Source organism: Gossypium arboreum, chromosome 8, assembly GCF_025698485.1.
Source record: "Gossypium arboreum isolate Shixiya-1 chromosome 8, ASM2569848v2, whole genome shotgun sequence".
Classification (NCBI taxonomy): Eukaryota; Viridiplantae; Streptophyta; class Magnoliopsida; order Malvales; family Malvaceae; genus Gossypium; species Gossypium arboreum.
The window spans coordinates 132,010,583-132,082,671 of record NC_069077.1 but is presented as its reverse complement, the minus strand read 5'-3'; the positions used below and the strand labels follow the sequence as shown (position 1 = coordinate 132,082,671).

General features: G+C 33.9%; 5 protein-coding genes and 1 long non-coding RNA gene across 6 annotated transcripts; 5 read left to right on the top strand and 1 right to left on the bottom strand.

Annotated features, from left to right (window-relative positions):
* Positions 1–3,717: 3,717 nt before the first annotated feature.
* On the top strand, positions 3,718–4,065 carry LOC108463639 (non-specific lipid-transfer protein A-like). The gene has a single exon (XM_017763548.2). It carries the CDS (start codon positions 3,718–3,720, stop codon positions 4,063–4,065), a length of 348 nt encoding a protein of 115 aa, XP_017619037.2.
* A 2,447-nt stretch (positions 4,066–6,512) lies between these two features.
* On the top strand, positions 6,513–7,086 carry LOC128296529 (uncharacterized). Its single transcript, XR_008287146.1, has 3 exons — positions 6,513–6,620; positions 6,723–6,791; positions 6,962–7,086. It is a non-coding gene; the product is annotated as an uncharacterized LOC128296529 (long non-coding RNA).
* Positions 7,087–10,250: 3,164 nt separating this feature from the next.
* Positions 10,251–10,598, top strand: LOC108463663 (non-specific lipid-transfer protein A-like). Its single transcript, XM_017763561.2, has one exon. It carries the CDS (start codon positions 10,251–10,253, stop codon positions 10,596–10,598), a length of 348 nt encoding a protein of 115 aa, XP_017619050.2.
* A 35,798-nt stretch (positions 10,599–46,396) lies between these two features.
* LOC108462942 (uncharacterized) lies at positions 46,397–48,273 on the top strand. The gene is made up of 3 exons (XM_017762856.2): positions 46,397–46,730; positions 46,815–47,105; positions 47,673–48,273. The coding sequence occupies exons 1-3, from the start codon at positions 46,623–46,625 to the stop codon at positions 48,231–48,233; spliced, it is 960 nt and encodes a 319-aa protein (XP_017618345.1). The 5' UTR covers positions 46,397–46,622; the 3' UTR covers positions 48,234–48,273.
* Positions 48,274–48,295: 22 nt separating this feature from the next.
* Positions 48,296–50,675, top strand: LOC108464207 (pentatricopeptide repeat-containing protein At2g44880). The gene has a single exon (XM_017764369.2). The coding sequence runs from the start codon at positions 48,644–48,646 to the stop codon at positions 50,453–50,455; it is 1,812 nt and encodes a 603-aa protein (XP_017619858.1). The 5' UTR covers positions 48,296–48,643; the 3' UTR covers positions 50,456–50,675.
* On the bottom strand, positions 50,673–58,057 carry LOC108464206 (protein ARABIDILLO 1-like). Its single transcript, XM_017764368.2, has 12 exons — positions 55,862–58,057; positions 55,553–55,711; positions 55,386–55,466; positions 55,129–55,260; positions 54,576–54,703; positions 54,018–54,105; positions 53,337–53,431; positions 53,006–53,069; positions 52,733–52,908; positions 51,625–51,846; positions 51,215–51,299; positions 50,673–51,092 (listed from the first exon to the last, which is right to left on the bottom strand). The coding sequence occupies exons 1-12, from the start codon at positions 57,209–57,211 to the stop codon at positions 50,916–50,918; spliced, it is 2,757 nt and encodes a 918-aa protein (XP_017619857.1). The 5' UTR covers positions 57,212–58,057; the 3' UTR covers positions 50,673–50,915.
* Positions 58,058–72,089: the final 14,032 nt, after the last annotated feature.

The window sequence follows — 72,089 nt, the reverse complement described above, 5'->3', positions numbered from 1 at the left end:
TTAACTGACTTTTTATTATTATCAAATTTTGCACATTTAACCCTTCCAATTACATGTGCGACTGTCAATTATTAGGGTTCCAAACCCTAACTTCAACTTCAGAACAAATGGGCCTTCGGACCTCATGACTAATTTGGACTTGGGCTTGAATTGAACGTCAATTCAATTTTAGGCTTCAAATGGGATCTGAACTCGATTTGGGCATGAACCGATATATTAGACCAGACATAACTCGGACCTTCGCTTTAATAAAATTCAAAAATGGGCCTCAAGATGAGGCATGTCAAAGTAAATACAAAATGATTTTATTTTAAAAATAATAAATAAGAATGATTTATTCAAAATGGGCCTAACAAATTTGTACCTTTTCGAAACTGTCGAGAATCTAAAGTACATTTACATCAACGTCTTATTTGAATAACTTGAATTGTTCGAGTTCTAAAATTTAACTCAACTCTAATTTGAAAAATAGAATTACTTATTTTAGTTTATTTGAAAAACTAAATAACTTGGTTCCATTAACTCAAAATTTTAAAAAAAAATTATTTTGTTTTCGAATTAAAGCGAGTTTACTCACCTAAAATAGCCACATAAGTGATATAATTGCACATTATGTACATTATTCATTTTAATATAACACCTCTCTCGATGAAATGTGATGGTCTATAGAAAATTTACAAAATATATCTATTTTGTTGCATCAAATTTCATGGTTTTGTTTGCAAAATGCATTTCATAACTAATATAGTAACACCCCTCTCTCGAGTTCAACACCAGAACAGGATACGAGGTGTTACCGTACTTAAACACATGCTTACAAACATTTTCGTGCCATAATTTTTCGTCTAAAGTAAAAAGTTTTGAAAACAGAACATAAAGTCCCTAATATGAGCCCATGAGGCCCAAAACACTCTTCGAAAAAGATTCGGGACTTAACTGAGTGCTTTAGAAAACTTTGAAAAATTTCAAGGTAAATAGGGCACACGCCCGTGTGGAAAAGTGACACACCCGTGTGTCATCTTAAATGATCGTGCTGAAGGCCCGTGTAGCCCACACAACCTGGGCATATCTAGACACGTTCGTGTCCCTAACCCGTGTGGATTTATTTTTCAATTCAAACCTATAAGGGTTTTCACACGGCCTGGCATACGTCTGTGTCCATTGCCCGTGTCTCTCACACGGCCATGACACTCCCGTGTCTTAGCCCGTGTACAAAAACCTTGACATTCTGTTTTTGACGTCATCAACCAATTAAGATTCCGTGTACAAAAATATCATCATTTGCATATATTAATAATGAATATTATCCATTGTTCATGGCCTTATACAAAATGAAAGATTCCGTGTCAAGCCAACACCTTGACTCCAGAACAATATGACACTAACAAAAGACTAAGTCCGTATACATGCCATACTCAAAATAGAAAAACTAACTATACCAAGTGCTACAATTGATAGTCTGAACGACGCCTCCTACGTCCGTTGATTCACGAGCTATTTAGGTGGCACTATAAGAAAATAGAAAGGGAAGAACTAAGCACAAAGCTTAGTAAGTTGCATGTAAATATATAACATCAATTTACCATGCATTAACGTACTCATAACATATCATAATTTGCACAAAATACACAAATAGTCGTAAGCATAACTTATTCATTTTCATTCCTAACTACTCTTACAATATAGATTGAGTTTGCATATCATGAAATTCATGTGAATACCTGTAGCACTCATTGTATAGTCATAACCTCTCTTATTCCAACATAAACAGTAAATTTTACCGTTGAACACTTTGGAATACTACAGGATATTCAATAAGCCTCAAACATAGGGTAAGATGCTGACGCCATGTCCCGGACATGGTCTTACATTGGCTCATACATCAAAGTCGATGCCATGTCCCAGACATGGTCTTACACTGACTCTCAAATATCGAGGCTGATGCCATGTCCCAAATATGGTCTTACACTGGCTCTCACATATTGAAGCCGATGCCATGTCCCAGACATGGTCTTACACTAGCTCTCACATATTGAAGTCGATGCCATGTCCCAGACATGGTCTTACACTGGTTCTCACATATTGAAGCCGTTGCCATGTCCCAAACATGGTCTTACACTGGCTCTCATCTATCGGTCCAGATGCCATGTCCCAAACATGGTCTTACACTAGCACTCATATAACCCTAGTACCATGGCATGAATATCCGACCTATTCCTACGGTTCAGCCAGGATTTCCCATATCAATTTCATCATACATTGTTAATAGTTACATTCAAACATTTTATGCGATATCAATCATTCAATGCATGATAAAAATAAAGTTGTAATATTTACGCACAACTTACCTCGGTATACAAAATGTAGGCGACTAATTGGATTTATTCCACCAGCTTGGCTTTCCCCCAGTCTAGGTTCGGATTACATAATTCTTGATCTAAAACAATAAAAATTATTTTGTTTAATCATCACATTAATAAAAAAATTCCACAATTCATACTTTGACAAAATGATCATTTTACCCTTAGACTTTGAAAAAAATTATGATTCTACCCCTAGGCCCGTAAATCGATTTTTATTGAGTTTCCTCATTAACCAAGCCTAGTCAAATACTTTTTATACTTATAGCAACTTACCATTTCAATTATTCCACCCATTTACAACCCATTTTATCAACTTCACAAAATGGTCCCTTTAGGTGTTTCTCATGAACACCACTTCACAAAAGTTGTTTATTTAACCACCCTAACTCATTTTCTTCCATAAAGTTTCAACTAACAACATAAATGCTCTCATGGAAAAACCCTATATTTTCACCATTTTGCAAAATACTCCCCTTATTAGCTAAATTACGCTATAAAGGTCCCAAAAGTACAAAAACCATAAAAAATAATCATCTAAATCACTTACTTGCAAGGGTGAAGAGTGGCTGCATTCTAAGCTTTCAAAACCTCTATTTTGCTGGTATTTTTGGTGGATAGGAGAAAGGTGAAAAGATGATATCATTTTCTATCTATTTTATTTTATTTCTAGTCAAAACAAGTCGCCAAATTCACCTAACCTTTGAAAATTTTTCATCTCTTTATCTCTCTGGCCGGCCAAGCCTTTCTTAAAGGTCTAATTGCTCTTTAAAAGTCCCTAATTATGGTTCTCTAGCTATTTAACACCTTAAGCTAGCAAAACAAAACTTTTTCACTTTATGCGATTTAGTCCTTTTTCGCAATTAAGCATGCAATCGCTAAAATTATTTCACCAAGATTCTCATGCACTCATATAATCATGCTATAACACATATAATAATATAAAAATTAATTCCTTTGACCTCAATTTAGTAGTTCAGAAACTACTGTTCCGAATAAGCCCAAAATCGGACTGTTACAATATTTGTATCCCAACACCAAATTTAATTATGAGATTGAAGACCATCTGTAGGACCATAACAACACTATCCTATCCCATGATGTGAAAAATAAATAAGTAAATGAAACAAAAGAGATGATGCAAAAAAGCATAACCTCTTTTACTTGTTGAGGCAACAAAATAAATGATATTTGAAAGCAAAGAAGAAGCCAAAGTATCGTAACTGCTATTGTTATGCCTCGACCTATAAATATCCATATGAACCTTCCATTTTTTAACCACCACACACATTAAGAGATCAAGCTCAAGGCTCAAAGAAACTATTAATTACTTAATCCCCAAAAAGGAAAAAGGAAAATGAAAGGCGTTGTTATATCAGTTTTGGTGGTGCTAGCCATGGTTCAGTTGATGGTTAAGCCAGGAGAGGCGACCATAAGTTGTGAAGAAGTTGTTAATCTTGTGAGACCCTGTGCTCCATACATTATGACTGGAATAGGAAGTCCCACCGTTGCGTGCTGTAATGGTCTGGACCAACTCCGAAAAAGCACCACAACCACTCCTGACAAGCAGCAAGCATGTCAATGTGCTAAGGACGCTGTTGCTGGTTTCCCCATCATAAATGAACAAGCTGCCGCATCGCTTCCTGCTATCTGCAAAATTCATATTGATTTCCCAATCTCCAAGAACATTAATTGCCAAGAATGAGTCACTATTTTATATATATTTATATACATATATATATATCATGCGTTCCTTGACATTATTTTTATTTTTCTACTTTTTTGTTAGTATCCACTAAGATGGAAGCGATCAAGAAATTAAAGAAATAAGGGCACCGACGAGGGAGTCATTAATTAAGTGTTGCAATCCTGATATATTTATGTTCCAACCTCAAAAGTTTATTGATTATACATATTGTATGAGATCATGCACTGTGTATCTAATCGATTGAACCTAATAATAATGATAATTAATTATAATAATGAAATTATGTTTATGAAATTACCAGTTTGAAGGATTTCATTTCTATAATTATATTTGAAGTTGGTAGTTATATTACCTATGCTTCTTCAAAATCCCTACGAGAGAGAGCAAACAAACGGGCTTGGATGGACTCGAATTAGGTTGTCTTTATATTCAAACCAGTTCAGATTCAGGTTTTTTTTTTTTAACTCAGATTTTTTTAAACTTAAGTCCTTTCAGTTTCAATTTTTTTCAAATTCTAGTCGGGTAGGCTTACATAGATTTCAAATAATTTTGATATTTTATAAATTATATTTCGAACGTAATTGTAACACTCTATACCTGACCCAAAAGACGATAAAATTCACGATGCCACATTGGTAAGTAACCTTAACAAATCTAACAGTTCAAAAATTTGATTACTAAACACGTTGAAAAGATAATTTAAAGCACTCAAACATATTTGATAGTAATTAATCAATAGCGCAACCAAAATTAACTTAAAAACAACACCCATGACTCAAAATATAAAAAACAGTAGTCAAGTTCCGATACTTAGCCCCTTGGGCACTGATACCCATATCTGAATTTCAAACAGACAATTGCAGGGCCACATGTTTCAATACATAAACACTTACATACTCATACCTCATAGCAAAGTACTGATAATTCTTATCTAAGTTCTAATACTTTATCCTAAGAATTTAGAATTTTGCAAAAATGTCATTTCAAACCATTAATCATAATCCATAAATTCATTTTAAGGTCATTTTCAATTAGAGAAAATAACATTTATTTCCAAATGTTTCCCATTTCTCTAACATTACCATTTCTATCCATTTTTGTTCATTTGATTCAACATGCAATTCATTTCTATTTTCAATTAGTGGAGGGACCGATTGGACATATGTAATTAGGGCTCAAATGATTTATAACTATGTTTCAACTTTTCGCCAATTAATTATATATTCCAATAATATCAATTCATTTTATTTTTAAGTATTCTTATACATTCCTAATACAATACCATTTACTGCATAAGAAATTTTGGGGTTTTACACTCACACCTTAAACACCTAGTTACCTTTATTTGATTCAACATAAAGTATCAAATTCTTTTTCAACAACATAAACTATCAAATTCTGAACTCAATTTGGGCTTGAACCCAGACCTTAAACCAGACATAACTTACACATAAACTCTAATAAAATCCAGAATGGGCCTCAATATGGGGCATATCAAAGCAAATCTAAAATGATTTTATTTTAAAAATAATAAATAAGAATGATTTTATTCAAAATGAGCCTAAAAAATTTGTACATTTTTGAAACTGTCAAGGGTCTAAGGTACATTTACATCAACTTGTTATTTAAGTTATTCTTATTGTTCGAGTTCTAAAATTTAACTCGACTCTAATTTGAAAAATAGAATTATTTATTTGAGTTTATTTGAAAAACCAAATAACTTGGTTCTATTAACTTAAAATTTAAAAAAATTTATTTTTTTTCAACTCAAAGCGAATTTACTCACCTAACATAGCCACATAAGTGAGATGATTATTTTGGTCCATCAAATTTCATGGTTTTGTTTGCAAAATGCATTTCACAAGTAATATAACACTTGTAACCCAAAACCAAATTTAATTATGAGATTGAAGACCATCTATAGGGCCATAACAACACTATCCCATCCCATGATGCGGCAATAAATAAGTAACTGAAATAGCAGAGATGATACAAAAAAAGCATATCCTCTTTTACTTGTTGAAGCAACCAAATAAATGACATTTGAAAGCAAATAAGTAGCCAAAGTATTGTAACTGCTATTGTTATGCTTCGACCTATATATATCCATCTGGACCTGCCATTTTATAATCACCACACACATTGAGAGATCAAGCTTCAGGCTCAAAGCAACTATTATTTACTTAATACCAAAAAAGAAAAAATAAAATGAAGGGCGTTGTTATCTCAGTTTTGGTGGTGCTAGCCATGGTTAAGTTGATGGTTAGGCCAAGAGAGGCGACCATAAGTTGTGAAGAAGTTGTTAATCTTATGAGACCCTGCATTCCTTACATTATGACTGGGACAGGGAGTCCCACCGTTGCGTGCTGTAATGGTTTGGACCAACTCTGAAAAAGTGCCACAACCACCACTGACAAGCAGCAAGCATGTCAATGTGCTAAGGATGTTCTTGCCGGTTTCCCCATCATAAATGAACAAGCTGTCGCATCGCTTCCTACTATCTGCAAAATTCAGATTGATTTCCCAATCTCCAAGAACATCAATTGTTAGGAGTGAGTCACTATTTTATATATATTGATATATATATATATATATATATATATATATATCAGGTGTTCCTTGACATTATTTTTATTTTCCTGCTTTTTTGCTAGTATCCACTAAGATGAAAGCCATCAAGAAATTAAAGAAATAAGGGCGCCGAAGAGGGAGCCATTAATTAGGTGCTGCAATCCTAATATATTTATGTTCCAACCTTAAAATTTTATTTATTATTGATAAACCATAATATATTCATATTTTTATCCCATACTTGGCTTATTTTTGGATGATTTATCACAAGCTTTAGTGGATTTGATGCTTCTAATCCTTTAAATTCATGTTTTATACTTAGGTAAGCATAGGAAGGCGAAAAGAGCAAGAAACGGGCCAAAAACGGACAAAATGAGCCTAATTCAGTGTTTCACACGGCCTAGGCACTTCCACATGTGTGACACACGAGTAAACCACACGCCCATGTGTCATGGCCTGTCAACATTAACCAAGTCAGAATTGCACACGGCCTAAGTACCCTCACACGGGCGTGGCACACGGCCGTGTCCCTGTAGAACCCAAGTCTAATTCTATTCGGAAAAGGCTAATTTTGGGCTATTTTGGGCATTCCAAAGTCTATTTAAACACCCTAGAAGAGGATCAAAGGGGGGACGGAGAGTAGAAGGTAGAAAATACTGATAGCCATTGGAAGCAGCTCGAAAGCAGGATCTACTTCAAGACTGAAGATCTCAATTCAATTTCCTTAGAAGTTATTTGGATTTCTTTATGTTTTGTTGTTTTCTCAATTTTGAGATGTTTTCCCTTATTATGAACTAAATTCCCTAAATACCTAAGGGAGATGAAACCTAAGGCGAATCTTATTACTATTTGCATGACATGATAAATACTTGTTCTTATTCTTAATTGTGAGTTTTAATCCTTGCTTTAATATTCCAGGATATTAATTCAGGTTTAATGTGCTTATTCAGTGGAGCAAAAGTCCCTGTTCAAGAGTAGATCTCCCATAATTAAGCCGAGTTGCATGCAATCCTAGAGATAGGACGACATAAATCTGTCGGATTAGATTCAAATCTAATAAGGGAATCCATAGATCGAGTTAATGCGACAATAGGGGTTTTAATTAGAAAAAAGATTTCAATTAATCAACCTAGAGTATATTGTTTTTAGTCTCGAGAGAGATATTTACATAAATCAGGGATTCCTACGGATTAAGTCAAGTGAATAAATTGTCTAGTTCAAAAGTAATAAGTGAAGTCTAGGTGAATTCTTCCTTGGGTATTGTCTTCTCCATCGGTTTTCCAAAGAATATTTTTCAACTTTTATTTCTGTCGCGTTCTTAGTTAATTAGATAATTAAGTTTAGTTTAGAAAACATCCCTTCAATTCTTAAGCTAGATAATAAAAAAATAGTAATTACTAGTACTTTTAGTCCTTATGGTTACGATATTTCCGGTCTCACCTTAACTATACTACTGTTCGATAGGTGCGCTTGCCTTAGTCGAATTTTTAGTTAGTTTAGAGACCATCAATTATACACATTGTAAGAGATCATGCACTGTGTATCTAATCGATTGAACCTAATAATAATTATAATTAATTATAATAATGAAATTAAGTTTATGAAATTACCAATTTGAAGGACTTCATTTCTATAATTATATTTGAATTTGGTAGTTATATTACCTATACTTCTTCAAAATCCCTTCTAAAGAGAGCGAACAAGCGGGTTTAGATGGACTCGAACTAGGCTGTTTTTGTATTCAGACTAGTTTAGGATCAAGTTTTTTTTTAACTCGGATTTTTTCAAACTTGAGCCCTTTCAGTTTTATTTTTTTCGAATTCTAGTGGGGTAAGCTTACATAGATTCAAATAATTTTGATATTTTATCAATAATATTTCGAACGTAATTGTAAAACTCTACACTTACCCCAAAAGAAGATAGAATTCACGATGCCACATTGGTTACGGAAGCAACCTTAAGAAATCTAACAGTTCAAAGTTTTGATTACTAGATACGTTGAAAAGATAATTTAAAGCACTTAAACATATTTGATAGTAATTAATCAATAGTGCAACCAAAATGAACTTAAAAACAACACCCATGGCTCAAAATAAAAAAAAAACAGTGGTCAAGTTCCGATACTTAACCCCTTAGGTACTGATACCCATATCTGTATTTTGAATAGGCAATTACAGGCCCACATGTTTCGATATATAAAGACCTACATACTGATACCTCATAGCAAGGTACTGATAATTCTTATCTAAGTTCTAATACCTCATCCTCAAAACCTAGAATTTTGCAAAAATGTCTTTTCAGACTACTAATCATAAACCATAAATTCATTTTAAGGTCATTTCAATTACAGAAAATCACATTTATTTCCAAATTTTTTCCATTTCTCTAACATTACCATTTCTATTCATTTTTGTTTATTTGATTCAACATGCAATTCATTTCTAATTTCAACAAGCTAGTGGAGGGACCAATTGGACATGTGTAATTAGGGCTCAAAAGATTTATAATTATGTTTTAGCTTTTCGCCTATTAATTATATATTCCAATAATATCAATTCATTTTATTTATAATTATTCTTATACATTCCTGATACAATACCATTTACTGCATAATAAATTCTAGGGTGCTACACTCACACCTTAAACACCTAGTTACCTTTATTTGATTCAACATAAAGTATCAAATTCTTTTTCCAACAGCATAAACTATTAAATTCTGAACTCAATTTTGTCTTGAACCCAGACTTTAGATTAGACATAACTTACACCTAAACTCTAATAAAATTCAGAATGGGCCTCAATATGGGGCATGCCAAAGCAAATCTAAAATGATTTTATTTTAAAAATATTTAAAAATAATAAATAAGAAAGATTTTACTCAAAATGGCCTAACAAATTTGTACATTTTCGAAAATGTCAAGGATCTAAGGAACATTTACATCAACATGTTATTTGAGTTATTCTAATTGCTTGAGTTCTAAAATTTAAATCGACTCTAATTTGAAAAATGGAATTACTTGTTTGAAAAACTAAATAAATTGGTTCCATTAACTCAATTTTAAAAAAAAAAATCAATTTTTTTGAAACATAGCGAATTTACTCACCTAACATGGCCACATAAGTGATATAATTTCACAATATGTACATTATTCATTTTAATATAACACTTCTCTTGATGAAATGTAATGGTCTATACCAAACATAGAAAATACTATCTATTTTAGTCCACCAAATTTCATGGTTTTGTTTGCAAAATGCATTTCACAAGTAATATAACACTTATATCCCAACACTAAATTTAATTATGAGATTGAAGACCATCTGTAAGACCATAACAACACTATTGCATCCCGTTAGGCGGCAATAAAAAAGTAACTGAAATAGCAGAGATGATGCAAAAAAGCATATCCTCTTTTTCTTGTCGAGGCAACCAAATAAATGACATTTGAAAGCAAAGAAGCAGCCAAAGTATCGTAACTGCTATTGTTTTGCCTCGACCTATATATATCCATCTGGACTTGCCATTTTATAATCACTACACACATTGAGAGATCAAGCTTCAGGCTCAAAGCAACTATTAATTACTTAATACCAAAAAAAGAAAAAATAAAATGAAAGGCGTTGTTATCTCAGTTTTGGTGGTGCTAGCCATGGTTCGGTTGATGGTTAGGCTAGGAGAGGCGACCATAAGTTGTGAAGAAGTTGTTAATATTGTGAGACCCTGCGCTCCTTACATTATGACTGGGATAGGGAGTTCCACCATCGCATGCTGTAATGGTTTGGACCAACTCCGAAAAAGTGCCACAACCACCGCTGACAAGCAGCAAGCATGTCAATGTGCTAAGGACGCTGCTGCTGGTTTCCCCATGTTAAATGAACAAGTTTCCGCATCGCTTCCTACTCTCTGCAAAAGGCATATTGATTTCCCAATCTCCAAGAACATCAATTGCCAGGAGTGAGTCACTACTTTATATATTTATATATATATATATATCATGCGTTCCTTGACATTATTTTTATTTTCTTGCTTTCTTGCTAGTATCCACTAAGATGGAAGCCATCAAGAAATTAAAGAAATAAGGGCGTCGATGGGGGAGCCATTAATTAGGTGTTGCAATCCTAATATATTTATTTTCCAACCTCAAAATTTTATTGATTATACACATTGTAAGAGATCATGCACTGTGTATCTAATCGGTTGAACCTAACAATAATTATAATTAATTATAATAATGAAATTAAGTTTATGAAATTTCCAGTTTTAAGAATTTTATTTCTATAACCATATTTAAAGTTGGTAGTTATATTACCTATACTTCTTCAAAATTCCTGGTAGAGATAGCAAACAAGCGGGTTTGGATGGACTCGAATTAGGCTGTCTTTGTATTTGGATCAGTTCAGATTAAGGTGTTTTTTTTAGCTCAGATTTTTTCAAACTCGAACCCTTCCAGATTCATTTTTTTTATTCTATTCGGATAAGCTTAAATAGATTCTGAATAATTCTGATATTTTGTAAATTATACTTCAAACGTAATTGTAACACTCTACACCTGACCTGAACGACGATAGAATTCACGATGCTACATTAGTTACCGAAGTAACCTTAACAAATATAACAATTCAAAATTTTGATTACTAGATATGTTGAAAAGATATTTTAAAGCATTCAAACAAATTTGATAGTAATAAATCAATAGCACAACTAAAATTAACTTAAAAACAACACCCTGAGCTCAAAATATTAAAACTAGTGGTCAAGTTTTGATACTAAGCCTTTTGGGTATTAATACCTAGATATGAATTTCAAACAGGCTATTACAAGACCACATGTTCCAAGACATAAACACCTAAATATTGATACCTCATAGCAAAATACTAATATTTCTAATCTAAGTATTGACACCACATCTTCAGAACCTAGAATTTTACAAAAAAGTCATTTCAAACCAGTAACCAATACCTCTAAACACTTCTAACCAATATCAATTTTGTACCAAAACATACCCCACACATTTAACATATTAAATTAGGTCCAAATGTTGAAGTTGGCATGCATGCAGCAGATAAAGCAACCAAGGGGCAGACCATGCAACATAAGTTATGCGGATGAAGTATGAAGAAACAGATCAAGCCGCACTTACAGCACACAAAGTACATACTTTCCAAGTTATGTGGATGAAGTATGAAGATTAAGCTACTGTAGTATTTCCTGATGAAGTACATGCAGCTACTGAAGTTGATGCTACTGTTCAATTTTAGTTTCATTTTGTTACTTTAAGTAATATTTTGCAACTTAGTTAAATTAGAACTAAGTAGGTAGTGTATAAAATTAGAACTAAGTAGGTAGTGTATTTAATTTGGTGCTGATAAGATTGATAGATCAGCTTACCTAATTGTGCAAGTTGATCTGCAAGTTGCAATGTGCAAGCGATGCAAGTAAGTCTAAAAATAGTAAATATGTTAAAGCTGACCAGCTTATGACTGGTATATGTCTTGGCAGTATGCCATCTTTTTTAATCAATGAATTTTAATAGAAATCATTCAAGAAAAATACTCTCTCAATTTTTACTTTCTTTCACCAAGTAAAATTCTGTTTGTTTATCCTGCAAATATCGAGCCTTTTGAAGCTCAATCTTCCTTCATTCTTTATCTAGATTTATTACGTTGTTGCTCAAGTTTTACACTGAGCTTCATACTATCTCCGGATAAATTGTTCAAAAAACCCAACAATTGGTATCTAGAGCCTTATTCTTAGTGGACCTATCATTTTCAATCCTTAAAACCATGTCTTCCTCAGGTTTTTCACCAACAGCACCACCAGTCTTCAATAGAGAGGGCTACCACATTTGGGTAGTGAAAATGAAGACCTACCTGCAGGCATTCGATTTGTGGGAGGTTGTTAACTCAGATGTTGAACCAGCACCTCTTAGAGCCAATCTGATAGTGGCTCAAATCAGACAACATTCTGATGAAAGAACCAAAAGGCACAAAGCCATGTCTTGCATCCAGAATAGTGTGTCTGATGTGATTTTCAGAAGAATCATGGCTTGTGAGTCATCAAAGCAGGCCTGGGATAAGCTGAAAGAAGAGTTCCAAGGGACTGAAAGAACAAGGCAGCAATAGCTACTGAATTTAAGAAGGGACTTTTAAAACTTGAAGATGAAAGAGGAAGAAACAGTGAAGCAATATTCAGACAGAATCATGGCTGTAGTAAACAGCATAAGGCTACTTGGAGAACAGTTTAGTGAAGCAAAAATTGTGGAGAAGGTGATCTTAACCTTGCCTGAAAGGTATGAGGCAAAGATCTCATCTCTTGAAGACTCGAGGGACCTGACCAGCATTTCATTGACAGAGCTGATCAATGTTCTTTATGCTCAAGAGCAAAGGAGAGCAAGTAGACTGGAGGAGCATCAAAAAGGTGCCTTCCAAGCCAAAACCAGACCAACCTCAAACTTCTCTAGATACAAGGGGAAGAAAACCTAGAAAGATAAGCCTAGAACAGATGGTGCAAGAAAATATCCACCTTGCCCACACTGCAAAAGGATAAATCATCCAGGTGAAGTATGTTGGTTTAGGCCTGATGTGCAGTGCAAAATCTACAAAAAGATGGGCCATGCAAAAAAAAATTTGCAGAAATAAAGGCAAACAGAGGCCAAATCAACCTCAACGCCAAGAGCTGAAGCTCAAGTGGCAGAAGAAGAAAGTGATCAAGAAGAACGAGTCTTTGCTGTCTCTTGCTCATCTACCAAAAGAAAAGCCACAAAAGGTTGGTTGATTGATAGTAGATATACTAACCACATGACTCCAGATGCTGCTATTTTTAAGTCAATAGACAGAAGCTCCAAAACAAGGGTGAAGGTTGGAAATAGACATTTCATCAAAGCTAAAGGCAAAGGACATGTGTTGATAGACACTCCTACAGGTACCAAACTTGTCTCAAATGTACTTTGGTGCCTGAAATAGATAGAAACCTGCTCAGTATATCTCAGTTGCTAGAAAAGGACTACTCTGTGGTGTTCAAAGGTAATGAGTGCCTAGTTAGTGATCCAAATGGATCCAAGCTCATGACAGTGACCATGGCTAACAAGAGCTTTGTTGTGGACTAGAATAAGGGCGCAGACAGTGCCTACACAGCTGCTCAGGATGAATCCAAGCTGTGGCGCCAAAGACTTGGCCATGTCAACTACAACTCAATGACTCAGCTAACCAAAGAAGATTTGGTTGAAAACTTCACTAACTTGGTTGAAAAAGAAGAAGTTTGTGAAGTATGTCGGCTAGGAAAACAAGCTAGACTACCATTTCCTACAAACAAAGCCTAGAGAGCTTCTAAAAGACTGTAACTTGTACACACTGATGTGTGTGGTCTAATAAAGACTCAATCTCTGAATGGCAGTAGGTATTTCATCTTATTCATTGATCATTACTCGAGATATTGCTGGATTTATTTTTTGAAGCAGAAAACAGAAGTGGCTTCAGTATTTTTGAAGTTTAAAGCTGTAGCAGAGATTGAAACAGGTTGCAAGTTAAAGACATTGAGGCCTAATAATGGGACTGAGTATACTTCATTCGGGTTACATACGTTTTGTGATGAAGCAGGCATCAAACACCAGCTCACCAACACTTATACACCTCAACAAAATGGTGTAAGTGAAAGAAAGAACAGAAGCTTGATGGATATGGCCAGGTGCCTGATGTCTGAAAGAAATTTTCCTAAGACATTTTGGGCAGAAGCAGTTAACACTGCAGTTTACCTCCAAAACAGGCTCCCAACCAAGGATTTGGCTCAGAAAACTCCATTCAAGGCCTGGTTCAGGTCCAAACCATCACTGGCTCACCTAAAAATCTTTGGCTACATTTGTTATGCTCATGTTCCAGCAGTAAAAAGAGACAAGCTTGCTAAGAAAGCTCAACTTGGTATTCTGGTGGGCTACAGTAGTATCAAAAAGGGTTATAGCATACTTGATCCTTTAACAAACAAGGTCTCTATAAGTAAAGATGTTGTATTCGATGAGAAGTCAAGTTGGAACTGGGATAAAAATGAAACAGAAACTGCTGGTGAAGATTTGGGGACAGATCAGACTGAAGCTGATCAAAATGGTCCTGAAATGGACATTGATGATGAACCAGTCAGAGACATTAGACCATTGGCTGAGATTTATAAAAGAGCTCATGTAGCTGCTATTGAACCAAGCTGCTTTGAAGAAGCCGAAGTTCATCAAGGCTGGAAACAGGAAATGGCTAATGAAATCAGTATGATTAAGAAGAATCAGACCTGGCAGCTAGTTGAAAGACCACTCAATAGAAAAGTCATTAGAGTGAAGTAGGTGTTCAGAGCCAACCACAATGCTGATGGAAGCTTGAACAAATTGAAAGCAAGGCTGGTTGTAAAAGGGTTCAGCCAAAAGTATGGCATTGACTACTTTGAAACCTTTGCACCAGTGGCTACGCTTGACACCATAAGGCTGCTAGTTGCCTTAGCAGCACAATTGCAATGGAAAATCCATCAGCTCGATGTGAAGTTAGCCTTTCTCAATGGTCTCTTTGAAGAAGACATATATGTTGAGCAGCCTGAAGGCTTCAAAATTGTTGGTGAAGAAGACAAGGTGTACAAACTGAAGAAAGCCTTGTATGGCTTGAAACAGGCTCCAAGAGCATGGTATAGCAGGATCGATGGCTATATAGCTAGCCTTGGATTTGAAAGAATCATCAGTAAACCTACTTTGTATGTGAAAAAGTAAGGTAGTGAAACTTAACTGATAGTGTCTCTATATGTTGATGATTTGTTAGTAACAGGAGGAGACCAAGCAATGCTGACAAACTTCAAGTGCAAAATGCAACAAGTGTTTGAGATGTCTGATTTGGGACAAATGTCTTAGTTCCTTGGCATGAAAGTATCCCAAACTCAGCAAGGGATCTTCCTACGTCAGAAGGCTTTTACCTTAAAAATTCTAAACAAATTTTCCATGCTGAATTGCAAAGCAACAAGTACACCAGTTGCCATTGGAAAGAAACTATCAAGCCAAGGCAATTTCGAGAAGGTTAGTGAATCAACCTATAGAAGTCTAGTTGGATGTTTTCTCTATTTAACTGCCACTAGACCAGACATTATGTTTTTTGTAAGTTTACTTTCAAGATTCATGCATTATTGCAATGAAAAGCACTTTTAAGCTGCCAAAAGAGTGCTCAGGTACATCAAAGGTACTAAGAGCAATGGAATGTTGTTTAGCAAAGTTGAAAACATGAAATTAATTGGCTATGCTGATAGTGGATCGATAGATGATATGAAGAGTACCTCAGGGTATCTATTCACCCTTGGTTCAGCCATTTTTTGCTGGAGTTCAAAGAAGCAAACTGTTGTTGCTCAATCAACTGCTGAAGCAGAGTATGTGGCAACAGCAGAAGCTATCAACCAAGCCATTTGGCTAAGAAAAATAATGGCCGATCTAAATCAACATTAAAGGGAAGCAACAGAGATCAATTGTGACAACCAATCTGCTGTTGCAATTGTAAAAAATCCAGTGTTCCATGGAAGAACGAAACACTTCAAGATCAAATTTCACTTTGTTAGAGAAATGGAGCAAGCTCAAGAAGTGAAGCTGATTCATTGCAGTTCTAAAGAATAACTTGTTGATATCCTAACAAAGCCCCTTAGTGTGTCAAGATTTGAAGATTTAAGAGCCAAAATGGGAGTTTGCAGCACGGAAACCAAGGAAGAGTGTTGAAGTTAGCATGCATGCAGTAGATAAAGCAACCAAGGAGCAGACCATGCAACATAAGTTATGCGGATGAAGTGTGAAGAAGCAGATCAAGCCGCACTTACAACACACAAAGTACATACAGTCCAAGTTATGTGGATGAAGTATGAAGATCAAGCTGCTGTAGTATTTCCTGATGAAGTACATGCAGCTACTGAAGTTGATGCTACTATTCAATTTCAGTTTCATTTTGTTACTTTGAGTAATATTTTATAACTTAGTTAAATTAGAACTAAGTAGGTAGTGTATTTAATTAGGTGCTGATAAGATTGATAGATCAGCTTACCTAATTATGCAAGTGGATCTGCAAGTTGCAATGTGCAAGCGGTGCAGGTAAGTCTAAAAATAGTAAATATGTTAAAGCTGACCAGCTTATGATAGGTATATGTATTGGCAGTATGCCATCTTTTTTAATCAATGAATTTCAATAGAAATCATTCAAGAAAAATACTCTCTCAATTTTTGCTTTCTTTCACCAAGTAAAATTCTGTTTGTTTATCCTGCAAATATCGAGCCTTTTGAAGCTCAATCTTCCTTCATTCTTTATCTAAATTTATTACGTTGTTGCTCAAGTTTTACACTGAGCTTCATACTTCCTCTAGATAAATTATTCAAAAAACCCAACACTAAAACAATATATAACATGTCTTTAAACATAACGAATCAAAATTTAACCCCTTAAGTAAAATTGTCATTTAACAATTACTACTTGTTATACCCTATGTAGCGAAACTCCCTGAGCACCAATAAAGAGCTTGAGTGCATCCCAATGGAACCAGCACTATCGCCAAACCGCAACTAGTTTGTGAACCATAACCTGGCGAACTTTAGGACTATCCACCTACAACTAGGGCTTGTGATGCAAGCCTAGGATGTAGATGCTCCTGATGCCATCAAGGGAAGGAAATTCAGAGATGAAATTTTCTTTAAGGATGAGAGTTGTCACACCCAGTTTGGTGGACTTGTATTTTGGTGGATTTGTAATGGCGTAAATTCAATGTTATCGGAACAGTGGTTTCGTAACCACAAATCCGATTTAAAGAGAAATTTATTTCAATATTTTTGCTTGAAAATTTATATGATAGGAAAATCGTATGAAAATATTGATAGGAAAATTTTATCAATTTAGTGATTAGTTAGAAAAAGAAATTATTAAAGAAATTGGGTAAAATAAGGTATCGGGACCTCTATCTAGTAAAACCGAGTCAAAAATAATTTTATAAATATTTATGAAATGTTATTAATGTGGTATTAAAATTTCGTTAGGAAATTTTAATGTTTGGGTAGTCAATTAAATGAAAAGGACTGAATTGTAATAGGTGTAAAAGTTGCTAGAGTGATTAAATAGCTTATTAGTCTAATGAGAAAGGATATAAAAGGAAATTAGACCCAAAAGTTATTTGGGCTGGACGGCAAGGGTATGAAATCAGCAGAAAAATTGATAAATTAAGGGTAAAATTGGAATATTGCAAAATTAACTAAATAAAACTAGGACTAAATAGGAAATATCTAGATTTCTCTTCATTTCTCTTCAATTTCAGCAGCTAAAAACGCCATAGGAGGGTTCTCTAAGCTGGTATTTCATAATTTTGCACCAAGTGAGTTAATCCTTGCCTTTTTCTTGTAATTTTGTGTTTCTAAGACTTTTACAACTAGATCCTACTATTAAATTCATTAGTTTTTGATTTCATGGATGAAATTTAAAGTCACCATGGTTGAGTGCTATAAGTTTATGATGAAATAGAATGAAATTACAGCTTTAATTTGTTTATGAGATGATTTTATTAGGCAATTTCAATGGAAATTGATTTTTGGGACCTAATTGTGAAAATGTTTGGAATTAAAGTCTATTGCTGAAATTCTGATTCCTAAAGGTTGTAAACTAGTTTAAGGTGATAGAATAAAATGTTAATTGAGAAAAATCAGCTCAATTGAGAGGCTAATTGAGTAGGGACGAAATTATCATTTATTAAAAGCTTAGGGAAAAATGGTAATAAACGACTTGCACTAAAACAGTTTGGACAAAGAAGAGAGACTAACTTTGAAAAATCACCAAAAATTATAGGAATCGAATTAGAAAATGAAAAATATTGAATTAAAGCTTATTGAGTCTAGTTTCTCATAGAAAAATAGAAAAATATTGTAAGCAATGGATATTCAAATTTTGAGATATAATGAATTTTAGAGACAAGGTCGAATGAATTCGGTTTCCTGTTTTGACTTTGAAAATAATAAAAATTGAATAAAAATAATTAGGGACTTAAATTTATATTTCTAGAATTCTGAATGAGTCTATTTTTAATAGAAATAAACAAGAAAATCATTTGAATTCTGTATAAAGAGATAATTTATTTTTAGTGAAGAAGGGTCAGAACTGTTAGACAACAGAACAGGGGTGACTTTGAAGAATAAAATGTACTAATTGGCTAAACCAAAAGTTCTGAAACTTTTATGGTAAAAATATATATGAGTCTAGTTTCAGGGAAAATTAACGGATCTTAATTTGGAGTTCCGCAGCTCAAGTTATAAATAATTTAGTGACTATGACTCAGGTAGACAGCTTTGAATGAACTATAAATAATAGTTGAATTATAGAGAATGTTGCATATGAACATGAAATGTATTAAATTGATAATTAAATTTATTTATTTAGATCCGAAGATTCAAATAAGAAGCTAGATTGAGGAAAGGAAAAGTTCGGGATTAATAGATTTTTACTGTTTACAAACAAGTATCAAGGTAAGTTCATGTAACTTGAATTATATTCTTAAATGCTTGAAATGCATGTTTTGATATGAATATGATTTGAATGTTCATTGTATGAAAATTTATGAAACATTGATATATTTGATAAAATGGGAAGAAATCCGTTTGAATGAAAGGAAAATTCGATGGATCTCTAAAAGGAATTGACAAGAAAATGATCTAGCCCGGACGGGTGATCCTATCTGATATAGCCCTCCCGAAGAATATGTGTAAAATGGATTTAGCCGGACGGGTAATCCAATTAGGGTCTGAATTTAGCCTGAGTGGTAATTCGGATCTAAGCTCATTAGAGTAATTGTCGCTGTGATTTAGCCTTGACCGGTAATCCCGACAATACTCTATGAGTTTATATTGCGGGATTTAGCTCGACCGGTAATCCCGCCGCAAGGTTGAGGTTCATGGAGTGTGCTCTCGAAATGGAAATGTGCGCACATGAATATGAATTGACGGACTTAATTGTACACTAAAAGTGTACCTCTAAAAATCCATCGAAATTTCGATAAATTCAACGGATAAATATGAAAAATAATAAGGAATGAAAATCATGGTATTGATGAGTACATCAATCATGGTATATATATATATTATTGATACATGGAAATTATTGTACTAACTTGAATGTTGAGTTTATGCATGTTAGGGTAATAATGCATTGAATGGATATATGAATGTTTATTATATTGTATTGAAAATATTAGGTAAGTATAATTCTTGTTACATGAGCTTACTAAGCACAAAGTGCTTACCCGCTTCCTTTTTCCCTGCTTTGTAGTGTTAAGAGCTCGGAGGTCGGATTTGGTCCGAGACATATCACATCACAACCTCGTGGATTTCGGTATATAAAGAAACTTTATTTTGGAAATCAATGGCATGTATAAGCTAACAAAGTAAATGTTAACGTGAAATGAATGTAAAGTTAGCCATTAGTATGGTTAACAAACACAGTTATAGATATGTGATGACGTTATCTTATATAAATGCATGAATCTATCATGAAAATATGTTGAATTGAAAAAAATTTAATTAAATAAACTCCTAGTAATGCCTCGTACCCTATTCCGGCAATGAATACGGGTAGGAGTATTACATTTATTGGTATCAGCGCTACGGTTTAGCCGGTTCTAAGACCAACGTAGCAAATACGGGATTAGCTATACATGCCATTTAAATTATTATTGATAGTGTGATATCTCCTGACCATTTAAAATGTGTTTTTCTTATAGTAATGTCATCCGACCGAGCTCAATCTGAGGAAGTGGGAGTCATGCTCCGCTTCAAAGACAAAGAGAAGAAACTAGCGATAGAAGGCCCGAGACAGAGGGTCGAGGGAGGAGGCAAAACAACCTTCTTTCAAATGATGAATGAATGGTTTAATCAATACTTAAGAACTAACCCTATAGTGCAGCAAGTTCAAGCTCCCCCTCCTGCTCCTTCATCGGTTCCCGAGATCCCACAGGTGCAGTATTGAATCACGAAAAAGGAAAGCTCCAGAGATAAAATTGAAAATATGGGGTAAAGAATTTCGAGCAGCGATTGATGATGATTCGAACGGCTGAATTCGGTTAGAAAATACTACTCGGGTTCGGAAGAATTATCTTGTACACCGAAGAATGTCCGAAATGTGCCGTCTCAACGCTAAAAGATACAACTTACCATTGGTGGAATACTAAAGCTTCAGTTGTTCGAAAGAAGAAATCACATGGGAATTCTTTCGCATCGAGTTCGAAAAAAATATATCACCAGAGGTTCCTTGACCGAAAAGAAAAGAATTTCTTGAGCTAAAACAGGCAATAGATCAAGATTCGAATATGAAAGAGAATTTGTTCGATTGAGTAAATATGCTCGAGAATGGGTACAATCGAAGTTGAAATGTGTAAACGATTCAAGAAGGGTTGAATGAAGACATTAAGTTACTGATCGAAATTCTTGAAATTTGAGAGTTTGCTACATTGGCGAGAGAGCTTATAAAGCGAAAGAATTGAGCAAAGAAAAGAAACAGTGAGAGAGGAAGCTCGAATTTTAGTAAAAGACCGATGGGAAAATCCCGCTTTCGCTTCAAAGAAATTGAAGAAATATCGATCGTTCTACTTCACCATTGGGTATTCGGGCAAAGAACGAGGTTCTCAACGCACTAATCCAAGGCCTTCTACTCCATCGATGACCGGTGTTGGCGGTGTTGGCACTCCTAAACCGAGATGCCGATCGTAATAAAGCTCATTTTGGTGAATGCCGATTTAAGAGTGGGGCTTGTTACCGATGTGGTTCTTTTGACCATTTCCTCGAGATTGTCCGAAAGGGTTGAAAAAAGTTGAACATATATTGAAGCCGAGTAATCTAGTTTCGAGGCGGACCACCTCGACCATCCCAGAATGTCGGTGGTAGTCGAGAGCTACAAAAGATACTATAGGTAGGCACGAGGTACGAGCACTGCTAGGACATATGCCATTCGTGCGGAGAAGATGCTTCACACCGATGTTATTATTGGTACATTTTCTTTACTTGATACTCGATATTCTCGCATTGATCCCGGTTCTACGCATTCATATATATGTGTTAAACTTGCAATTGTTAAAAATTTATCTGTTGAACCTCATGAATTTGTGGTTAAAGTCTCGAACCCCTGGGCGGTCTGTGTCGATGGATAAAATTTGTAAAATTGTCCACCGATGGTAAGAGGTTATTGTTTCCTACCGATTTGATGTTACTGCCATTTGATGAATTTGACGTGATATTGGGTATGGATTGGTTAACCCAGCATGATGCGGTAGTAAATTGTAAACAAAAATATATTGTGTTAAAATGTTAGAATGGTGAGTTGCTCCGGGTTAAATCTGATCAGATAGAGGGGTTATCTGATATGATTTTAGTAATGGTAGCACAGAGGTATGTCAAAAAGGGGTATGATGCTTACTTGGCTTATGTACTCGACACCAAGGTATCTGAGTCAAAGATACAGGCAGTTCCAGTGGTATGAGAATTTTCTGATGTGTTTCCAGAAGAATTACCAAGATTGCCACCAAAAAGAGAAGTGGAATTTTCTATAGATTTGATTCCGGGAACTACTCCGATCTCCATAACTCCATACCGGATGGCTCTTATAGAATTAAAAGAGTTAAAGACACAATTGTAAGAGCTTATTGACAGGGGTTTTGTTCGACCGAGTCATTCACCTTGGGGTGCTCCAGTTCTGTTTGTGAAAAAGAAAGATGGGTCTTTGAGATTGTGTATCGACTACCGGCAGCTTAATAAAGTAACCATAAAGAATAAGTACCCGTTACCCCAGATTGATGATTTATTTGATCAGCTGAAAGGTGCTACTATGTTTTCAAAGATTGATCTTCGATTAGGTTATTATCAGCTACGGGTAAAGGAGTCAGATGTGCCAAAAACAGCCTTTAGAACCAGATACGGGCATTATGAGTTTCTAGTTATGCCGTTTGGGCTAACTAATGCACTGCGCAGATTCATGGATTTGATGAACCGGATATTTAGACCGTACTTAGACAGATTTGTAGTAGTATTCATTGATGATATTTTGGTCTATTCTCGGGATGAAGAAGAACATGCAGACCATTTGAGAATTGTGTTGCAAATTCTACGAGAGAAGCAGTTGTATGCTAAATTCAAGAAATGTGAATTTTGGCTTGAGAAGTGAGTTTTCTTGGACACATTGTATTCTGCCAAGGCATCGTGGTAGATCCAAGTAAAATCTCACTATTGTCAATTGGAGTCCACTTAAGAATGTATCTGAAGTTAGAAGTTTCTTGGGTTTAGCTGGTTATTATCGGAGATTTGTACAGGGATTCTCTATGATAGCTTCTCCAATGACTCGATTATTGCAAAAAGATGTAAAGTTCGAGTGGATGATGAATGTCAACAAAGTTTCAACCGATCGAAAGACCTATTAACGAAAGCACTGTATTAGTGCAACTGAACCGGTAAGGAATTTGTTATTTACAAGTGATGCCTCATTAAATGGTTTAGGTTGTGTTTTGATGCAAGAAGGTAAAGTAATAGCCTATGCTTCAAGACAACTTAAACCACATGAAAGAAATTACCCAAGATATGATCTTGAATTAGTCGCTATTGTATTTATACCAAGATATGGCGGCATTACTTGTACGGTGAGAAATGTCATATTTATACTGATCATAAAAGCTTTAAATATTTGATGACACAGAAAGATTTGAATTTGAGACAGCGCAGGTGGCTTGAACTGATAAAAGACTATGATTTGATTATTGATTACCATCCGGGTAAGGCTAATGTTGTAGCTGATGCTTTGAGCTGGAAATCTCTGTTTGCTTTACGAGCTATGAATACCCGGTTATCATTGACTGATGATGGTTCAATCCTAGCTGAATTGAGAGCTAAACCGACATTTTTACAGCAAATATGTGAAGCTCAGAAGAATGATGAGAAGTTACAGGTTAAACGGGCACAGTGTGAGTCAGGTAATGATTCTGAATTTCAGATTGGTTCTAATGATTGTTTATTATTCAGAGGTAGGGTATGTGTACCTCAGAATTTAGAGCTCATACAGAAGATTCTACGCGAGGCCCACAGTAGTACTATGTCTGTACATCCGGGGAGTAATAAAATGTATAATGATCTGAAAAAGATGTACTGGTGGTCGGGAATGAAACGTGATATCTCTGAGTTTGTATCAAGGTGTTTAATATGTCAACAAGTTAAAGCTGAACATCAGGTACCTTCGGGGTTACTTCAGCCAATTACTATACTGGAATGGAAATGGGAAAGAATCACTATGGATTTTGTATCGGGGCTACCTTTGTCTCCGAGGAAAAAAGATGCTATTTGGGTGATTGTAGACCGATTGACAAAGTCAACTCACTTTATTCCGGTACGTATGGATTATTCTTTAGATAAACTAGCTGAACTGTACATATCTGAGATTTTCAGGTTACATGGAGTGCCTGTCTCCATTATATCAAATAGAGATCCCCGATTTACGTCTCGTTTCTGGGACAAATTGCAAGAAGCCACAGGTACTCGGTTGTATTTCAAAGATCGCATTTCATCCTCGACGATGGTCAATCGGCGTGTAATTCAAGTATTGGAAGATATGCTCGATGTTCTATACTAGAGTTTGAAGGTAATTGGGAGAGGTATCTACCTTTGATTGAATTTGCTTACAATAACGCTTATCGGCCTAGTATTAAAATGGCTCGTATGAAGCTTTGTATGGTAGAAAATGTAAAACACCGTTATATTGGACAGAGCTCAGTGAAAGGAAGATACATGGGGTTGATTTGACCCGGGAAACAGAAGAAAAAGTAAAGGTTATTCGAGATAGTCTAAAAGTAGCTTCCGATCATCAAAAATCATATGCCGACCTTAAGCGAAAAGAGATTAAATTTCAAGTCGGTGACAAGGTATTTCTGAAAGTGTCTCCTTGGAAGAAAGTTCTTCGATTCTGTCGAAAGGGTAAATTGAGTCCAAGATTTATCGGGCCCTATGAAATCATAGAAAGAATTGGACCGGTCGCTTATCGATTGGCATTACCACCGGAACTTGATAGAACCCATAATGTTTTTCATGCATCTATGTTACGACGATATCGATCAGATCCTTCACATGTTATTTCTCCGACAGAAGTAGAGATTCAACCGGATATGATTTACAGTGAAGAACCGGTCAAGATATTGGCACGGGAGACAAAAGAGCTTAGAAATAAAAAGATAAATTTGGTGAAAGTATTGTGGCAAAAGCACGGGATTGAGGAAGCAACATGGGAACCGGAGGAGGCAATGAGGAAATAATACCCAAACCTCTTTACTAGTAAGATTTTCGAGGACGAAAATCCTTAAAAGGGGGGAAGAGTTGTAATGGCGTAAATTCAATGTTATCGGAACAGTGGTTTCGTAACCACAAATCCGAATTAAAGAGAAATTTATTTCAATATTTTTGCTTGAAAATTTATATGATAGGAAAATCGTATGAAAATATTGATAGGAAAATTTTATCAATTTAGTGATTAGTTAGAAAAAGAAATTACTGAAGAAATTGGGTAAAATAAGGTATTGGGACCTCTATCTAGTAAAACCGAGTCGAAAATAATTTTATAAATATTTATGAAATGTTATTAATGTGGTATTAAAATTTCGTTAGGAAATTTTAATGTTTGGGTAGTCAATTAAATGAAAAGGACTGAATTGTAATAGGTGTAAAAGTTGCTAGAGTGATTAAATAGCTTATTAGTCTAATGAGAAAGGATATAAAAGGCAATTAGACCCAAAATTTATTTGGGCTGGACGGCAAGGGTATGAAATCAGCAGAAAAATTGATAAATTAAGGGTAAAATTGGAATATTGCAAAATTAACTAAATAAAACTAGGACTAAATAGGAAATATCTAGATTTCTCTTCATTTCTCTTCAATTTCAGCAGCTAAAAATGCCATAGGAGGGTTCTCTAAGCTGGTATTTCATAATTTTTTCACCAAGTGAGTTAATCCTTGCCTTTTTCTTGTAATTTTTGTGTTTCTAAGACTTTTACAACTAGATCCTACTATTAAATTCATTAGTTTTTGATTTCATGGATGAAATTTAAAGTCACCGTGGTTGAGTGCTGTAAGTTTATGATGAAATAGAATGAAATTACAGCTTTAATTTGTTTATGAGATGATTTTATTAGGCAATTTCAATGGAAATTGATTTTTGGGACCTAATTGTGAAAATGTTTGGAATTAAAGTCTATTGCTGAAATTCTAATTCCTAAAGGTTGTAAACTAGTTTAAGGTGATAGAATAAAATGTTAATTGAGAAAAATCAGCTCAATTGAGAGGCTAATTGAGTAGGGACGAAATTATCATTTATTAAAAGCTTAGGGGAAAAATGGTAATAAACAACTTGCACTAAAACAGTTTGGACAGCAGCAGTAGACTAACTTTGAAAAATCACCAAAAATTGTAGGAATCGAATTAGAAAATGAAAAAATATTGAATTAAAGCTTATTGAGTCTAGTTTCTCATAGAAAAATAGAAAAATATTGTAAGCAATGGATATTCAAATTTTGAGATATAATGAATTTTGTGAGACAAGGTGAGAATGAATTCTGGTTCCCCTGTTTTGACTTTGAAAAATTATAAAAAATTGAATAAAAATAATTAGGGACTTAAATTTATATGTCTAGAATTCTGAATGAGTCTATTTTTAATATAAACAAACAAGAACATCATTTGAATTCTGTATAAAGATATAATTTATTTTTAGCGAAGAAGGGTCAGAACTGTTAGACAACAGAAAAGGGGTGACTTTGAAGAATAAAATATACTGATTGGCTAAACCAAAAATTCTGAAAATTTTATGGTAAAAATATATATGAGTCTAGTTTCATTGAAAATTAACGGATCTTAATTTGGAGTTCCGTATCTCAAGTTATAAATAACTTAGTGACTATGACTCAGGTAGACAGCTTTGAATGAACTATAAATAATAGTTGAATTATAGAGAATGTTGCATATGAACATGAAATGTATTAAATTGATAATTAAATTTATTTATTTAGATCCAGAAGATTCAAATACGAAGCTAGATCGATGAAAGGAAAAAGTTCGGGATTAATAGATTTTACTGTTTACAAACAAGTATCAAGGTAAGTTCATGTAACTTGAATTATATTCTTAAATGCTTGAAATGCATGTTTTTGATATGAATATGATTTGAATGTTCATTGTATGAAAATTTATGAAACATTGATATATTTGATAAAATGGGAAGAAATCCCGTTTGAATGAAAGGAAAATTCGATGGATCTCTAAAAGGAATTGACGGTAAAAAGGATCTAGCCCGACGAGTGATCCTATCTGATATAGCCCTCCCAAGAATATGTGTAAAATGGATTTAGCCGGACGGTAATCCGAATTAGGTCTGAATTTAGCTTTGGACTGTAATTCGGATCCAAGCTCATTAGAGTAATTGTCATTGCAGGATTTAGCTGGACCGGTAATCCCGACAATACTCTATGAGTTTATATTGCAGGATTTAGCTCGATGGTAATCCCGCCGCAAGGTTGAGGTTCATGAGTGTGCTCTCGAAATGGAAATGTGCGCACATGAATATGAATTGACGGACTTAATTGTACACTAAAAGTGTACCTCGAAAATCCATCGAAATTCGATAAATTCAACGGGATAAATATGAAAATAATAAGGGAATGAAAATCATGGTATTGATGAGTGCATCAATCATGGTATATATATATATATATATATTATTGATACATGGAAATTATTGTACTAACTTGAATGTTGAGTTTGTGCATGTTAGGGTAATAATGCATTGAATGGATATATGAATGTTTATTATATTGTATTGAAAATATTAGGTAAGTATAATTCTTGTTACATGAGCTTACTAAGCACAAAGTGCTTACCCCGTTTCCTTTTTCCCTATTTTGTAGTGTTAAGAGCTCGGAGGTCGGATTTGGTCGGAGACACATCACACTGTCAACCTCAGGATTTCGGTATGTAAAGAAACTTTATTTTGGAAATCAATGGCATGTATAAGCTAACAAAGTAAATGTTATAGTGAAATGAATGTAAAGTTAGCCATTAGTATGGTTAACAAACCTGGTTATAGATATGTGATGACGTTATCTTATATAAATGCATGAATCTATCATAAAAATATGTTGAATTAAAAAAAAAATTAATTCGTAAACTCCGGTAATACCTCGTACCCTATTCCGGCAATGAATACGGGTAGGGGTATTACAGGATTGGCCAAGACGGGTCAATAAGGATTTGAGTATGAGCTAAGTTTGATTCACAAGTTTGGACTGATTTGCTTTGTCACTTCGTTTTGGTTGAACTATTTTGTGGTGATCCATCATCTTGTGGATACCAGTTCTATTTTGGGAAGCTCTTCCATTGGTGAAGACATTTGTGCCGAGCCCTTTTTTAGCAGACTTTTCCTTTTATTATAGGACCCCCGATAGTGGATACGTACTAGATACGTCTCAAATGTAAGGTAGGACCGTGTCATTTTGCATGACACTTGGTGAGTTTCATTTGTTGAGTATAATTGGTGGATTCGTGTTTACAAGTATCCTGATTGGTAGCTGGCCAAAAGTGTTATTTTGTTTATGTTATATTGCTTTATGTATATATATTGTGGAGGAGATGGATGAAGAATTTTACTTCTCTTTTCTCCATTTTTCCTTGTTCTTTCTATCTGAGGCTAGAGGTATTAACTCGTTGCCTGTGGAAAGAATTGTGTATGGATTGGAGCTCTCTAGGAAGATTTTCCAAGTGAATTCCCTCCCTCTCTTGCTAGATGAGTTAATGAACTATTCTAATGATGTTGCATATCCAAGTAGAAGATCCTATTGTGTTTGTGTGCTAATAGAGTTGTGTGTAGTCATCCTTCACGATATAATCATATCGATCGATGGTAGAGTTACCATCTCACGTAACTGGTTTTTCAAGTATTGTTGTTGTACCCATATGATTGCATGTAAGTTATAAGATGTGCATGTTTGTGTCAACAAATTGAAATGATAATAACAAGATAAATATTGAACAAGCATGAATAATTGAATGGATACTCCTTCCTTGGAGCACAAGCTCAGTATCCAGATTGGTGGAAAAGGGGGTTGTAGAGGTAAATCATTGATGTGTGAATGTGACGGGAGAAATGTTTGGAGATTATGATATTACGATATTCACCTTCAAAAATGCACGTTAATGCAAACCCGTGATTGGTGAATGCATCGACCTTACGAGGGAACACATAGGTGTTTGAATTAACAATAAGGATTTGCGAAGGTTCAGATGGATAAATGAATTACTAGCTCTATAGAACAATATTGTACCGTCGCTCTTCAGAATTTTATAACGATCAGAAGCTAACTCAAGGAAGGATGTCCAAAAATCTGTAAGAGTACTGCATGTAAACCGTCTCAAATGTAAAAATGTTTTATAGTTAATTGTTTTATTGAAATGGTATTTAAATTGTGGATGGTATCCACCATATGGTTATAATTAGTGTTGCATGTATCTGAATGTTAAATGTACTTAGTTATGGCTATAAATGCCTACAAATTGTAATTTTTAATGCATGGGTATATTGTATTATTAATATTTGTGCAATCTGTACTTGTGTGTGAACCTTTTCTATGAGTTGCCTTATGCTAATAAAAAATGAAGTGTTAGAAACTACGTAAGAGAGAGTTTTGGATAGGATGGTAGTAGTCGAACTATTCTTAGCTAAAATAATACTCGTCTGTGGAGTGTCTTATTGAAACAGATGAAATCTGTCGTGGAATGTGATTCTGCTGTAACTAATATCCACATATGATTTGTCACTCCAGGCAAATCAAGATGTGGAATGAACTGTATTCAAAGGCAAACCATAATTAGTGGAGGATACGTTCTATGCACTCTGAAGGTTTTTGCGAATTAAAAGAATGCGTGATGCTTTGGCGAAATGTATGATGTTCAATTCTCTTATTACAGATAAGTATCTATTATCCACTAGTTGTTGTGTGTGGATATATATTCAACATCTGTAGTGTGAGTGCAGGTTTCTTTGATAATGTTTGATAAGCCTAATTGTAGACTTGTTTGTACCTATCTTCTTGATGATTTGTACTGTTGGGTTGAAAGGTTTCTGGTTTGTGTGGAACTCATTAAGTTCATTTTGAACTTACCCTGTTTCCTTTTTTTTCCTTTCAGGTGTTTTTTGTCAGTTGTGTTCTTGAAGGGACTCAGCCAGAATGTCACTGTTTTGTGCGTTTTCCTTCATTTCTTCTGTAACATGTACACATCGGGCAATTCTCATTTTTTTTTATTACATGTATATGTTTAGGTTATAATTAAACTCATTTAATTCGCACTATTGTTTGAATATTGTGGAAGATGAATATATTATGCCGTATTGCCATATTTCAACCTTCATATGCAGTGAATGATCCTTACGTTTTCCATTTACTCCGTCAAAAGACAAAGAGAAATATAATATTTTTATCACCAATATCATTAAATTGTTCGTTATTTTCTCTTTTTATCTCTAAAATGCTGAGCACTTCAAACTTCATTCTTGAAAAAGTCATTACAACCTCTTTTTATTTCCTTTGGTTATAATATGAAATTGTTGCTCACCTAACGTTCTTTAAATTCTTTGGTCAATACCTCTTTTCAGCAAAACCTCTTAAATGAAATCTTAAAATATTGTTTTCACTGGTACAATTGTTTTTCCAGTAATGCCATAGTTCACTAGTCAAGCCTTCGGACTTAGGTTGTTACATGCTAATCCTCAAACCACCTATCAACATGTATATGCCACAAGGTACACAATTATGTTAAATGAATCAACTATATATACCTCAATTAACAAACCAGTTGAACATATCATACCAATATCATTAATGATCACATTTCGATTCAATTTAACATATTCAACCAAATCCGAATTTCATTTCCAAATTGAATCAATTCCTTCGTTATCTTTACATACCGTCCCTCAGGCTCATTTAACCGATTCACCTGGTCTTTCACATGCTATCGATAATCATATATCACATATATGCACCTGTAGCCCAATTTCATAACATTAATTCATTTCAAGCATCATTTAATCAATTAAACAATTTATATCCCCTATTAACATGACTAGGGCTCAAACGGATACACACATCCCAACCAACACACCAATTTGGCACCCAATGCCTTATTTGAATGTTTCAAGTATATAGATAGTGCCCATCGCTCATCAGTATAACCAAAGTAAAGATTTCTTCCATCACTGATAGAATGTCCAAAAGAAAATACGCCCAACGATCATCGACATATAGTCAAAGTAACTTGTACTCAATTTATCCTATGGTATGCCAACTATATCCAAATCTACCTGAACAGTTAATAGGGTAATCAATTTTCTGATTTCATCATATAGTTCGATTCAAATTATATCATTCACAAATCATCATCAATTTCACTATTTCAACATATCATATAACTTGTTTCAACCTAATTCCATATCTAATAACATATATAAAATAATTCATGTAGTTTCTTTTTTATTCAATTTAGTCCATTATTTAGATATTCAATTTCAAACATAGCAATTCAATTCAAATAATCATTGTTAACTCACCTAAATTTCATATTCTACAAACTATTACAAATATACAACAATGAAATTGATCTCGGATAATAGAAATACAAATTGAGTTTTCAAGTCACTCAACGACAACTTTCGTTTTCCCTCTTCCTCTCACAGGATCTACGTCAACTTTATCTACGTACAATCACAAAACATATACATTATCAATTTTCCGTCCAACTCACCTCCAATTACAAAGACAAACATATTTTTCAATATATTCAATTTAGTCCCTAAATCCGAGACAAACATAACTTTCGATCTAAAGCTTTGGATTAAAATTCGATTTCACATTTATTCATGAGGGACATTTTACTTTCAATTTCTAGCTTAATTTGACAATATTTTTTTCATTTTATTCTATTTGGCCCCTAATGCAACCAAGCTTATAATCAAGCTTGTTAAGTTTTACAATTTAGTACTTTTCATAATCTAAGCTTAATCTCTATCAATTTCAAACCTAATTCATCAATTTGTTAATAATGGAAACTTATCAAAATTTCAAAAATTGGACAAATTGATACACGAGCTAGTTAAATCAAGCTCCCGTGATCATAAATCTATAAAAATCAAAGAAAATTATTTAAGGACTTACTTGATAAATTTGGCTAAATGTTCAAGGGTTTAAAGATTTTCTTTCTTTCATCTATGAAGGACGACATGAAGAATGAAGATGATGATATTTTTCCACTAACATTTAACTTATACAATTCAATTAATTACTAATTAACTTTAATTAGTTTAATTAAATATTTTTACTTTTAATTAACCTTAATTTAATAATAGTTTAATCTTTAATGGATATCATCATCAAAATCCACTAAAATTCATTCTAATTTGATTCATTAACCATTTTATTCCCTTGGATGATTGCTATCTAAGTCCTCAAGCCTTTTTGTAATTAAAAATCCATAGCGATTAAACTATTACAATTTAGTCCCTATGACTTAATTAACTACTTTTTCAGCTAAATTACTTAACTAAATTTTAATATATTTTTAAATTAACCCTTTAAATATTAATATTTAATATTTATGGACTCGAGTTACGAAAATGGAGTTCCAAAATCGCATTTTCCGACACTACTAGATATCGGGTCATTATAGAGCAAGTCATTACACAAGGTTATTTCCCACTCCTTTATCTACTAAATCACTTGAATTTTTTACAAGAGCCTTGTAATGACTCAGTTATGAGAGTTAATAGAGGAATTCAAATGATCAACCATCCTCTTATTGAACCCAACAAGGTTGCTCAAAGTGCATGTGGAAATGGGCACTTCAACTCACTGACTACGTCTCGTGACGACGTTGAGAGTATGTCATCACGACATAACTTTCTATTTCCAAAAGGTCCAATTTGGTACAAGTTTGGATCAACTGAAATAACACTTAAAAATTTCAATTTTAGTTAATTCACTGACAAACCAAATACATTCACACCAAAATATGTCAAAATGGTACTCCAAGTTAACATTAGCCAATGAACTTTTAAAATGACTATTTTATTGGATCTGGTGCCTTGGGTGTAGTTTATTCATTCGTAAACTTGTAATTTTTTTGAACAAATTAGTTAATAAAATAAATTCATTGATGACATTAATATACTTTGTATAATTGTCCTCATATGGTTTTTGCATGCAAAGAAAATAAAAGCAAATTTTGCTCATTGGATATCTAATGTTTAACTAAAATAAGCAGTATTACATGGTCGAATCGTAATAGAGAAAGACAACTTATATTAGTAAATGAACCTAAAAATGTCATTAATCTCATCGAAAATGAGCAAACTGATTAATAGACTAATATGTCGTCTATTAAGTCCAATTGGAGAGATGCTTTATCTTGAAATCAGAGCGGATGACTCCCAGAAGATAGAGACATAGATGTGGCTAATTAGACTGATAGACATCGGATTGGACCCAAGGAGAATAGATGTTGATTCCTTTTATAGATTTATTCACTTGTGACATTCATATTATGGCATACCTAAATCCTAAGTGGATAACAGACTATGCATGCATGACTCGTATACTTTGATGTAAGTAAAAGTCTGAGTTCAAATAGATAAGAAACCGAAAGTTGATGCATTAGGTATACAACATATGCAATATGTAGTGTTGACCGCCTCCGACATACCAACTTCGAAAGTGAGAATACTACTACTAAGGATGTGAATAAAGGTGGTGTCTGCAAGTATAAGGGTCAAGTTGTAATATAGATTTATAACGAAGTACGGAAGTACTTTGAGGATCGTACCCATGAGAGGCGTGACTAAAATAAGATTAATTCTATGCTAATGGGTCTAGTTAGTAATTTACTTCAATTATATTACGATAAATCCTAAGTTGATGAGAAAACATATTTTATAAAAATAAGATAAATAATAGTGGAAATAGATTGCATATTTTATCAGTTTTAATGATGGAAGACTAACTTGTTTTAGTGTTCATAATTAATTCCTACTTTAGGTTCTATTCAATCAACTAGTAATTAACCTAGCAGGGCCTCTCGGCCTTCCACTAATCTAATGAGTCGTCAAGAACTACTTATCTCTCGATGTCACACTTAATACCGGATTGGGATAAGGTTTTCACAAATATACAATACCGATTTTAGGTTCATTCCCACCTAGGGTCATCAAGCCTTGGGTTTTAAGTTCTTCCTATCCCAAACAGTTAATCTGCTAAGAAACCCTACTTAGAAGTTAATCAGTCTCACATCCACTTGTTAATCTCCCCTATCAGATTAGTTCCCATAGATTTAACACATGTAAACTAATTGATAAGAAAGATAAACATTATGAAAGAGAGCAAGAACAGGGATGAGAAAAATCCTGATAATATACTAATAATCGTGCGAACAATAATATGCTGAAGGGTAATAGCGATCTACAATCTGATCCTCATGAAGAACAAAATAGAAAACTAAAAAAAGAACTAAAAGTAAAGAAAAATATAAATTACAAGGGAAATTGAAACTAAGTAAAAACTAACTGAATGAAAATTTGTCAATAAAGTCTTTAAAGTTATTCTATTTATAGGACTAGGGTTGGTTGTTGATTGTTGACCAAATCTGGCCGACGTTTTTGCATTAAAGTGCATTGTACGGACGAAAACACCCTTAGCTCATTAATTCCTCATGTCACGTCGATGTTGCGACACCCTCTGGCCTATGTCACAACACTAATGGTAGCTTACTAACTAGGGCTTGATTTCAGGGCTATGTTGTGACACCTTATGGCTATGTCGTGACACTGAAAGCATAATTCTCCTTTTGAGTACTCTGTTCACCGTGTTACGACATTGAAGCTCCATACTGCAACATTGCGGGCAGTCCACCGTCTTTGTACCCCCGAATGGTGTCTTGCACACTTACCAAATATGTTAGTCGACCTTTAGACCTATTTTGGCCCCTCAAGGTCATATAAATAGCTCAAATTACTATTTTTATTAACTATAAACTAAAATCGAAAACTACACAAAAAACATAACTAAATTGTTTTCCTACGAGCTAATTAAGTACAGTAAATAGTTTAATCTACTACAACAAATTGTGGCAAATCAAGTGTCATTCACAATAGTGGAATTCATAGCTGAAGACATGGGTATATGATATCCTTTCATTGGTATTACATGGTTGATGAAAATTAAACGTGACCACCGGTCGTTCATTTTTGTGATTATTGACTTGATTACGATTTAATAGTAATTAACTTTTAATGAAGGAAGATGTAATGTTTACCATGAGATAAAATAGGATCATATTGGGAGAACAGATATTATCCCAAAGAGATTAAGGATATATTATGAGGGTAACACACTTATGAAAATGTCATTGGATGAGCACTAATCAAGTTGCTTTCATAATTGTATGTCGTTAGAGAGAGCTCAGTCACGATACTATAATAAAATGACTTCATGGCTAAATGAGTTTATAATTAATAGGTGAAAAGCTAGAACTTAATTATAAATCATTTGAGCCCTAATTACATATGTCCAATCGATCCCTCTGCTAGCTCATTGAAACCAGAAATGAATTTCAAATTGAATTAAATGAACAAAAATGAATAGAAATGGTGAAAATGGGGAAATGGGGAACATTTGTAAATGCTTGTAGTTTTCTCCTAAATGGCAACGAAAATTGAGAAATTAAATCATTTGGAAAGTGGTTTTCTCCAAAATGAAAATGAAAATGACTTGAAAAATGAATTTATATTTTTTGAATTCAATGAAGTTTGAAAACAAAAATAAATCATTTGGTTATAATGAACCATTGAATACAGAAAAATAAATATATATTTTCATAGATTCTTTTACGGTAAAGTCATCATGATTTTAAGGGAATTACAATTAGGTTGAGAAGATTATTTAATTGGAAATATATTGAGAAATTTATTTTAGGAAATAAATAAATATCATGTTGGATCAAATTATAAAGTATTAGGTTAAAAGGCCGAGAAGTACTTATAATTGAACTCAATATGGGAGAGACCCAAAAGCCCCTCATGTTAAAAGGGGTGGCCTAGTAATATTGATTAGGGTTTCTGCCACCTATACTTCTAGTTAGATTAAGAGTTCATTTTTCTAGTTGAAATAAACTTCTACAATTCAACAAGGGTTCTACTTTCTCTCCCTCTAAATAGATGGCATCGGTATGGCTATTTACACAACTTTAAGATATTGTTACTCTACCCAAAAATAGAGAGAATTTATTCTCAATTATTGAATCTATTTTCTTAAACAAAATTCTATCAGTTTCTATTTTAGAAAATATTTTTTGTTTTCACACTAAAGAAAAAAACTATTTCTAATTTTGTGTTTTAATTCAAATTGTTCAAGCCCACACTCAAAGTAATTTGTAGCATGAGAATAACGGAGAAGATTGTTTGGTTGAAAGCCAAGAATGACAAGGATCCCTCTATCCATAAACACAAGTGTGAATTCGATGTAGGGTATATTGTTATAAAATCACAAATCGAGTAGATTTTCAAAATTTTAATTTTACATTGTGTAAGAAAATCGTTTTCAAACTGGATTTTTTCCAACATATTTAAGGCACAAAATTGGTTCAAACCCTAGTTACATGTCATATACTAAGCAAAAAAGGACTATACAAATATTGCTGGGTCGGGGATCACTTCCTAGATACTGGAATTACTTCTTGTAATCTCGAGGTTCACCTATACCTACGCACGGAGAAAGCAAGTCGTACGCTGAGCGATAAAGCTCAATGTTATTTTCATGATTCAAGTCAATATAACATAAGTTTCAATCAATTATATACATTAAATGTAATTTAAAATGTCAACCAACTTATATACAATTCATGCCAAATCTCATTCAATGCATCAACATGCTAACATACCAATATCAACAATGTTTGCATTTCTATTCAATTTTTAACATTTGATCATATTACATTTCATTTTCGAATCAAATCAATTCATTTGTTATCTTTCCATATCGACCCTCATGCTCGTTTAATTGGTTTGCATTGTCACACGGTATTCTCGTTAAGTCTGGAAAATTAGAATAATTAGAGGGCTAAATTGAAAGAAGCCCTAAGCAGGTAGCTTCTACTAAAAAAATTGGAAAACTTAATGACTAATTTTGGATGTGGTTGAGATCCAATTTTGGTTTGGTTGGATTAAAATCAGCTGGTCCTTTAGTGGGAGACAAAATGATTACAAATGGGTGGTTTCTATGGAGTTGATAATCAAGCGTGAGAGGCTATAAATATATGGGAAATCACTTCTTAGAGGGACTCCTTCTCGAATCAATTTCATTTTCCTCTCTTCTTCATCTTATTCCTTGGTTGCTCCAAGGAAGTGATAGTTATGGAAAGCTCTGCATAAAGCGATAATCATGAGGAATTAGTCGAAAAAGTAGAAAATCTGGGGAGCTGGTAAGGTTTTAAGTCTGCCGATGTACAAAAGATTTAGAAAACAAAGTTAAGGGTTTTCAGAACCATTTTATGAGTTCTACATGTTTCTCGAAACTAAGTTTTAAGTTGAAAATGTTGAGTTTAATTTATGACCTTGGTTGTAATGCTTGCTGCTAGGAGAATGAAAGCTCTGATATTTGAAAAAGCTAAGCTGAAGCGGCAAAGAGCATTAAGTAAGTTTCTGTAACCTATTCCTGGAATGATGTGTGCCTAGCATGATTTTGTGATGATGTACGAAATCTAATGATTGTGAGTGCCAAGCATGCATAAGATTGTTTTGATATATGAGTATCCGCCAAGGTAGTTCAATATGCATGAAATATTTAGGATTACAAGTTTTAAAAGTAGTGTACTCCATGCTAGTATGTAAGAGAAATGCATGTATTGCATGATTTAAATTTTAGAGTACGAAGGGAGAAATATTGATGGGTTAAATGAAGTTAGGTTGGGGAAATGGAATTATTGTTGATACTGTCATATAGTGTTCCTAAGTGCAACCCGTAATGTTCGAAGCTCTGGGCCTTGTGGGGGGACACTTCGGTGTTCGAGCATCAAAATGGATATTAGATGGACCGATATTGATGATTATTAAGTTCCATAGAGCAATATTGTGACAGCGATGAGCAAGCTCTATGGGGCAACACTATAACAGTCTGTTTTCAATTACTTCGGAACAGTGGTTTTGAGACCACAAATTTGAAGTTTAAATATTTATTTTATTATTATTTTAATGTCCACATCATGTTAATAGAGTTATATGAAATTTTCATTAAGAAATTTTAACATTTGCATGCTTAATTCGATAAAAAGGACTAAATCGCATAAAGTACAAAAGTTAAGTTCTAATAGTTAAAGGTATTAAATAGCTATGGAACATTAATTTAGATGTCCTTATATGGTAAATAACCCATTAATATGTTAATGGACGATAATGGCTTGGCAATTTTGTAATTTGAATTAATTATAAAGGTTAATTAAGTAAATGGGTAATTAAATGATATATTAATAAAACAAAACAATTTTATTATGTTCATCTTCTTCAAAACACCCAAAAACTGATTCTACTTGGAAAAAATAGAGCTAGGTCTTGGCCAAGCTTCAAAGTCCAATTGGTAAGTGACTTTTTTCCCGTTTTTAATGATTTCTATATTTTTTGAATCATTGTAGCTTAATCTGGCTAGCCCAAGGACTAATTTGTGAAACTGCTAAAGTATTAGGGTTCCACCATTGTTAAATGTGTATGTCTTTTGAAGTTTAATGGTAGAAAATGAATGGTTGTTGTCAGATAAACAACATTTGTTAAGAGATTTTGAATGAAATTGCAAATTAGGGATTAAATTGAGAAATGTGATAAATTGTGTGGTAAAAGTGTGAATATGAGAAATATATGGGATGCTATAAGTATGTTTAATATTTGGCCAGGCTTGGGTAGGGATAAAATTGAATGAATTTCATTTTATGAGCATAGGGACTAAATTGTAAAGAAGTCAAATGTTTAGGGGAAAATAGTAATTTTGTCATAACATGAAATTGGATTAAATTGAATAGAATAAGTATTAAAGTAGTTAAATTTGATTATATATAGATCAAGAAAAGCCTCGCTTAGAATTAGATCGGGGAAAAACAAAGTAGTGGATTGATCGGTCGATTTTCTCCGTACTAATTCGAGGTAAGTTTGTATGTTAATAAGCATTAAATTAATCATTTTTTAAATGCTTTATTATTGCATTCTTGATAAATACGACTTCACGAAAATACTTGATGAAGATTTGGCAATATATGATATCCTGATTAAACCTTAGGAATAGATAAGGTACAAATGACATGTCATTAGGGGTTATCGTGTTTTGGGTGCTGGTCATGTACGTTCTACCGGTGGCTGAGTTTTCCTGCATGTGTTGCAGTTACTCATCAACTTGTGTGAGCAGCACTGTGTAGTTACATCTTGACCATCAGCTTGTGTGAGTAGACTCAGTGATAGCTCGAGAGTGAGCATTTATATGAGATATGAATAGAAATGGTTTCGACCATGTATTGGCACTTAGTGTGTGAGATTCTTGAGTACCTGATAGTATTCCAAATGGTTTAATGGGTATATTGATGATATGAAAGAGTAAAAGATTGATATGTATCATACAAGTATGTTTATTAATTGTATAAGCATTGAATCTTTGAGATTTGTGAATTCATGTCTAACCTTTTGATTGAATATGTGTTAGGCTTTTGGATTCAAATTAAGTTGCATTATGCTATGTTTATTTACTTAAATTATGAATGAATGGTAAGATGTACTTTTTAGCCATACGAACTTACAAAGCTTAATAGCTTACTCTGTTTACTTCTCCATGTTTTATAGTGATTTCGAAGCTTGCTCAGATTGGAAGTTGTCGAAGATTTCGCCACACTATCCAACAATTGTTTTGGTACTTTTGGACTTAATATATTTTGGTTATATGGCATGTATAGGTCATTTGGTTTATGAAAGCCTATATGTTTTGGTTATGTAATTAAGTCATTTAATATGGCTTGATTTGGTATATGATGGTATGTAAACATGTGTGTTTAGCCATGTGATTTGGCTTATTTTGATATACTTGGTTATGTAAATATGTATATATGGCTTTGTGAAATATGGTGTTTAGTTGCTATATGATTGTCTTTCTTGTAATATTGTGTTTTGGTACCAAATAGTTGAAATTGATAATGTATTAGCATGCTAAGTATAAGGCAAGATAATGCATATATGAAAGTGACCATTTAGGTGAATTCTTGAATGTGATATGGGTATGTTTTGAAATGGAAAATTGTGATGTTTATGAGCATTATGATTGTTGGTATTGGTATAGCATGATTTGGACTTGGTTGAGATTGGTTTGAATGCCTATTGATGATATGGTCATATGCTATTTGGTATGTGTAGGTTGATGCCACTTTGGGTGAAAAATAAGGCTTGGAAAATGGCCTATTTTTGTCCACATGGGCAGAGACACGGGCATGTGTCTCAGCCGTGTGTGACACACAGCCAGGTGACACGGTCGTGTATCTCCTGGTACTTATTTAGAAATCAAGTCAGTAGCTTCACACAGCCTAGCCCACGGGCGTGTGGCCTGGCCGTGTGGCACAAGTCAGTATACCCTCTAATTTTCACACGGCCTAGTACACGGCCTGGCACATGGGTGTGTGAGGCCACTTCGAAAGGTACACGGCCTGACACACACGTGCGTGTAGTCTAGCCGTGTAACCCAAGTTAGAGAGTTATACAGGGTCGAACACGGGCTAGGACACAGCCATGTGATCCCATTTCGAACGTCCACACGGCCTGTGACACGAGTGTGTCTCCTGGTCATGTGAGACACACGGCCTGTCCACATGGGCTTGTGTCCCTTGCACTTTGAAAATTTTCTATGTTTTTCTAAAAATTTATTAAGTATTCGAATTAGTCATGAACCTCTTCTAATGCGTGTTTTGGGCCTCGAGGGCTCGTGTTAGGGACTATATGATTGTATTTGAATGAATTCTGTTTGGATTTGATAAATGTATATGAAATGTATGATTATTTAAGAAATAAGTCTGGTAATACTCGGTAACCCTATTCTAGGGATGAATACGGGTTAGGGGTGTTACAAACACCGCGGCAGCGATAAGGTCCTACAGGGTGACACCTCAGAAGGGGCCTAACATGTAAGACCATAGCTCAACTATGACAAATAGTATAGTTTGCCAAGACCATAAACACAGGATAGTCTGTCAAGATAATAAACACAGGGTAGTCCGTCAGGACAGTAAACACGGGATAGTCCGCGGTGACAGTAAACACGAAGTAGTTCACTGGAACAATAAACACTGAATAGTCTGCCGGGACAATAAACATGGGGAAGTTCATCAGGTTGTTAAACATGAGGTAAAAGGGTGTAAGACCATTGCTCAATTGTAGCAACTAACATAGTCCATCGGGACATTAAATGCGGGGTAGTCTACTAGGACATTAAACATAGGGTAGACCATCGGGCAGTAATTATGGAAAATCACGTATATGGTAAAAGAGTTAGAAGGAAAATGAAAGTATTGGCAAGCGAGTTTGGGGAATTCGCCGAACATGACAAAAGTAGTAGAAAGAGGGAACAGTCCGCCAAAACAGTAACTATGATAGTCGATAGGGCATAAAAGTGGTGACCCAGCAAGAATTCAAACATGTGAAACGATGTGCCAAAATGTCTTATACATAGATCATGAATAAGAATCTGTCATTGAGAGCCGCCAAAGAAGTGCTCAAAGAGGCTTTGTACGTAAGAAGGAAACCTTGAAAGGTTATTGGGAGACTCCCTTCCAATATAAGGCTCTTTGAAGCCAGATTTATGTGGGGAGGATTGATTTTTGATACCCTAAATAGATAAAAGGGTAAAGAGGGGATAGTTAGAACCCCCTTTGACAGAAAAAGGTACTAGAAAGGTTAAATCAAGTGACAGATATGTTTCTCAAGACTATTCCTTTTTAAAGGGAACCTATTTAAGAAGTACAAACCAAAAGGCTAGTTCCATAGAGAACCATTGTGTGAGAGAAGTCAAAATCTTGAATGGTCACCTAGCTAATAGTTCTCTAGGTATCGTAGGCCAAAACGACCAGAACAGATAGACATGATACATTGTAAAGCCAGAGTGTCATGAATAAGGTGGATACAATAAAGTAATCCAAACACTATTATACCCAAGTTGGACTTGGTCCACTAGGGTGGCGTGGGACCTCACTAGTTAACCTATCGAATGGAATGTTAGTAAATCTTTCAGGATTGCATAAGAAAAAGAGTTTGCTAAGGACTAATCAGACTAGGTATGACCACCAAAGAAGACATAACCAAAGCGTCATCAGGAGGGTAGGCGAAAAGACTACCTTATAAGGACTTGGTGGAAAGAATAATTCACAGTGGGAATAGACGAAAAAAAAGACTAAAAGTAAAGGAAGGATAGAGTCTGCGGTTACAATGAGACACCTAAGAAACTGTCAAAACTGGTCAAAAAGCTATAAGATCAGCCAACAGAAGATCGCTTAAAGGCCTAACCACTTATAAATGAGTCTGGGAAATAAATCGAAGGCCACCAATTTGGAATAATAGAAATTGTCCCTAGACGATCAGGGAGTTAAATGTGTTTAGTTTTTATTTTTATTCCTCCAGCAAGTTGGGGCTATTTTGCAAAGTTTAGTAAAGAAACTTACTAAATTCTTTCAAAGTTAAAGAAATTCGACTTATGTCTGTAGAACTCCAAGAGTGACCAAGGAACTTGAGGAGGGACTAAGCCAGACCACGTTAGATAAAGGACTATTGTCAGTAACGTGTCATGCAAATAGGAAAAGGGTAGCTTTAGAGGCTTCGCCTTGGGGTCGAATATATTGTAATTTAACATAACCTTTAAGGTTGAAATTGGAAATAATATTTATTTTAATTTAAGATTTATGTTGTAAGAGATTTGTTTTTTTTTAATAAAGTCTGTATTTAACTTATTAAATCTTGAAATTGGTATTATCCCAAACCGGTCTATTTGTGGCACTCTACACCTGAATTCGGTGATTGGGTCGGGTGAGGGTGTTACACGTATAGTCTTTCACATGTTATTGATAATCATATATCGCATATAGAAACCTATAAGACAATTTCATAACATTAATTCATTTCGAGCATCATTTGACTTATTCACAATTTATATCCCCTACTAACTTGACTCGGACTCGAACGAATACATAGATCTTAACCAACATACCAATTTGGCACCCAGTGCCTCACTGAAACGTTCGAAGTAAATAGATCGTGGCTATCGCTCATCGAAATAATCGAAGTAATAGTTGTGCCCAACACTCATCGAAATATAGCCGAAGTAACCCGTACTCAATCTATCGTATGGCATGCCAACTATATTCGACTCTACTCGAACAATTAATAAGGTAACCAATTTTCTGATTTCATCACATAGCTCAATCATTTTATCTTTCTCATTTTATCACCAATTTCAATATTTAAACATATCGTATAACATGTTTCAACCCAATTCGATATCAGATCACATATACCAATTAATACATGCAATTTCTATTTTATTCAATTTAGTCCACTATCTCGATATGCAATCTCAAACATAGCAATTCCATTTAAATAATCATTGCCAACTCACCTCAATGTCATATTATGCAAAATATCATAAATATGCAACAATTAAAAGTGATCCCGAATCAGAGAAATACAAATCGAAATCTCGTGTCACTCATCATCGACTCACGCTTTTCCTTTCCCTCTCGATAGCCTAACGTCATCTTTAGCTATGAATAATAATTCAACAATTATACAATATCAATTTTCCATCCAAATCACATTCAAATACAAAGCCAAACATATTTTGCAACTTATTGAATTTAGTCCCTAAATTAGGGACAAGCATAACTTTCGATCTAAAACTTCATATTAAAATTCAATTTCATATTTATTCATTAGGTACCTTCTAATTTCTATTCTTAGTTCAATTTCATAATAGCTTTTCATTGTATGCAATTTGGTCCCTAATGTAACCAAGCTTACAATCAAGCTTGTTAAGCTTTACAATTTAGTCATTTTCATAATTTAAGCTTAATTTCTATCAATTTCAAACCTAATTCATCCAATTCTCAACAATGAAAACTTATCAAAATTTCACTAATTGAAAAATATTATACATGAGCTAGTTAAATTAAGCTCTCATGATTCGATTTCCATAAAAATCAAAGAAAAATGGTTAGGGACTTACTTGAAATTAGATGACTGAATGCTAGAATACCTAAAGCTTCTCATTTTATTTTTGTTCTTTCCTTCGACAACTTGGGGGAAGAAAAGGAAGATATTTCATCTTTCTTCCCACTTTAATTGCTATTTATACTATATTTATCTTTAATTAATCTTAATGAACCAACTTGATTATGTTTTAGTTAATTAATCACTAATTACTCAAGTTTAATCACATCCATCATTATCATCCACTAATACCTAGTCAAAAATGGTTTATTAACCATTTTGGTCATTTCGATAATTCTATCCAAGTCCCCAAGTCTTTTCCTAATTAAAAATCTATGGTAATTGGACTTTTACAATTTAGTTCTTGTGCCTTAATTAACCATAATTTTGGCTAAATTACTAAACTAAATTTCAATTCATCTATATACTAATCTTGTAAATATATCTATTTAATATTTACGGACTCAATTTATAAAAACAAAATTTTAAAATCACATTTTTCCACACCACTAAAAATTGGATCATTATAGACCTTCTCAGCATGTTTGACCACCTCAATTTGCACCAGGTCAAACTCCACCATCTCAACCACCTTCCTGATTAGGACTGCAACCTTTGATAATGGAGGTTGTTGTATCCAATGATTCCTCCAATTCAACCATGTTTTGGCTGTAGCAGTTCAGGCCTTTTCTTATCAAGGAAGGATTGAAGTTGTACCATCTTCCGAGCACAAAAGCATCCTAATAAATATTGCTCTGGTCATATGTGATGCTTCTCATTAAACTTGCATAAAATTCCAACCCGCTTATGAGCATTGATTGAATTAACAAAAATATTTTAAATTTTAAAAGTAGAAAAATAAAAAATTATAAAATTCAAAATTGATCACATTGATCGACATTCACAAGTCAATTTTTTTCTTTTTGAATTTCTATTTTTATAATTTCTTTATATTTTCATTTTTGAAATTTTCTAAATTTTTAACTTTTTTAAAATTTTTATGTTTTTAGAACTTTTTATTTGTTCAATTTTTTGCAATTTTTTGATTTTTTACTAATTTTTATTTTTATTTTTGAATTATATATTCATTTTTGAATTGTTTATAATAAATATTTTTAATTTTGTTTATTTTTAAAATTTTTAAGTTTATTTTATTTTTTTGAATAAGTAAGAGGAAGACACATGTCATTTTTATTGTTTGCCTACATATCACATCCTAATTGGCCATGTCACCCAATTATTAAAAAAGAAATGGTTTTAATTGTAGGGACCAATTTGTGTAATGAATGTTAATCTTAATGACCAATTTAAAATACTAAAAAGGTCCAAGGGCTGATTTGAAAAAAGTGACCAAGTTCAGAGGTCAATCTATAGATTAAATTTTTATTGAATGAATTGTAAACGAATATAAATGAGATTATAAATGAACATAAATGAACTGAACAAGATTTATTTATCTTTGATTTATCTAATAAACGAGATTAAAATTTTATTCATATTTATTTATTTAGTTCAATAAACGAACAAGAATCTAATTGTAGCGCTTTGTTGATTTATAATGCTAACCATAAATATGAGATATAATGTTATAAAAAGGAAAAAAAGTTACATAAGTTGTGTTGTGTAGTTGTCTGTGTACAAGTGGGTTGTTTTTCGTAATTTACATCTATTAGTTGTATGACCATCATTGAATTTGAACTCTCATTTTTGTATTATCCATGGCCATTTTATGTAGAGGAGAGCAATTTTTTGAGAAAGCTGATTAAATTGATTCAATTGGTTTATTTAAGTTCAGTTTACTTGATTTAATTAGTTTTTCAATCATGAATTCAATTTTGTTGGTTATTTCAGTTTGTTATTAGATGTTGAATTTTTAAATTGATTTGATCAAAATAAGACTTAATTTAATATTTCTTTAATTATTTAAAATATATTTATAATTTATAATTTATAAAATAAATATAAATTATTTCAAGTTCAATAACTAAAGTCGTTAAGTTGGTTAACCGACCAACCTAAAGTTAGTTAAGTTACATCAATTTTTATCTCTAATTCAATTGAGTTGGTTTTGTATATTATAATCAGTTAAGTTGGTTTAATAAAAAAAACCAAATCAAAAAAAAAATGCTCTCTTTTAGTTTTATGTTTCATGGTTTAATAAAAAAAAATTAAATCGAACGAAAAAATCAAATACTCTCCTTAAATATATTGTCTATAGTCAAAATTCATGGTTTCTTCATAGTCTTTTAAGATTCATATTTGAAGTCTGTATTATTCTTCCCAATAATATTATCTCTAATATTTAAACTTCTCCAATACATTCATTTTTCCTTTTAATTTAGTATTCAATTTAATTAGGAGTCTACAAATTATATAAATAATAACTAAATTGGCTCATATTGGCCGCATTGAGCTGGATCTGAATTTGCACCTTAGCCCAACATTCAAGTATCGTCCTACAAAACCAGACCGAACCCAATATATTATTCTCTTTGGTTTCTCTGAGCATCTCGGTTTCTCTACGTTCTTTCTTCACCCAGATAACGATTTTCTCTCATGTTAGAGTTCCAACCTTAACACAACTGCAACTTTCTCTTCTTTTTTTTTTCTTTTAGACCGAACAACCTTCTTTTATTTCCATGGATCGTTGGAGTGGTGTTTTCAATGTGAAATTAGCCCCAAACTGTAAAAATTACTACCGAATCGCCGCATCTCTCTGCTTCTCCTCTGCTTCCAAATCCCTAACTGTAAGTTTCTTTCGTTTTTCTTTCTCTCAAACTTGAAAAGCATGGTTCGAAATCTATAATATACCGTGAGATGATTGGAAATAGGTGCCATCAGCGAATGCCATATTTTTCAATGGAGACAGAGTTGAAGGGACAAGGAACCCTGTGGTTGAGAGGCTATCGGATCTGCAAAACGTAGCTCAAGTTTTGGTTTCTAAATTTGGCGGGTCTGTTAATGCTTGGGTCATCCAGGCTTCCATTTTCAATGGACCTTTTGCAGTTTACAAGGATTTTATCCCATCAGTCAATCAGTATGGTGAGCCTAAATCATATTCTCCTGTTGGATTCCCGGCTTCTACATCAACTGTCTCTCTCTTATCAAATTGTCTTCAACAGGTATATGCTTGACTGAAAAACTGGGTAAAAACAATTTTAAATACTCTCAATTTCATATTAAGCAAATGGTTATCACAAAAATTTGAATTTGAAAATAAGCAATTAAGGAGAATTAATAATATATTTATATTTTGTATTAATTATTATAATTTTAATTAGTATAATAATATATTTAACTCCAGATATTTATATATTCTACATAAATATTGAGATAATGTTTAAATATAGCGTGCTAACTTTTCTAAATCAAGTGACAATATTGCAGGCTGAATTAATTAAATTAAGACAAGGAAGATTAATTTTTTATAATTAAATTTAGTATTATATTAATGAAAATATATATAATTGATAAAAAATATTACTGTTATAATTAATTGTCTTTAGTTATTTACTTTTAAAATTAAGAAGATTAAAATATTTTTGTATTTGATAGAGAGAGTAATTTGCTTAATATTAAAATTGAGATGGAGCTTTTAAACAAAAAGCAAATTTGATGAAATAGCACATACTGGTATAAAGTCTTTGCTTGGATTGTTCCCATGTACTAAACTTATATCATTATTGCAGGCAGAAGATGTAGTTTCAAGTGGAACGAAGAAACCATGCTCCATTAGTTCATCATCTACATCACGACCCAAAACCGTAGTTCTTGGTTTCAGCAAAGGTGGTACTGCAGTTAACCAGCTTGTGGCTGAACTTGGTTCTTTGGATGACAAATCCCACATAAGAGAACAGCCTGCAGGGGTTAATGTCCAAGAGGAGGTTCAAATACTTCCCACGACTAAGGAAAGCTTATTAAACAGCATCACTGAGATTCATTACGTGGATGTGGGGTTAAACTCTTGTGGTGCATACATCACTGACCAAGACGTGATCGAAAGGATATCGAAACGGGTTGCGGATGGAGGCCCCAGGGTTCGTTTCTTTCTGCATGGAACTCCTAGGCAGTGGTGCGACGGCCGCAGAATTTGGATACAGGATGAGAAGAACAGATTGTATCGTATGATTGAAAGCGAAGATGAGAAAAGTGGTGGGAAATTGAAGGTGTGTGAGAGATTTTATTTTGCTGATAGGAAGCCTGATATGCAGATGCATTTTGAAGTTATTGAAAAGATGGATGTTAGTTGATTGAATAATAATAATAATCTGAATTCAAAATAATCCAAAATTTGAACCCAAAATTGCTCGATTTAAACAAATTCAACCACTCGGTTTCATTTTCTTTTACTCGCTTCTGTTTTGCATGGAGCAGTCAACTCCCTTGTTGGGTGTTACGTATTAAAACTCTAAACTCTGAAGGTAGCCACTTTATGTCGGTATTTTTACCGGCAATCACCTCTGTTTCGCAGGCGAAGAGGAAAAAGTATGCAAGACCGTGGTGAAGATATTATAAGATTAGATAATAAACCCGTATAAAAATTAAGGGGAAAGTAGCATTTAACTATTTAAGGCAATTCCTTTAAAATTTTTAAACAAATTCAAATGATTTTTCTGTTCGAAATCTAAGCCAAAGGGACAAGAAAAAGCGGCGTTGATAGATGAGATATAAAGAAGAACCACACTTGCAGTTGCACTCGCTATGGCGTCCGGTCGAGAGAAAATGCATGTTTCTTCTCCAACAAAAGAACACGAAAACCACTCTCCTCCAAATCCACGCTTTCATGCTCCGTCACTCCGTCGAAACCAACCTTAATATCTTCACTAAGTTCATCAGGGCATGCGCTTTTATTTCCTCTCTTTCCGCTATAAACCACGCCCGCCGCTTGTTCGATGTTAGGCCTCACCGAAACGACACGCTTCTTTGCAATTCTATGATCAAAGCCCATCTGGGTGTCAACCAATTTACCCAATCTTTCACTCTTTATAGAGATCTTAGGAAAGATGAGGAGGGTTTTGTTCCCAACAAGTTCACATTTTTGACCCTTGCGAAGTCTTGTGCTTTAAACATGGCAGTCTGTGAGAGTTTACAGATACATAATCACGTGATGAAATTTGGGTTTTGCTTGGATTTGTATGTTTCAACAGCTTTGCTTGATATGTACGCAAAGCTTGGAATCATGGGTTCAGCAAGAAAGGTTTTCGAAGAAATGCCTGACAGAAGTGTAGTTTCATGGACAGCTCTGATTTGTGGCTATGCAAAAGCTGGGAATATGGAGAGAGCAAAGAAGCTTTTGGATGAGATGCCTGAGGAGGAGGATTCTGTCTTATACAATGCTATGATTGATGGGTATGTTAAGTTGGGAGATTTGGATTCGGCTCGAAGTTTGTTTAATCAAATGCCAAATAGGAACGTGATTTCTTGGACTATCATGATTAATGGATATTGCAATAGTGGTGATGCTGTGTCCGCCAGATTCTTATTTGATTCCATGCCTGAAAAAAACCTAGTATCTTGGAATGCAATGATTGCTGGGTACTGTCAGAATAGGCAACCTCATGAAGCATTGAAATTGTTTCATGAACTGCAATCGACCACATTGTTTGAGCCAGATAAAGTTACCATTGTGAGCATTCTTCCACCTATTGCTGATTTGGGTGCTCTTAAATTGGGTGAATGGGTTCACCATTTTGTTCAGAGGAAGAAACTTGATAGAGCAACCAATGTATGTACAGCACTTGTTGATATGTATGCAAAATGTGGAGACATAAATAAAGCGAAAAAAGTTTTTGATGAGATGCCAGAAAGAGAAATAGCTTCATGGAATGCTTTAATAAATGGATATGCTGTAAATGGGTGTGCCAAAGAAGCATTGGGTGTATTTTTGGAAATGCAGAATCGAAGAATCGTGCCAAATGATGTGACCATGATTGGTGTTTTGTCTGCTTGTAACCATGGTGGTCTGGTGAAGGAAGGTAAGAGGTGGTTTAAAGCAATGGCAGATTTCAGGCTCACCCCGAAAATCGAGCATTATGGTTGTATGGTTGATCTGTTAGGGAGGGCGGGATGTGTGGAGGAAGCAGAGAAGCTGATAGAAAGTATGCCATATGAAGCCAATGCAATAATTCTCACTTCACTCCTATTTGCATACTGGTCCTTGAATAATGTTGAAAGAGCAGAGAGAGTGCTAAATAAGTTGGTCCATATGGAGCCAACTAATCACGGCAGTTACGTGATGTTAAGGAATTTGTATGCCGCTGAGAAAAGATGGGAAGATGTAGAAGAAATTAGGAGAGAGATGAGAAGGAATGGGGCTAGAAAAGAGGCTGGCTGCAGTCTTATTGAGGTTGATAGGAGGGTTTTGGAGTTTGTATCTGCAGATAAACTGCATCCTCAATGGGAATTGATACAGTCTGTGTTGCTGCAGTTGCGGATGCACATGAGGGGACAACCAGAGATGGAAGCTGCTTAAGTCGAAGAATGTTTTCTTTTTCTAATGATGCTTGGGCAAAGCTCAAAGCTAAAGCAACTACAGGGAATAATTTCATTAGCTAATGATGTTCTGTGCATGAGATTAGAGCTCTCAACTAGGCCAATCGAGTTGAATTTTGATCAAGACAAATCCCCATCTGCAATTTGAGTCACTTGTAATTCGAATCATTTGCGATAATTCAATTTTAACATTTAAATTATTTGGTTTCAAATAATTTTAAGTTTTCATAACGGCATAAATTACATAATTGTTCCAATTAATACAAAGACAGAAATGATGAGTTACATGCTTACAAATCCTCATGCAAAGATTAGTTGCAGGGAAGGAGAAAGTAAATTTATTCAATCCTAAAAGTATGAAAATATTGAACAGACTTCGTATATTTGAAATGTTACAGTGGCATCTGAAACCCTTGGCTAACACTAAGGTGGTTCCTGAATTAGATGGAATGTTCTACTTGGTGGTGCTCAAGGTTTCGGAGTACGATTCGTGCAAAGATTTTAGCCTCAATAGGAGCATTTGCTGCTGCGGCTGCAGAACGTAGAACCCTTGCCGCTCCAGCACCCTGCATAAGGCTAGCATGGTGCACTGCATGTCGACCACCAGGGATGGTAAACTGCAATTATCGAATAAAATTATATATATAATAACCGACAAAGGAACATGTAAAAATCCCTTGGGAGTAATATTTTAGCAATATATATTATGCTTAAGAAGGAAATCATAGATATAAATTACCTGGAGTAGAGCAAATGCAGCACATGACTTGAGTATTGAAGATGAGTTTCGAAGCATGGAGACAAATCTTCCAATTTCAGCCCCACTAAGGAATATAAAAAGTTAATTCGGGGAGGTGACAATAAAGCAAGCATGACATGAAGGAGAGAGGGCTAGCATAAAAAAGCGACCACCACTATTCAACATGATTAATGAATTCCAGGCAGTAAAGAATAGCTGGAACAGGATTTTAATAAAGAAAATTTGGTAAGTGAGCAGCAAACTCACTGAACAGGTTATTTTATCGAGTGTCGCACAAACGTAGACAGATATCATACTGGGGTTATCTTTTTGTAACTTCATTTAAATTAAGAACATAATTATCTCGAAAGTACAGATGCTTCTGCAATACAAACAGAGAAAAGGCAGACCTGCATCTTAGATGCCCTGCTTCTTGAATGCGAGCTTTTTCAGTTACTTGTGCCAATGCTGCTGGAGCTGATGAAACAGCTGCTGCTGCAAATGCTTGTGCATCGGAGAATCTGAGAATAAAAGCTTCGATATGCTTCAAAGCCAGTCTTCTGGGCCCATCCATGCTCACACTCTTTAAACTGCTTTCTGATGATGTGACCATTGGTGTAAACTCATCAGTTCTGCTTAAAATATCATTCAGAGAAAAAATATTACCAAGATGGCTATGGATATTATTTAACAAGATACATGGATATTAACATGATATGATATCTTGCAATGCATAATAAACCACTAACTGCTTGGTCATATCAACCTCATCTATCAGGATATTCATCATTCTGGCGCTTCGATTTATCTTCTACCAGATAGCAACTCTCAGAAAGTAATTTCTGAAAAGAAAACTATTTAATACCCTTTAAAGTCACTATTGCCAATGTCATCTAAAATTTCAATTCAATCTATCAAAGAGTGTTTCTGTAAGAATTACTCTATAAGTTTAATTAATCGGTTGGCTTAATTTTTAATGTGCACCTCTTATTCAACCAAGGAGGATATATAAAGGAAAACCACATATGCCCCAAGATTTGAAGGTAAAAACCAAAATTTAACTATCACTGTTTACACTCCATAAAATGTGAATGTAGCTTCCACAAGTTCTAATTGATCTTAACTCATTACTTAGGTAGGAATAATGGTCAGCATCCACATCAGGCTCTAACAAAACCTGTAACAAAGCTATTGCCTTTTTTTTCTCTGAACTTAACTGAAAGATCTATGAATAGAAACATATAATTTTTATCCATATATAACTTTACTGATTTGCTCTGTTTTTAAGCTGTTATAAGGATAGAGATAAATTCCAGCTTTCAGCCTTTGTTAAAAATGGTCTTTAACCTTAAACTTCATCATGATAAGGAACACTACAACAATATAATATCAATTACATATTATAGTGATCAGCATACAAGTAAACTTAACACTACAAGGTCCTGAAAACAATCTAGACAGAAAATAGAGAAAGATATGTTAGTTAAACTTTATGCAATTAAGGATAGCAACGATTACCTTCCATCAAACATGTATGCCAGTGCCAATGCAGCCATGAAGCATGCCATCTTTGATTCTGATGTCAAACAAAGATGAACAAGTGCAGGAACCCCACCTTCTTCAACTATCCGAAGAGCATTACTATGGTTAAAAGCAAGGTTCCAAAGAGCCCCTGCTGCAGTTTCATGAACATCCTGAAAGTGAAAGCAAAAGTTAAGATCAACTAAGATTCCACCGAAACAAAAATAGATTATGCACAAACTATGAGCGCGGGATTATGAAAATGCTTACTTCAGCATCAGAGCGAGCAAGAGCAATCAGAGGTGCAACACCACCTTCTTGTCCAATAGCAATGCTGACAAAGAACGATACAAATAGCATCAATATTCTGCCTATTAGCTATGGCATCACAAAATGAGAATATCTTATTTGAATAATGTATGAACTAGAAGAAAAATGCAGTTGTGCCGTTAACATTAAGAAATTCTTTAATACAGTTCAGCCTATTATCCAGTAAAAAACTTCCATGTCTTATCATGAAGCTTTGGTAGTGGTAATCATGATAATTATTGCCAACTTCCTCGTAAGTCATGTCCACATACAGAATCAAAAACTGCAATACCTGTTGGCTTCTGACACTGACAATCCCCAAAGAGCACCAGCTGCCCTCTCTTGAAGACCTGGGGAAGCATTTGAACAGGATTGGGCTAGAGTAACCTGCGCAAAAATAATAATAAAAGAAATTTAGAGAAAAAATCAATACCCTTAAGATGTAATGAGCTCTTTAACAAATGAAGCACATATTAGTATCACGACAAAAATTTTATTCCGATTGGCTCTACCAGAGAATATCATGAAGCCAAGAGCATAATTCAACTAATCTTCAATTAAAATTACTCAATTTCCATAGCACTTCATTGTAGTGGTTAATATTATTTCAGGATTCAGACTTTTGCACCATCTCACTAAAACAAGGGAAAGGAATGAAACATCAAATATGTCTATTGGAATCCAGGCATACATGAAAGAGAAAGCTTCAGATGACTAAGACACATCCACTCCACATTTAAACATATAAAGGTAAATTAAGGAATTACTGCAGTAAACATAATTTAAGTCTATGGAGAACAATTTGCCCAAGCAAAATTTATGTAATCTGTACACCAAGTTACTGGATATTTGGAAGCCTTTAAATGGACCACCAACAATTATCCACTTTTTGTTTCACATAATGGTAACCAAGACTAGCCCTGCTTAGATGGAGAAAAAAATAGGGGCTAAAAAAAAAAAAAGAAAATTATACCAAGGCCTCAATACCACCACCAGCTGCAATTGCTTCTCGATTTCTGTCGTCAAATGATAAATTCCACAATGCACCAGCAGCTTCTTGCCTGTTTCAATCAGCAGATATCATATACATTAAAACAAACCTATTAAGGAAACACAACATAATTTTGTGCGTGGAGAAAAAAGAACCTAAGGTCTATGATTATAGACAGGATTTATTATTGTATATCAGCACGAAAAAGGAAGAGAGCTGAAACAATATTGTCGGTCCACGAGATGAACACTGACCCTATGTACAGGCAAAAGCATCTAAAAAGTTGTATAGAGATAGCAACATGTTCAGCAGAAGAGAATCAGAACTTTGGACAGGAATCTGATGGAACTAGAGGGAACAATCAATGAAAACCTAGGACAGAAAAGCTTTCAGCTCCAGCCAAAATCAATTCTAAAGCATCAGTTCTATGCTGCCAAATACAGCAAAACTTATAATGAGAAAATGCACTTACACTAAAGATGCGGAAATGAAAGCATTTAAGATATCAAAGAGCCAGAAGAAACATGTAAGTTAAATTACCTGACACCTTCATGAGGAGAACGAGTAAGATGAACTAGTGCTTCAAGAGCACCAGCCTCTTGTCCTACAGCAGCATTGTTACTGTTGCTATCACCATGAGCAGCCAAATTTGCTAAGGCCCGAGCAGCCTAGTATTTTTAGACATGACATTAAACAACTCGCAACAAACATGCAGTACTTGTACACAACTAATACTAGAATGCTAAAAAGGAAAAAAATGGAATATTGAATTTAGAAGCTTTCCTAATTCCATGACTACCAGAGAGCTGAATGCATTGCATAATTAGCATTTGCACATGATAGGATGCTTAGCATCAAAGAAGTGCAGTATGGCATTGATAAGGGTACTAACAAAGTTTTCAACAATCTAGAACAATGTGACAAAATACTCTAGATACTGTGGTATCAATTTCAGAGCTGTTGAGACTAGGTGTTGTAACAAAGAAAAATCAGATAACTCTAATAATTTCTAATCAAAACAATTCAATGGAACTTTAGGGCATATATCATGCAGAGTCAAAGGTGCGCTTCTTAATCATGAAAGTAACAGCACCTGTTCTTGCACTCCTTCAAACTTGCAACTACGAGCAAGCATCACCAATGCATGCACACCTCCTGCAATGGCAACTTCCGTACTACATTTATCATCGGCTGCCAAATTTGCCAAGGCACCAGCTGCACGCTCCTGAAAACAGAAAAAGGAAATCACGATCCAACCAATGAAGTATAAGCCTGAAACCATGTGCTGATGCTCACATGGTATTGAAAAATAGCACACAAACCAAATACATTGCATAAAGAGAAACATACAAGAACTCCATCACAACCAGAAGACCATTTGAATATAAGGTCAACCAAAGCTTTGACTCCACCAGCTTCAGCAATTGCAGCCTAAATTGTTAAAAAAGAAAGTGATTAGAACGAGAGATCAAAAGATTATGTTCCCAGGTATGAGAAAAGGTGCTGATAGTACAAACCTTGTGCTCTTCCCCGACAGAAAGGTTCCATAGCCCTCCAGCAGCCTCCTCAGCTACCATCCTGTTCATGGACCTCGCCAACAAAGCAAGGATATTAATTCCTCCTTCTTCAGCCACAGCTTTTGCAACATTTGCATTCACTGACAAGTTAGCTATAGCCTACACCATCCAAAAGTCCAAATCAACTATATCGAATAATCCTATAGGCAGTAAAGAAAATCAGATAAAAGGAAGGAATATGATGTAGTTGTTACTGTGAGGATAAAACCATAATTTTTCAAAATAATATATACATATATATATAAAAACCTTTGCAGCCTCAGATTGTAGCCCTTCCCGCCAACATTTCGCTAGGTTCAGAAGAAGTCGGATGCCACCATCTAGCATAACTGCTTCAGCCCTTCTGCAATCTATGCTAGCATTTTCATCATCAATAACAACAAAAGTCGCAAGTCCAGTGGCTGCCCTTTCTTGAACATCCTCTTGTGAGCTCTGCATTAAGCTGAGCAACAGTGCCGCTCCTTGCTTAAGCCAGAAATCATCAAGACCTTGCGGATTGCTCTCAGCAGTACGCAAAAGTGTATGAGATAGGATCCATTCAAGCCAAGTCATGATCTCAATCAAGTTTTTATCTTTTTTCTTTGAGCACCTCCAATCTAAAAGCACGTTCCTCCCTTTTTTTGTGGTGTCGGCAAATAAAGAAGATAGTTCGATAAAAATATCTGAAAAAAGAGAAAGCAACAATTTCCCTTTGGTTTTAATTGTGCTAACACTAGTGTCCTCTTCAAGAACCGGACAATTTAAAGCACACAAAACCTTCAAGCTCTGGGATGAGAATAGTAATCTAGAAACATCAGTTGAACCAATATCAGTTCTTGAAACATCCAGCCCGATCAATTTAGGCAGCTTGTGCCAGAGATGTGAAACCACACTCCAGTTCATATTTGACGACCCTGCAACAGAGAGAAACCGGACAGATAAAATATTTCCCAAGGCTGCCTCATCAACATTCAAACAATCAAGGAACCCAATGTCAATCAGATTAGGACAGTGCTTAGCCAAAGCGTTGATTGCATCGGCAAAAACATTCTTTATTCCAGATAACCGAAGTTTCTTCAGCTTTGGACAGCAAAAAGCTATTGCTTTTATAGCATCACCAGTGATCCTTTCACAAAAGTCTGGACCGAGCTGAATACTTTCCAGAGCCTCATGTCGAGCAACAATCACAGATAGAGTGGCATCAGTTATTTTCCTGCAGTAATCACCATTTATTTCACACAAGTTCTTAGCTTGAAGATGAATTACTGCATCAGCAGACTCTGCCCCTCGAAACTTTATCTTTTGAAGATTTATACACCTGGGGGCAAGTGAAGTAGCCATTGTAGTATCAAATTTATGAGCACGGACATCCAATGAACTCCATAAACATTGAGAAGCAGCCAAAACCCTCCATGCCCTACAAGTCGATGACAAACTCGCCCGATCACGATAATTCAGCCGCGAAAATAAGTGAATCACTGTATCATCAGGTAAGATTGTCCAATCCACAACCCCATTTCTCTCAGTACCTAAATCCTCAACTCCGGTTTCATAGCAACTTAGTGATACAACGCTATCCTTCCCTTTATTTGCCACCTTGCGGCGCACCCTACGACTCATATCTTTTGATCAATCTAATAACAACTTCAGATGCCGAAATCCTTGCAAGTTGCAACCTCGAAGCAACTTAACCCTATAAGACTATAACCACTCGATGCACAAACAAGGAACTAAAATACACAAACGCTTCAAACACAAATACCCAATTCATAAAACCACTAAAGAAGCATAGAAGACCGAAAAAAGCAACAGTCTTTGGCCTCAAAAACCCTAACCCTCTAACCAGAAATCGAATATTGTATGTATGTCACACGCAACAAATCTTGAATTTTGATAATTTACAACAATCGACAAACTCAACAACCAAATAACATCTTGAATGATAAATGCATTGCAGGGAAGGAAATCGAACGTCTCTTCTCAAACATACGAGATTCCAGGGCCTTCTGGGTACGTGGGTGAACCATTAAAAATCTCGTAACTTTCAGATTAAATCACTAAGCCCTTTTTCTTTTCTTTTTTTATCGGATGGCATTGAAAGAAGCTTCAATGAAAGCACGAAAAATAGGCAAAGAAATGAACCATCCCTCAAGCCATGTGTCTACAACTCTGTTGGTTAATAATTTCCATTTTGTGTTAGGCACGCAAGGAAGAGAGATAGAGAAGGATAATGGGAAAAATTGTAGCGACAAATTTTTACAGCATTATATTAAGATGAACAAATCATGGGCTAGGCAGACAAGAGGTTTTTCTTCTTTTTTCTTTTTTTCCCCCCTTTTATACATCAATGGAGATATATACACATATGCAAACACATATATTGAGTCCTCATTCCATTGCAGAATGTAAATTTTATTCTCGTTACGTTACAGTCAACATACTTTATTGAGTTTCTTATATTAGTCGTTAATTGGTGTCAACATATCATTTTGGTCTTATTTGTACTCCTATACATAACTCTAGAATGCATGTTCATTTAATTGAATAGTATTTATATTATAGTATTTGAAACAGTTGAACGGATAATTGGTTGGTCAAAAATCGATACGAACAGATTAATTAACTAGTTGAATCAATTTTTATTTTAATAATTTATTTAGTTTTCAATGAACTAATAATTTGATTGGTTCGATCATCAATTCAAACTATTTTTGTGTATCAAAACATTAAATAGTATTTTCTATGCATAATTCTAAGATATTCGATTCCATTTCATTCTAATGGTAAAATTGAGATTTAACATTGATGTTTCAAGTATTGAGTCCTATAATACGTAAGTATGATGTATGAGTTCTCTCTCAAATTTATTTTGAATTTATGTCTCACTATATGTGATGTAAGTTTATCCCAATTATTATAATATAGCTCGTATATATTATAGTTTTTCAATTTATTGTGTTTTATAATATGTATTATTTGTATCTATGAATTAGTTTTCAACTTATTGTGTTTGTATTGTTTAAATTATAGATATAATATCTAATCTAATACTTATATTTAAGTATTTTATCGAGTTAGTGTCACCCTTAACGGGTTACAACTCAGTTGTGAAATCATAAAAATATCACTTGTTTTAAATTATCATCTAATATTATTATGATGACATTTTTTTTCTTTCCATATTTGTTATAATCTTATTACTTATATTTAAAATTTGGGTAAATTGCACCAACAGTCACCCAACTTTGGGGTAGCTGACAAGGCAGTCACCTAGGTTTCATTTCAATTACTCAACTTTCAAAAAGTTACGAAACAATCACTAACATTATAAAAAAGTGACAAAATAGTCACTGATTAACAGTTTCCGTTAGGGTATTAACGGGATGCTGACATGGCAAGTTAACCAGCTGATGTGGCAAGTTAACTTGTCACATTGGTGAAGCGGCTGATGGGTCTTGGTTTGGGGTGGGTTTAGGGAAAAAAATTGAAGGGTTACGGGTTTAAGGGTAAAAAATTATAAACATATTAGGATTAAAGGGATTTGGGGAAAAAATCGATTTGGGGAAATTTCGATTGTGATTTAGGTTGATTTAGGGTTGAAACTAATTCGAGAATTGGTTAAGAAGGGTTTAGGGTTAGAAATCGATTCAATAATCGATTAACAGGGTATAAGGGTTTAGGGTATGATTGGTTTTTTTTGCTTGGGGATAATTTATTATAAGGTAAATTACACCAATAGGTAAATTACACCAATAGTTGAGTGACTATTGGTGTAATTTACCTAAAAAAAATGAAGAATTGTGTCATTGGCTTTTTGTTTCTAAAATCTGAATTTCCAACGAGCATATATGGCAAAAAAGGTTATAATATTTGTCTGAACTGTTTTGGAGAAAATATTTTCTTAGATTCTGTTTTTTTTAACGCATCTATCTCTTTGTTATCAGCAGTCAACCACATTGGTTTTTAGGAACAATTTGGGAAGAGAAGAGCTTTGTAGAACTATTAATTTTTTTTTATATCTTTTGATTTCTTAGCCAATATTCTTAGTGTTCTTCATCCAAAGCAAATAATTGGGTGATTAATTTCGCTTCTAAATTGCCATAGCAGAAAAAAAAAAGTCCTGGTATAGTTCTTTAAAAGGAGAATCTTGTTGGTGGTTAAGTGAATGAGAAGGTGAGAGGAAATAAGTGAGGAACTTGAGGTTGAATATGAGATACAATGAATGGAGGGTCCTTAGGTCTACGTATAAGGCATCTCCATTTTTCCTCTTCTCCTTCTTCTTCTTCTCTTTTCTTCTTTTTCTTTTTCTCTAACCCTAAAATGGTGCTGGTAGGGCTATTAAAGTGAGAGTATCCAGCTAGCTGGACAGTTTTTTTACACCAATGACGCTGTCAGTTGCCATGTCACTTTGTTGTGATGTCTGTGACAGAAAACGGCAAAAAGGACTGTTTTGTAACTTTTCAAAAGTTGAGTAACTGAAATGAAACCTAAGTGACTATTTTGTCAGCTACCCTAAAGTTCGGGGGCTGTTGGTGTAATTAACCCTTAAAATTTTCACTGAGTTGATTAATCCTTAACCAAGTCACCAACTCAATTATAAAATTACAAAATACCCCTTTAGTTTAAATTATAATTAATATTATTATGATGGCATATTTATTTTTTTATACTTTTATACCATTTTTAAAATACAAGTTTGACATCACTCCGTCTATATTCTTTATTAAACAAATTTTAAAAGAAAATATTTGTAACATAAAATATTTCATTTCACCCACATCATGGGTATGAAAAATCTAGTATATTATTTGTGCTTGTACTCCTCAAAAACTTATATATGATTTTCAAATAATATATTTGGTTTTATGCAAAGACGAAGTCGAAAAATTTTTAGGAGGCTGAAATTAAATTGTATATTTTTACGATGGTAAAAATATAATTTCACCATTTTAATATCTATATATTTATAATTTTAAATGATTAAATCAAATTTTATCATTTTTAGAGAGGGCCAAAGTGCAATTTTACCTTTACTAATTTAATTTTTATAAAATTTAAAGGGACCAAAATAAAAATTTTCCATTTTAAAAGTCTCGGGGCCCTGCCAACTAGAGGTGTGCATGGGCCGATTTTGGGTCGGGCCCAGACAAAAATTTAGGCCCACTTTCTAGGCCCGGGCCCGGCCCGAAATATGGGCCTAAAATTTGTCCGAGCCCGCCCGGCTCATATTAAATTTTTTTAGCTTATTTCATTAAATAAAAATTTTAAAATATAATAAATCAAATACATTTAAAAACATGATTATATTAAAATTAAAAATAAAATATAAATATGATATATATATATATATATATATATACATATATAAAACAACAAGAACACTTTACTGCTTAAAACAACAAAATGCCAAATTCAATTAAAAGATAAAAAGAGATTTTTTCCATGTTATGGAAATGGAAACCCACATAATATATAGATTTTACATCACAGGCTCGATTGCCTGGCCCTCACAACCTCATTCAAGTTGGCTGATCATGGACCAAACTTTCATCAAGTATAAGTAAACATGTTTTAGAGCCTGATGCTAACCAGCTAGTGCATAATCTGATCCTTTGTAATTTACTTTTTTACAAATAAATACATTCTACGCATTACAACATGCCTAATCTTCATTGTAATGAACAATTTCAACATCATAATAGTTTGTTTATATGGAAAACAAAAAATTTTCACAGAATAGACTAGTATTTTATATAACAGACCACTCAGTAATACTATAAGTTCCAAAACGTAAACAAGCAAGAGCAACTTTATATCATTTACCTTGACAAAGTATTCTTCACCAATGAGGAAATTTATAAGCAGTAAAGTGTTCTTGTTGATATATATATATATTAAAAATAAAATTTAAAAACAAATAAAAAATTATACTAAAACAATTCTTAAAACAATACACAAATTAAAAATATAATAAAAAGTGATTATATTAAAATTGAAAATAAAATGTAAATTTGATTAAAAATAATATATATATATATATAGTATATAATTCAGGCCGGGCCTGGGCCAAAAAAATTTTACCCGAGCCCAGCCCATTTTCTAAACGGGCTTCATTTTTTTGCCCAAACCCATATTTCGGGCCTATATTTTTACCTAAACCCTTTTATTTTTCAAGCGGGCCTTCGGGCCGGGTCGGGTAGCCCGGTCCATGCACACCTCTACTGCCAACCCCCTAGCTACACCCCTATTTTTATGTTCTAATTTACATTTTTCAAGGATAAATATCAAAATTATACATGAACTTTAATATAATTTGTAATGTTATACATTAACTTTAATTTAATGCATTTGTATACATCAAACTTTAATTTTGATTCAATTTTCACATTTCACTAACCACATTATCTCTATGGTGCAATTTTCCGTTAAGTCATATGTAAATTACTTATATGACCTTTTATTAGGTTAAAGAACAAATAAGCAAATTTAAATTATTTCCACCTAGATTAAAAAATTGGAGAAATAAAAACCCTTTTATCAAGTGTGCTTATTTTTTAATCTAGGAGGAAACAATTTAATCTAATAGAATGTTATGTCGACAATTTACATATGATTTAATGAAAATTGTACCACATAGATAATAGGGTTAGTGAAATGTGAAAATTCAACCAAAATTAAAACTTGATGTATACAAATGTACCAAATTAAAGTTGATATATAATATTAAAATTGTATCAATGTTCATGTATAATTTTGATATTTATTCTTTTTTATTATATATTTAATTAATTGAGGTGGTTTTGCATTACTTTTTAATATTTTAAAATTTATAATAATAAATTTAATCCTTCAAAAATAATAAATTTATAAATTAATACATAATAATCTTTATATTTTGAAATCTCAAAATTTTATAATTCAAAATTTATCACCCTAACTTTCATGATTTAAAATGATAGCATTTCAACTCAAATCGATTTCCAAAATGACTTTTTAAGCCAAATAAAAATTGAAAATTTTGTTTTTTTTTAACTTGTTGGGTGTCGATATAAGGGCAAATTACCAATAAAAGTCCCTTTTTTAAATTTACGAAATGGGCGTCGAAATTATTTACGGAATGGGCGGTTTTACAAAAGCGCGTCCACGTCGGTAGCGTTGTCGGGGAAAGCGAGCGCTTCCTCAAGGAAGCACTTTGCCTCGTGATGAAACGCTTCCTTGAGGGCGCGCTTTCTGTCCACGTAGGCAAAGCGCTTCCTTGATGAAGTGTTTTTCCCGTGTTTTTATTAGGGTTTTCTACAATTAGGGTTAGGTTTTGGGAATTTTGGGTTTTTAAATTTTAGGGTTTTAAGGAAAAAATTAAATAAATTAGGGTTTAGTGTTTGGTAATTAAATTAATTACTAATTTTAAAAATTAGATTATGGTTTAGTGTTTATGGTTTTAAGGAAAAATCAAAAAATTAGGGTTTAGGGTTACTTGAGTAAATTAATTATAAATTTTAAAAAAATTAGATTACTATTTTAGGGTTTAGGGTTTTAGGGTATTTAAGGAAAAAATCAAATAAATTAGGGTTTGGGGTTTAGGGTAACTTAATTAAATTATTTGTTAATCTAAAAAAGCTTCTATGTGGACGTTCTTTTGCTACAGTAGTCTCTGAAAAAATAAATTTGAGAAGACGTGTCTGCACAAATAGTGTCAAAACACTTCAAGCGGGATGCATTGTCGCAAAAATCTTGAAAGAAGCTCCCGTGGACGCTCTTTTGCTACAGTAGTATCTAAAAAAATAATTTTGATAAGACGTGTCTGTGCAAATAGTGTAAAAAACGCTTCAAGCAGGATGCATTGTCAGTAAAAGTACTGAAAGAAGCTTCCACGTGGACGCTCTTTTGCTACAGTAGTCTCTGAAAAATAATTTTGAGAAGATGTGTCTGCACAAATAGTGGTAAAAACGCTTCAAGCAGGATGCATTTTCAGCAAAATTACTGGAAGAAGCTCCCACGTGGATGCTCTTTTGCTACAGTGGTCTCTGAAAAAATAATTTTGAGAAGACGTGTTTGCATAAATAGTGTCAAAAACGCTTCAAGCAAGATGCATTTTTAGCAAAAGTACTGAAAGAAACTCCCACGTGGACGTTCTTTTGCTACAGTGGTTTCTGAAATAACTTGGGCTATAAATGAGCCAAATTTTGTTCTCAGGTTGCATAACTTACAGCAAAAAAAAAAATAGAGAGGCTAAGAAGGATGAAAATTAAAGATGAGTGAACGCATTAGTGCTGTTATTTACTATGATAGTGAGGTTCGTCACACAGAGAACGGTGTTGTTTTTTTTTCGGAGAATACAATACGACTGGTTTTTAACCAGAATATAGATTTGATAGAACTTCGTAAAAGGATTAGGCGTAAAATATACGGAACGACGCCAACGAAAGTGTTGTCTATTAGGTATCGATTTTGTGCTTCTATTGATCCAATAACATATGACTCATTCGACATCAAAGGTGCTCGTAACTTAGAGGCAATGGTGCAGACTCATCTTGCTAGTGGAGCACCATATATTGAGTTATATGTACAGTTTGCATCGCCAAATGATACATTTGCGGCTGCTGTTCGAGAGGAATACACGACCCCTGCCCAACACTCCGTTAGTGGGTTACATAACACGGAACTATCGATTTTTGGTAGCAGTATGGAATACACAACCCCTACACAACACTCTATTAGTGGATGGGACATGCACCTAGGTGGGTCGATGTTTGATGCTAGAAATACATACTGGGGAACGACATCAACTTATAGTGCTTGGCAATCTACATCCAATTGGGGACGTTATGAAACGCCCAAAAGAAGGGATGATGTACTCCCCATGACGTCCACCGGTGAGGGGACCTCATACGTCGCAGATGATGGTGGGTTAGATGATGAGTCCGATGTGGATCCACCTCGAGAGCCTGACCGCGATGGTACAGAAGTTGGATTATTTTCTGAACTGGAGCCTATTCCAACTGAACCTGAAGATGTTAAAGGGGGTTCAGATGAAGAAGAAGATCCACGATTCAGGGCATACTCGACTCCAGCCCACATGCATAATGTTGATCTATCTGCAAATGATGCATTGGAGTTTCCAGATCTACCACACAGAACGTGTGATCATACAAGTTCATTATTGGATTCGAGTGAATTTGAAGTTGGTAAGGAGTTTTTCAATAAGGATAGTTTTCTTGGTGCATTGAAATAACATAGCATCAATAACGGTGTTAACTACCACGTGGTTAAATCTAAATCCGATAAGTTTGAGGCGAAGTGTGCAGTGCAAGACGGAAGTTGTTCATGGAAAATCTACGCCGTGTTGAGGAAAATAACAGGGTTGTGGGAGATAAAAAATTATAAAGGTCCACATACATGTGTTGCAGGTACAGTATTTAAGGTTTTTGAATAATATTGTTATTAAATGTTACATTATTTAACGTACTTCGTTGACAGATATTTCACAAGATCATTCCAAGATGGATTTAGCTATGTTAGCTAGCTTAATACTACCCACAGTGAAGGCAAATCCTAGGACTTCAGTGCCAGTCTTAATTGCCAATATTCGTAACCAAATGGGGTACACGCCCTCTTACCCTAAGGCTTGGATAGCTAAGCAGAAGGCTTTGGAGAAGATGTATAGTGGGTGAGACGCTTCATATAATGAAATATGGCAGTGGTGTTAAGTGCTAGAGAGATACGTCCCAGGTTGCATAACAGACCTTCAAACAGAACCTGCATACTACAACGACCGATTGCTCCGTGGATGCCAAGTATTTAAGCGTCTCTTTTGGAGCTTTAAGCAATGCCGAGACGCATTTGCATATTGTAAGCCATTGGTACAAATTGACGGTACCTTTATGTACGGTAGATATACTCATCGGCTATTTCTAGCTGTGGCACAGGATGGCAGTGGGAGAATCCTTCCAATTGCGTTTGCAATAACACTAGGGGAGTCAGCTGATGACTGGGATTTCTTTCTTTCTAGGCTAAGGAGGCATGTTTGCCCCCAACCTAATATCTGTGTCATATCAGATCGGGGCACAGGAATACTAGCCGCAATTGTACGACAGGGAAACATGTGGCATCACACACACCATCGGTATTGCCTAAGGCACGTTGCGTCCAACTACCACGGGCAATTTCACTCTACAACTGAAAAACGACAAGTAACCAACATGGGTATTTAACTTTATCTCTATTAATATAATTTCGTTTGGAATATTGAATTTATTTTAAATGGAAAAGTGGTATGTAATTTTCGCTAGCAACTTATATTGGCAGGGTATGAGATAAGTAAGGACCGTTTTCATGAAATGTTGGCAGTTTTCCATTCAGTTAACGAAGAGGGTCATGACTACCTATGTAATATACCTTTCGAACAGTGGACACAAGCATAAGACGGCGGCTTACGATATGGTCACATGACCTCAAACCTGGTCGAATGTATAAATTCTATTCTGAAAGGAACACGTCATTTATTGATAACATCAGTTGTGCGAGAGCCATATTTTCATTTAGCGGCACTATTTTTCATTTAGCAGCACTATTTGTTTGACGGATATGTGTTTATCATCAAAGCGAATTAATTCTCCGGCCATTGCTAACACGATCAAATTGTTTTATTTTAAAAAATAAAATTAGAAAAAATAAAATTAGAGCTTTTTTGAAAAAAATTAACGAGAGTTCTGAGAGGAATTTAAGAGAAATTTGAGAGAATATTGAAAGATTGAAGATTGAAAGGATTTAAATGTGAAAAAAATGAAAGGGGTGGGGGGTTTTATAGTTTTTTTTGGACCGTTGGGGGGGTTACCAACGGTAAAAAAAGTAGCCGTTGCTACTATTCAAACACGGGGAAAACGCTTCCTCAAGGAAGCTTTGCCTACGATGAATGACGCCCCTCAAAGAAGCGTTTTCATCACGTGAAAACGCTTCCTTAAGGAAGCGTTTTCCTGCTTTTTCCCCTGACAACGCGCTGACGTGGACGCGTTTTGTAAAAACTGGCCCATTCTGGTAAATAATTTCTGACCTGGCCCATTTCGGTAAATTTAAAAAAAAAGGGCTTTTATTGATAATTTACCCTCGATATAAATTATCCTTTTATTTCTATTAATTATATAAATTATAAATGTGGTTTATATATTAAAATTATTACACATTTTGTATTAATTTATTAAAAATACTTAAAATTTATATTTTATATATCATATTATTAATAATAAGTTATCATAAAATATTATAATAAATCATAATATAAATTAAATATTTATTAATATCAAAATAATACAAACATTACATCATGGTAATAATAAAGACATGGGAAACGAATAATATTTTTCATTTGAGTCAATTATTTCATTACTTATGAAAGATTTATATTTATAAGAGTCGTGTTTATATGCGATTTAATATTTAAAATGTGATTTAAATATTTAAATTAAATTTTACAAATAAATTTTATTAATTACTTAAAAAGTATTTGAATGGAAAATTCATCTATCATAATTAATTTGAATATCATTAAATTATTTTTTCTTTATATATTTTAATTTTTATATCATTTATTTATAACAATGACCACATTTTTCGAAACATTTTTCACAATATTTTTCTAATTGATTTTCCAAAACAAAGTGAAATTAGCCTTTTATCTAATTCCTCCATTACTTTTATTACTATTATTATATAATACATGCTTGATAACCATTGACAAGTTAACTCACATATTTTATAAATGGGTGCTACATAAAATTATTAGATATTAATGGACAAAAAAGTAATGGATGCTACATCTAATGTCGTTTTCGTGTTTTGAATATCGGTATTTACAACTAGTTCATTCACACACACTATCGTTATTTTTAGAGGGAAAGTTCTTCGATGAAGAGTTACTTTTTGTATTTTGGAGGGAAATTTATTAGAGGCGATGCTACAAGGAAACTGCTCTATGTATATACCTTGTTTAATTTGAATCTTAACACAACCACTTATCTTCGATTTTTGAGTAACCTAGTCCTTTAAAGTTATTGTAGTTACAGTTGTTCTTACTCTCAATCTTTATTGTTTCTTGAAGTTTTTTTTTTTTATCTTTATTGTAACACCCCAAAATAGGGCCTAGGAGTTTTAGAGGTAATTTAGGAATTTGAAACCTTAGAGTTCAGAATTTTGTGACATGGTATATCGGTAATGTTTTTTATTATGCTTTTTAGAAAATTAAATCAATTTCAGAAAATGAGTTTTAAATACCTTTAATTTTGAAAATAGGACTGATTTGTGAAAGAGTTAAAACTTAGAGGTTTTAAGAGGCAGTTAGACCAGATTTTAAAATCCAATGTAAAAACCCCATTTATAGTTTTATTTTCACATTAGTTCTTCTCCATAACTTGTTCTTGTCGTCCATTTGTTCTCCTAACTGTTCCATTCAATTTTCTTTTCCAAACTTAAATTCATTTGATTTCTATCATCCTCCAAGTCATAAACCTTAGAAGTTAAGAGAAACACCCAAAAACATCATTGTTTTCTCCATTGTCAAGCTTTAGGTTTTTCAGGTTTTCGATCAAACGCCTGGTTTTTCGTTAGTTAAGGTAATGATTCAATTCCTAATTAGTTTTAAATAATATATGGTCTTTTAAATGGAAATTTTTAGCTATTAAATTGCATGTTTTAAATAAAAGTCAAAAATTTGGTCGTCAATGGTGGATTTTGGGATTTTGGGTAAAATGTGGTTTCAAAGTATTTTTCAATTAGTTTTGACATGATTATAAGGTTTCTAAACTTACTTTAAAGTTTCGTTAAATATTTCTAAGGTTTTAATGAGTTTTCATGAAAAATGCCTATTGTACATAGGAAAATTTCAATACCATGAATTGAGTAGTTTTGTGTAATTTAAAGGTTGAGAATTAGTCATAGGTGATTCAATAGATGAATAAAATCGGTTTTAGACTAAAAGATTAAGTATAGACCGAGATATTAGAATTTTAATTTTTCTATGTCGAAGGTTTCAATCAAAAGAGAACCTAGCTTAGGCTTGTGCTTTTGGATTATTTGATGTGAGTCTTTGGCTGAATGTTGATTGTGTTTTTTTGTGATTTACTTTGTTGAAGCGTTGCAATCGATAGGACCTTCTACAAGTAGAGATAAAGGCAAGGAAAAGTTAGTTATTTGGCTTTTTGGCGAAAACGTAATTGGTGAGTGTTTGGAATAATTGCTTGTGGACATGATTCAATGCATTGTTTGGGAATTTAATAGTAGCCTAAACCCCTACTCTAAATTTTGATTGTAAGCTTTCTCATACCTATGTTATCTTGTGAACTATGTGCTTATGCGTTTGTGAATATGTAAATTGAGATGAGATGTTATAACATGTGATATGTGGTTATGATAACTGTTGTGAAAGTGCAAATGTATACATGTTATGTATATGTTAAATGTTAATGATAGTGTTTTGCTAAAAATGCAAATATGCAGTGACAGTGCACGGACAATAGGTAAGTGATATGTGTTTGATTTTAGATTTTTTGGCATTGTGATCTTGAAACTGTTGGATATAGTTGACTTTCCATAAGATTGTGAGTACTCGCCTATATGTACAGTGATTTGGGGCGTTGAGGCACTGGGACATGTTGGAGGGATAAGGGAATGTGAGCTAAGCTCCCTTCAACGGGACATGTGAGGGGAAATAAGGAGAGTGTTAGCTTTATACTTCACTTTTGGGACATGTTTGACTCTATGAATCTATGTGGTGTGTTGGAGATCCATGTATCCGATAAGTGGTGATAGTGCACACTTTTACATTTCATAGCTCAAGCGCCAATTTATCTATAAACATGTTTTTAAGTATTGTGATATATGCTTGAATGTTATGTGATTATATGAGTATTGTGATATATGTTTAAATGTTATGTGATATGAGTATTGCGATATATGCTTAAATTTTATGTGGTTATATGTGTAATGTGATACATGCTTAAAAGTGAATATGATTACCATATAAATGAACTAGTAAATAATGCATGAGTGAGTACAATATGACACTAGAGTTGGAACTGTTAAGGTTATGCTATATGGTTGTTTTGTTAATGTTTGATTAATTGTTTGCATGGTGGTTGTTCTAGCCATTTACTAAGCTTGTTAAGCTCACCCAATCCTTTTAAACCCTTGCAAAGCAGTTAAGTGACAGTGTGAGAGGTGTGGCTCTAAGGGGTGATCCAAGCAAGTCCATTTCCGTGATTTCGTAGGTGTTATTGTTATTTGTTTATGTTTTGGGAATAAGGCAATGTGATAGACTTTTATTGGTATTTACCATGATGTTTTGGATGCTTCCATAGATTATTTGTTCCTAAGTTTATGAGATTCATTTCGTATTATGTTGATTATTGCTCGAACTTACTTTCGATATTTGAGACTAATACTACGGACGTTTTGATATTTATTTGATGATGATATGATAGCATGATGAATTGGTACAAGTTGGAATGACTTATATGCTTAAAAATGTTATATTTTTCTGATCTGTAGTAGAAGTATCGATATTTATTTTGTAAAAACGATACCTCTGTGATTTTGAAAATGTGTAAGAAGTCAGAATCATAAATTAGTATCAATATCCTATCACGAGTATTGATACTCGAGGTAATTTTATCGATACTTTTTCAATTGTACCGAAATTTTGTTGTGTTTTGATTTTAGACGAGAAACAAAATGTTGATTCGGTACTGATTTTCCATGCGGTATCGATACTATGAAAGGAAAATATCAATACCCATGTTCTAGTATCGATACCTACGTGATTGTCTTGGAAATTTTGTTAAGTGATCCTAATGCATGTTCAATAATTACTATAAGTTTATTTAAAAGTATGTTTGGCATGTTCTAATGATTATTAATATATGTTTGACTAAAAATTTATAAGATCACTAATAAAGATGATGATTTCTTAATAATGAGACAATTTACTATGAGACGATGGTTTGGCATCTTAATATTTGGGCTTGGCGATCAGGCCGGGTATAGAGTGTTACATCTATGGCTCAAGCTAAGATCACAAATGAAGAAAATGAGAAATCTTAATATGCACAATAAATGGAATAGCCCTCTACTAATACACCAATGCCACAACCAATTGGCACTGCTACTAGCACTAGTGAAGCACATTCATCTAAAAGAGAGGCTTAATTTGTTGGAAAACGTAGTAAAAAATAAATATAAGGAAAAACCAGAGTTTTAATTTTTTTTCCAAAACAAGATCTTGGTTGTTGATAATACTCTAGAACATCATATTTTTATGTGCTAATTGCATGTTTATTTTGAGTATGTCCTACAAATTTGGGCTATTTTATGGTTCTTTGTCTTGTAATGACTTAATTGAAGATAAAAGGAAATTTGGGGGCAAAAAGTGTGAAATTAAAGATGAATTGGGCCAGCATGCAAAGTAGAAGAGAAATAGTGCCGAAAATGCAAAGTATGGAAGACTTTTGGGGCAAAAATACAAAAGAAGAGATTTTATAGCACAAAACTCTATTTTAATTTCAATTATATTAGGATAATTATTAAGAATTTTCATTTAGATTTAATTTTAGGATTTATTTTCATTTATCTTTATTTATCATTAATTATGTTTATTTATTTGTATTTATCTTTAAGAATTTAATTAGGAATAAGCTAGGTTTTCTAGTACTATAAATAGGGGATGGAGTGGCTCATATTTGACATCTTTTTTTTTCTGTAAACACTCCCTCTCCCAAAAACTCTATCTTTTGCTCTCTCCATATTTCCCAAAAATCATGAGTCACTAAACCAGTCTAGCCGAAGGTTGTCGAAATTCCTTAAAAATGTTCATGAGGCTTAGAATCCGCGCTTAGCCTTCTCAATAGGGTATTCATTGCTTCTCTACATCACGGGGCTGACGCTTCCGTCCATGTCCCTTAATAGGTGATATTTTAAACTTGTGCAAGGAACAACCGCTTTGTACGTTTTGGGAAGGTTGCACAGTCAGTTCATTGGCTTTCTGCGTCAGAGGTTGGCGAATCCAAGAGACAAAACGGCGTGGTATTTTCCGTTGGAAAGTGATGATCTAGCAGAAGGTAATCCCACAAAAGCGATTATTGGCTAGAGTCAGGTTCCGCCAAATTTAAAGTCTAAATTCTTGGAGCTGGTGGTCTTAGGCGTCCTCTTCCACTATAACTAACTTATCCTACTCGAGAAGGGTTACTTAAAAACTAAAGATTGAACCCAAGGCGGATCGAGACAACCAGAGGTTGGAATCTCGCCACATAGAACTCTCTCTTTTCCCAAACTCTTTTTATTTTTATATTCTCCATTTTAATTTTAGCAATTTATTTGATTTCATAATTTCAATTCAACTTTAAATTCTGTTTTTATTTTATTTTGAAATTCTTAATTCTGTCTTCTTCTTTTTTATTTTTCAGGAACGCAGGTTTTCTTGGCCAAAAAATTGTCTAGGATTTCAAGGAACGAG

What these genes read in the sequence shown, in the direction of transcription:
- LOC108463639 (XM_017763548.2), top strand. Translation starts at nt 3,718, where the DNA reads ATGAAAGGCGTTGTTATATCAGTTTTGGTGGTGCTAGCCATGGTTCAG.
- LOC108463663 (XM_017763561.2), top strand. Translation starts at nt 10,251, where the DNA reads ATGAAAGGCGTTGTTATCTCAGTTTTGGTGGTGCTAGCCATGGTTCGG.
- LOC108462942 (XM_017762856.2), top strand. Translation starts at nt 46,623, where the DNA reads ATGGATCGTTGGAGTGGTGTTTTCAATGTGAAATTAGCCCCAAACTGT. An exon ending in CTGCTTCCAAATCCCTAACT is followed by an intron (nt 46,731 to 46,814) that starts GTAAGTTTCTTT and finishes GATTGGAAATAG; the next exon opens with GTGCCATCAGCGAATGCCAT. An exon ending in TATCAAATTGTCTTCAACAG is followed by an intron (nt 47,106 to 47,672) that starts GTATATGCTTGA and finishes TCATTATTGCAG; the next exon opens with GCAGAAGATGTAGTTTCAAG.
- LOC108464207 (XM_017764369.2), top strand. Translation starts at nt 48,644, where the DNA reads ATGAGATATAAAGAAGAACCACACTTGCAGTTGCACTCGCTATGGCGT.
- LOC108464206 (XM_017764368.2), bottom strand. Translation starts at nt 57,211, where the DNA reads ATGAGTCGTAGGGTGCGCCGCAAGGTGGCAAATAAAGGGAAGGATAGC. An exon ending in TACAATCTGAGGCTGCAAAG is followed by an intron (nt 55,712 to 55,861) that starts GTTTTTATATAT and finishes TGGATGGTGTAG; the next exon opens with GCTATAGCTAACTTGTCAGT. An exon ending in TCTCCTCATGAAGGTGTCAG is followed by an intron (nt 54,106 to 54,575) that starts GTAATTTAACTT and finishes TGATTGAAACAG; the next exon opens with GCAAGAAGCTGCTGGTGCAT.